Genomic DNA, 72,089 nt, shown 5'->3' with positions numbered 1-72,089 from the left:
GCTCCGTGGACCAAAAATCAACTCGAGATGAGAGGATAGTGACTGGCTTCGACTCCAGAGGAATACCACCTTACCACAAGCACCTCAAGAGGAGGCTTCTCTCAGCTCTAGGTATGTGAGAGGGACCCTGAGTTTGCGGCCTCAAGTGGAATGGACACCACGATGACCTGACTGGAAATAAGGCCGGATGTCCCTGCAGTGACGTGAATGCAGGCTCGTGTTGCATCTCCCAAGACGAAAGGATGTCTGAATCCCCTGTGGAGACCACAGAGAAAGACCTAGTTCCCCACCTAATTGCGACCGGAGGCCTCACATCCTTTGAAAACTCCAGAGGTACGCGGAGATCAGTGCCTCCAAAGGAGACGATGCCTGACTCCTCGTGAAACTTGATAGGAGTCCCAGGATTCCTGTGGCACGTGGAAAGGGACCCTTGGTCTCCCGCCTCAGCTGGAGAGGAGTCCCAATTGCCCTGCCAAGCCTCGAGGAGAATCCCGAGTTGTCCCTCGCAACTAGGCAGGAGTCATGACGTCGCTGAACAAACACGTGTGTGGAAGGGCCATCCCCGTCGTAACTCGAGAATATACCCCAGGTTCCCGCCGCAACTCGAGAAAAGCCATGAAACTACCCCCTTACCGAGAGATGAGGCCCGATTCCCCTGCACTGCGTGCAGAGCAATTCCGTGTGGCACATCACACATGAAAGGAGCCTTGATTTCCTTGATGGCACTCCAGATAAACCCCAAGAACACTGTTTGAAGGCTAGAGGGGTCCTGAGGTCACTGTAGCCACACAAAAGAGCTCCGTGGGCCAAAAATCAACTCGAGATGAGAGGTTAGTTCCTGGCTTCGACTCCAGAGGAATACCACCTTACCACAAGCACCTCAAGAGGAGGCTTCTCTCAGCTCTAAGTATGTGAGAGGGACCCTGAGTTTGCGGTCTCAAGTGGAATGGACACCGCGATGCCCTAACGCGAAATAAGGCTGGATATCCCTGCAGTGACTTGAATGCAGGCTCGTCTTGCATCTCCCAAGACGAAAGGATGTCTGAATCCCCTGTGGAGACCACAGAGAAAGACCTAGTTCCCCACCTCATCGCGACCGGAGGCCTCACATCCTTTGAAAACTCCAGAGGTACGCGGAGATCAGTGCCTCCAAAGGAGACAATGCCTGACTCCTCGTGAAACTTGATAGGAGTCCCAGGATTCCTGTGGCACGTGGAAAGGGACCCTTGGTCTCCCACCTCAGCTGGAGAGGCGTCCCAATTGCCCTGCCAAGCCTCGAGGAGAATCCCGAGTTTTCCCTCGCAACTAGGCAGGAGTCCTGACGTCGCTGAACGAACACGTGGGTGGAAGCCCATCCCCGTCGTAACTCGAGAATATACCCCAGGTTCCCGCCGCAACTCGAGAAAAACCATGAGACTTCCCCCTCGCCGCGAGATGAGGCCCGATTCCCCTGCACTGCGTGCAGAGCAATTCCGCGTTGCACATCACACATGAAAGGAGCCTTGATTTCCTTGATGGCACTCCAGAGAAACCCCAAGAACACTGTTTCAAGGCTAGAGGGATCCTGAGGTCACTGTAGCAACACGAAAGAGCTCCGTGGACCAAAAATCAACTCGAGATGAGAGGTTAGTCCCTGGCTTCGACTCCAAAGGAATACCGCCTTACCACAAGCACTTCAAGAGGAGGATTCTCTCAGCTCTAGGGATGTGAGAGGGACACTGAGTTTGCGGCCTCAATTGGAATGGACACCGCGATGCCCTGACTCGAAATAAGGCCGGATATCCCTGCAGTGACGTGAATGCAGGCTCGTCTTGCATCTCCCAAGACGAAAGGCTGTCTGAATCCCCTGTGGAGACCACAGAGAAAGACCTAGTTCCCCACCTCATCACGACCGGAGGCCTCACATCCTTTGAAAACTCCAGAGGTACGCGGAGATCAGTGCCTCCAAAGGAGACGATGCCTGACTCCTCCTGAAACTTGATAGGAGTCCCAGGATTCCTGTGTCACGTCTAAAGGGACCCTTGGTCTCCCGCCTCAGCTGGAGAGGCGTCCCAATTGCCCTGCCAAGCCTCGAGGAAAATCCCGAGTTGTCCCTCGCAACTAGGCAGGAGTCCTGACGTCGCTGAACTAACACGTGGGTGGAAGGGCCATCCCCGTCGTAACTCGAGAATATACCCCAGGTTCCCGCCGCAACTCGAGAAAAACCATGAGACTTCCCCCTCCCCGCGAGATGAGGCCCGATTCCCCTGCACTGCATGCAGAGCAATTCCGTGTTGCACATCAAACATGAAAGGAGCCTTGATTTCCTTGATGGCACTCCAGAGAAACCCCAAGAACACTGTTTCAAGGCTAGAGGGAACCTGAGGTCACTGTAGCAACAAGAAAGAGCTCCGTGGACCAAAAAATCAACTCGAAATGAGAGGTTAGTCCCTGGCTTCGACTCCAGAGGAATACCACCTTACCACAAGCACCTCAAGAGGAGGCTTCTCTCAGCTATAGGTATGTGAGTTGGACCCTGAGTTTGCGGGCTCAAGTAGAATGGACACCGCGATGCCCTGACTCGAAATAAGGCCGGATATCCCTGCAGTGACTTGAATGCAGGTTTGTGTTGCATCTCCCAAGACGAAAGGATGTCTGAATCCCCTGTGAAGACCACAGAGAAAGACCTAGTTCTCCATCTCATCGCGACCGGAGGCCTCACATCCTTTGAAAACTCCAGAGGTACGCGGAGATCAGTGCCTCCAAAGGAGACGATGCCTGACTCCTCGTGAAACTTGATAGAAGTCCCAGGATTCCTGTGGCACGTGGAAGGGGACACTTGGTCTCCCGCCTCAGCTGGAGAGGCGTCCCAATTGCCCTGCTAAGCCTCGAGGAGAATCCCGAGTTGTCCCTTGCAACTAGGCAGGAGTCCTGACGTCGCTGAACAAACACGTGTGTGGAAGGGCCATCCCCGTCGTAAGTCGAGAATATACCCCAGGTTCCCGCCGCAACTCGAGAAAAACCATGAGAATTCCCCCTCGCCCCGAGATGAGGCCCGATTCCCCTGCACTGCGTGCAGAGCAATTCCGTGTTGCACATCACACATGAAAGGAGCCTTGATTTCCTTGATGGCACTGCAGAGAAACCCCAAGAACACTGTTTCAAGGCTAGAGGGATCCTGAGGTCACTGTAGCAACACGAAAGAGCTCCGTAGCCCAAAAATCAACACGAGATGAGAGGTTAGTCCCTGGTTTCGACTCCAGAGGAATACCACCTTACCACAAGCACCTCAAGAGGAGGCTTCTCTCAGCTCTAGGTATGTGAGAGGGACCCTGAGTTTGCGGCCTCAAGTGTAGTGGACACCGCGATGCCCTGACGCGAAATAAGGCCGGATATCCCTGCAGTGACTTGAATGCCGGCTCGTCTTGCATCTCCCAAGATGAAAGGATGTTTGAATCCCCTGTGGAGACCACAGAGAAAGACCTAGTTCCCCACCTCATCGCGACCGGAGGCCTCACATCCTTTGAAAACTCCAGAGGTACGCGGAGATCAGTGCCTCCAAAGGAGACGATGCCTGACTCCTCGTGAAACTTGATAGGAGTCCCAGGATTCCTGTGGCACGTGGAAAGGGACCCTTGGTCTCCCGCCTCAGCTGGAGAGGCGTCCCAATTGCCCTGCCAAGCCTCGAGGGGAATCCCGAGTTGTCCCTCGCAGCTAAGCAGGAATCCTGACGTCGCTGAAGAAACACGTGTGTGGAAGGGCCATCCCCGTCATAACTCGAGAATATACCCCAGGTTCCCGCCGCAACTCGAGAAAAACCGTGAGACTTCCCCCTCGCCGCGAGATGAGGCCCGATTCCCCTGCACTGCGTGCAGCGCAATTCCGTGTTGCACATCAAACATGAAAGGAGCCTTGATTTCCTTGATGGCACTCCAGAGAAAACCCAAGAACACTGTTTCAAGGCTAGAGGGATCCTGAGGTCACTGTAGCAACACGAAAGAGCTCCGTGGACCAAACATCAACTCGAGATGAGAGGTTAGTCCCTGGCTTCGACTCCAGAGGAATACCACCTTACCACAAGCACCTCAAGAGAAGGCTTCTCTCAGCTCTAGTATTGTGAGAGGGACCCTGAGGTTGCGGCCTCAATTGGAATGGACACCGCGATGCCCTGACTCGAAATAAGGCCGGATATCCCTGCAGTGACGTGAATGCAGGCTCGTCTTGCATCTCCCAAGACGAAAGGATGTCTGAATCCCCTGTGGAGACCACAGAGAAAGACCTAGTTCCCCACCTCATCACGACCGGAGGCCTCACATCCTTTGAAAACTCCAGAGGTACGCGGAGATCAGTGCCTCCAAAGGAGACGATGCCTGACTCCTCATGAAACTTGATAGGAGTCCCAGGATTCCTGTGTCACGTCTAAAGGGACACTTGGTCTCCCGCCTCAGCTGGAGAGGCGTCCCAATTGCCCTGCCAAGCCTCGAAGAGAATCCGGAGTTGTCCCTCGCAACTAGGCAGGACTCATGACGTCAGTGAACAAACACGTGTGTGGAATGGCCATCCCCGTCGTAAGTCGAGAATATACCCCAGGTTCCCGCCGCAACTCGAGAAAAACCATGAGACTTCCCCCTCACCGAGAGATGAGGCCCGATTCCCCTGCACTGCGTGCAGAGCAATTCCATGTGGCACATCACACATGAAAGGAGCCTTGATTTCCTTGCTGGCACTTCAGAGAAACCCCAAGAACACTGTTTCAAGGCTAGAGGGATCCTGAGGTCACTGTAGCAACACGAAAGAGCTCCGTGGGCCAAAAATCAACACGAGATGAGAGGTTAGTCCCTGGCTTCGACTCCAGAGGAATACCACCTTACCACAAGCACCTCAAGAGGAGGCTTCTCTCAGCTCTAGGTATGTGAGAGGGACGCTGATTTTGCGGCCTCAAGTTGAATGGACACTGCGATGCCCTGACGCGAAATAAGGCCGGGTATCCCTGCAGTGACTTGAATGCAGGCTCGTCTTGCATCTCCCAAGACGAAAGGCTGTCTGAATCCCCTGTGGAGACCACAGAGAAAGACCTAGTTCCCACCTCATCGCGACCGGAGGCCTCACATCCTTTGAAAACTCCAGAGGTACGCGGAAATCAGTGCCTCCAAAGGAGACGATGCCTGACTCCTCGTCGAACTTGATAGGAGTCCCAGGATTCCTGTGGCACGTGGAAAGGGACCCTTGGTCTCCCTCCTCAGCTGGAGAGGCGTCCCAAATGCCCTGTCAAGCCTCGAGGAGAATCCCGAGTTGTCCCTCGCAACTAGGCAGGAGTCTTGACGTCGCTGAACAAACACGTGGGTGGAAGGGCCATCCCCGTCGTAACTCGAGAATATACCGCAGGTTCCCGCCCCAACTCGAGAAAACCATGAGACTTCCCCCTCGCTGCAAAATGAGGTCCGATACCCTGCACTGCGTGCAGAGCAATTCCGTGTTGCACATCACACATGAAAGGATCCTTGATTTCCTTGATGGCACTCCAGAGAAACCCCAAGATCACTGTTTCAAGGCTAGAGGGATCCTGAGGTCACTGTAGCAACACGAAAGAGCTCCGTGGACCAAACATCAACTCGAGATGAGAGGATAGTGACTGGCTTCGACTCCAGAGGAATACCACCTTACCACAAGCACCTCAAGAGGAGGCTTCTCTCAGCTCTAGGTATGTGAGAGGGACCCTGAGTTTGCGGCCTCAAGTGGAATGGACACCACGATGACCTGACTCGAAATAAGGCCGGATATCCCTGCAGTGACATGAATGCAGGCTCGTCTTGCATTTCCCAAGACGAAAGGATGTCTGAATCCCCAGTGGAGACCTCAGAGAAGGATCTAGTTCCCCACCTCATCGCGACCGGAGGCCTCACATCCTTTGAAAAGTCCAGAGGTACGCGGAGATCAGTGCCTCCAAAGGAGATGATGCCTGACTCCTCCTGAAACTTGATAGGAGTCCCAGGATTCCTGTGGAACGTGTAAAGGGACACTTGGTCTCCCGCCTCAGCTGGAGAGGCGTCCCAATTGCCCTGCCAAGCCTCGAGGAGAATCCCGAGTTGTCCCTCGCAACTAGGCAGGAGTCATGACGTCGGTGAACAAACACGTGTGTGGAATGGCCATCCCCGTAGTAACTCGAGAATATACCCCAGGTTCCCGCCGCAACTCGAGAAAAACCATGAGACTTCCCCCTCGCCACGAGATGAAGCCCGATTTCCCTACACTGCGTGCAGAGCAATTCCGTGTGGCACATCACACATGAAATGAGCCTTGATTTCCTTGATGGCACTCCAGAGAAACCACAAGAACACTGTTTCAAGGCTAGAGGGATCCTGAGGTCACTGTAGCAACATGAAAATGCTCCGTGGACCAAAAATCAACTCGAGATGAGAGGATAGTGACTGGCTTCGACTCCAGAGGAATACCACCTTACCACAAGCACCTCAAGAGGAGGCTTCTCTCAGCTCTAGGTATGTGAGAGGGACCCTGAGTTTGCGGCCTCAAGTGGAATGGACACCACGATGACCTGACTGGAAATAAGGCCGGATGTCCCTGCAGTGACGTGAATGCAGGCTCGTGTTGCATCTCCCAAGACGAAAGGATGTCTGAATCCCCTGTGGAGACCACAGAGAAAGACCTAGTTCCCCACCTAATTGCGACCGGAGGCCTCACATCCTTTGAAAACTCCAGAGGTACGCGGAGATCAGTGCCTCCAAAGGAGACGATGCCTGACTCCTCGTGAAACTTGATAGGAGTCCCAGGATTCCTGTGGCACGTGGAAAGGGACCCTTGGTCTCCCGCCTCAGCTGGAGAGGAGTCCCAATTGCCCTGCCAAGCCTCGAGGAGAATCCCGAGTTGTCCCTCGCAACTAGGCAGGAGTCATGACGTCGCTGAACAAACACGTGTGTGGAAGGGCCATCCCCGTCGTAACTCGAGAATATACCCCAGGTTCCCGCCGCAACTCGAGAAAAGCCATGAAACTACCCCCTTACCGAGAGATGAGGCCCGATTCCCCTGCACTGCGTGCAGAGCAATTCCGTGTGGCACATCACACATGAAAGGAGCCTTGATTTCCTTGATGGCACTCCAGATAAACCCCAAGAACACTGTTTGAAGGCTAGAGGGGTCCTGAGGTCACTGTAGCCACACAAAAGAGCTCCGTGGGCCAAAAATCAACTCGAGATGAGAGGTTAGTTCCTGGCTTCGACTCCAGAGGAATACCACCTTACCACAAGCACCTCAAGAGGAGGCTTCTCTCAGCTCTAAGTATGTGAGAGGGACCCTGAGTTTGCGGTCTCAAGTGGAATGGACACCGCGATGCCCTAACGCGAAATAAGGCTGGATATCCCTGCAGTGACTTGAATGCAGGCTCGTCTTGCATCTCCCAAGACGAAAGGATGTCTGAATCCCCTGTGGAGACCACAGAGAAAGACCTAGTTCCCCACCTCATCGCGACCGGAGGCCTCACATCCTTTGAAAACTCCAGAGGTACTTGGAGATCAGTGCCTCCAAAGGAGACAATGCCTGACTCCTCGTGAAACTTGATAGGAGTCCCAGGATTCCTGTGGCACGTGGAAAGGGACCCTTGGTCTCCCACCTCAGCTGGAGAGGCGTCCCAATTGCCCTGCCAAGCCTCGAGGAGAATCCCGAGTTGTCCCTCGCAACTAGGCAGGAGTCCTGACGTCGCTGAACGAACACGTGGGTGGAAGCCCATCCCCGTCGTAACTCGAGAATATACCCCAGGTTCCCGCCGCAACTCGAGAAAAACCATGAGACTTCCCCCTCGCCGCGAGATGAGGCCCGATTCCCCTGCACTGCGTGCAGAGCAATTCTGTGTTGCACATCACACATGAAAGGAGCCTTGATTTCCTTGATGGCACTCCAGAGAAACCCCAAGAACACTGTTTCAAGGCTAGAGGGATCCTGAGGTCACTGTAGCAACACGAAAGAGCTCCGTGGACCAAAAATCAACTCGAGATGAGAGGTTAGTCCCTGGCTTCGACTCCAAAGGAATACCGCCTTACCACAAGCACTTCAAGAGGAGGATTCTCTCAGCTCTAGGTATGTGAGAGGGACACTGAGTTTGCGGCCTCAATTGGAATGGACACCGCGATGCCCTGACTCGAAATAAGGCCGGATATCCCTGCAGTGACGTGAATGCAGGCTCGTCTTGCATCTCCCAAGACGAAAGGCTGTCTGAATCCCCTGTGGAGACCACAGAGAAAGACCTAGTTCCCCACCTCATCACGACCGGAGGCCTCACATCCTTTGAAAACTCCAGAGGTACGCGGAGATCAGTGCCTCCAAAGGAGACGATGCCTGACTCCTCCTGAAACTTGATAGGAGTCCCAGGATTCCTGTGTCACGTCTAAAGGGACCCTTGGTCTCCCGCCTCAGCTGGAGAGGCGTCCCAATTGCCCTGCCAAGCCTCGAGGAAAATCCCGAGTTGTCCCTCGCAACTAGGCAGGAGTCCTGACGTCGCTGAACTAACACGTGGGTGGAAGGGCCATCCCCGTCGTAACTCGAGAATATACCCCAGGTTCCCGCCGCAACTCGAGAAAAACCATGAGACTTCCCCCTCCCCGCGAGATGAGGCCCGATTCCCCTGCACTGCATGCAGAGCAATTCCGTGTTGCACATCAAACATGAAAGGAGCCTTGATTTCCTTGATGGCACTCCAGAGAAACCCCAAGAACACTGTTTCAAGGCTAGAGGGAACCTGAGGTCACTGTAGCAACAAGAAAGAGCTCCGTGGACCAAAAAATCAACTCGAAATGAGAGGTTAGTCCCTGGCTTCGACTCCAGAGGAATACCACCTTACCACAAGCACCTCAAGAGGAGGCTTCTCTCAGCTATAGGTATGTGAGTTGGACCCTGAGTTTGCGGGCTCAAGTAGAATGGACACCGCGATGCCCTGACTCGAAATAAGGCCGGATATCCCTGCAGTGACTTGAATGCAGGTTTGTGTTGCATCTCCCAAGACGAAAGGATGTCTGAATCCCCTGTGAAGACCACAGAGAAAGACCTAGTTCTCCATCTCATCGCGACCGGAGGCCTCACATCCTTTGAAAACTCCAGAGGTACGCGGAGATCAGTGCCTCCAAAGGAGACGATGCCTGACTCCTCGTGAAACTTGATAGAAGTCCCAGGATTCCTGTGGCACGTGGAAGGGGACACTTGGTCTCCCGCCTCAGCTGGAGAGGCGTCCCAATTGCCCTGCTAAGCCTCGAGGAGAATCCCGAGTTGTCCCTTGCAACTAGGCAGGAGTCCTGACGTCGCTGAACAAACACGTGTGTGGAAGGGCCATCCCCGTCGTAAGTCGAGAATATACCCCAGGTTCCCGCCGCAACTCGAGAAAAACCATGAGAATTCCCCCTCGCCCCGAGATGAGGCCCGATTCCCCTGCACTGCGTGCAGAGCAATTCCGTGTTGCACATCACACATGAAAGGAGCCTTGATTTCCTTGATGGCACTGCAGAGAAACCCCAAGAACACTGTTTCAAGGCTAGAGGGATCCTGAGGTCACTGTAGCAACACGAAAGAGCTCCGTAGCCCAAAAATCAACACGAGATGAGAGGTTAGTCCCTGGTTTCGACTCCAGAGGAATACCACCTTACCACAAGCACCTCAAGAGGAGGCTTCTCTCAGCTCTAGGTATGTGAGAGGGACCCTGAGTTTGCGGCCTCAAGTGTAGTGGACACCGCGATGCCCTGACGCGAAATAAGGCCGGATATCCCTGCAGTGACTTGAATGCCGGCTCGTCTTGCATCTCCCAAGATGAAAGGATGTTTGAATCCCCTGTGGAGACCACAGAGAAAGACCTAGTTCCCCACCTCATCGCGACCGGAGGCCTCACATCCTTTGAAAACTCCAGAGGTACGCGGAGATCAGTGCCTCCAAAGGAGACGATGCCTGACTCCTCGTGAAACTTGATAGGAGTCCCAGGATTCCTGTGGCACGTGGAAAGGGACCCTTGGTCTCCCGCCTCAGCTGGAGAGGCGTCCCAATTGCCCTGCCAAGCCTCGAGGGGAATCCCGAGTTGTCCCTCGCAGCTAAGCAGGAATCCTGACGTCGCTGAAGAAACACGTGTGTGGAAGGGCCATCCCCGTCGTAACTCGAGAATATACCCCAGGTTCCCGCCGCAACTCGAGAAAAACCGTGAGACTTCCCCCTCGCCGCGAGATGAGGCCCGATTCCCCTGCACTGCGGGCAGCGCAATTCCGTGTTGCACATCAAACATGAAAGGAGCCTTGATTTCCTTGATGGCACTCCAGAGAAAACCCAAGAACACTGTTTCAAGGCTAGAGGGATCCTGAGGTCACTGTAGCAACACGAAAGAGCTCCGTGGACCAAACATCAACTCGAGATGAGAGGTTAGTCCCTGGCTTCGACTCCAGAGGAATACCACCTTACCACAAGCACCTCAAGAGAAGGCTTCTCTCAGCTCTAGTATTGTGAGAGGGACCCTGAGGTTGCGGCCTCAATTGGAATGGACACCGCGATGCCCTGACTCGAAATAAGGCCGGATATCCCTGCAGTGACATGAATGCAGGCTCGTCTTGCATCTCCCAAGACGAAAGGATGTCTGAATCCCCTGTGGAGACCACAGAGAAAGACCTAGTTCCCCACCTCATCACGACCGGAGGCCTCACATCCTTTGAAAACTCCAGAGGTACGCGGAGATCAGTGCCTCCAAAGGAGACGATGCCTGACTCCTCATGAAACTTGATAGGAGTCCCAGGATTCCTGTGTCACGTCTAAAGGGACACTTGGTCTCCCGCCTCAGCTGGAGAGGCGTCCCAATTGCCCTGCCAAGCCTCGAAGAGAATCCGGAGTTGTCCCTCGCAACTAGGCAGGACTCATGACGTCAGTGAACAAACACGTGTGTGGAATGGCCATCCCCGTCGTAAGTCGAGAATATACCCCAGGTTCCCGCCGCAACTCGAGAAAAACCATGAGACTTCCCCCTCACCGAGAGATGAGGCCCGATTCCCCTGCACTGCGTGCAGAGCAATTCCATGTGGCACATCACACATGAAAGGAGCCTTGATTTCCTTGCTGGCACTTCAGAGAAACCCCAAGAACACTGTTTCAAGGCTAGAGGGATCCTGAGGTCACTGTAGCAACACGAAAGAGCTCCGTGGGCCAAAAATCAACACGAGATGAGAGGTTAGTCCCTGGCTTCGACTCCAGAGGAATACCACCTTACCACAAGCACCTCAAGAGGAGGCTTCTCTCAGCTCTAGGTATGTGAGAGGGACGCTGATTTTGCGGCCTCAAGTTGAATGGACACTGCGATGCCCTGACGCGAAATAAGGCCGGGTATCCCTGCAGTGACTTGAATGCAGGCTCGTCTTGCATCTCCCAAGACGAAAGGCTGTCTGAATCCCCTGTGGAGACCACAGAGAAAGACCTAGTTCCCACCTCATCGCGACCGGAGGCCTCACATCCTTTGAAAACTCCAGAGGTACGCGGAAATCAGTGCCTCCAAAGGAGACGATGCCTGACTCCTCGTCAAACTTGATAGGAGTCCCAGGATTCCTGTGGCACGTGGAAAGGGACCCTTGGTCTCCCTCCTCAGCTGGAGAGGCGTCCCAAATGCCCTGTCAAGCCTCGAGGAGAATCCCGAGTTGTCCCTCGCAACTAGGCAGGAGTCTTGACGTCGCTGAACAAACACGTGGGTGGAAGGGCCATCCCCGTCGTAACTCGAGAATATACCGCAGGTTCCCGCCCCAACTCGAGAAAACCATGAGACTTCCCCCTCGCTGCAAAATGAGGTCCGATACCCTGCACTGCGTGCAGAGCAATTCCGTGTTGCACATCACACATGAAAGGATCCTTGATTTCCTTGATGGCACTCCAGAGAAACCCCAAGATCACTGTTTCAAGGCTAGAGGGATCCTGAGGTCACTGTAGCAACACGAAAGAGCTCCGTGGACCAAAAATCAACTCGAGATGAGAGGATAGTGACTGGCTTCGACTCCAGAGGAATACCACCTTACCACAAGCACCTCAAGAGGAGGCTTCTCTCAGCTCTAGGTATGTGAGAGGGACCCTGAGTTTGCGGCCTCAAGTGGAATGGACACCACGATGACCTGACTCGAAATAAGGCCGGATATCCCTGCAGTGACATGAATGCAGGCTCGTCTTGCATTTCCCAAGACGAAAGGATGTCTGAATCCCCAGTGGAGACCTCAGAGAAGGATCTAGTTCCCCACCTCATCGCGACCGGAGGCCTCACATCCTTTGAAAAGTCCAGAGGTACGCGGAGATCAGTGCCTCCAAAGGAGATGATGCCTGACTCCTCCTGAAACTTGATAGGAGTCCCAGGATTCCTGTGGAACGTGTAAAGGGACACTTGGTCTCCCGCCTCAGCTGGAGAGGCGTCCCAATTGCCCTGCCAAGCCTCGAGGAGAATCCCGAGTTGTCCCTCGCAACTAGGCAGGAGTCATGACGTCGGTGAACAAACACGTGTGTGGAATGGCCATCCCCGTAGTAACTCGAGAATATACCCCAGGTTCCCGCCGCAACTCGAGAAAAACCATGAGACTTCCCCCTCGCCACGAGATGAAGCCCGATTTCCCTACACTGCGTGCAGAGCAATTCCGTGTGGCACATCACACATGAAATGAGCCTTGATTTCCTTGATGGCACTCCAGAGAAACCACAAGAACACTGTTTCAAGGCTAGAGGGATCCTGAGGTCACTGTAGCAACATGAAAGAGCTCCGTGGACCAAAAATCAACTCGAGATGAGAGGTTAGTCCCTGGCTTCGCCTCCAGAGGAATACCACCTTTCCACAAGCACCTGAAGAGGAGGCTTCTCTCAGCTCTAGCTATGTGAGAGGGACCCTGATTTTGCGGCCTCAAGTGGAATGGACACCGCGATGCCCTGACTCGAAATAAGGACGGATATCCCTGCAGTGACTTGAATGCAGGCTCGTCTTGCATCTCCCAAGATGAAAGGATGTCTGAATCCCCTGTGGAGACCACAGAGAAAGACCTAGTTCCCCACCTCATCGCGACCGGAGGCCTCACATCCTTTGAAAACTCCAGAGGTACGCGGAGATCAGTGCCTCCAAAGGAGACGATGCCTGACTCCTCGTGAAACTTGATAGGAGTCCCAGGATTCCTGTGGCACGTGGAAAGGGACACTTGGTCTCCCGCCTCAGCTGGAGAGGCGTCCCAATTGCCCTGCCAAGCCTCGAGGAGAATCCCGAGTTGTCCCTCGCAACTAGGCAGGAGTCCTGACGTCGCTGAAGAAACACGTGGGTGGAAGGGCCATCCCCGTCGTAACTCGAGAATATACCCCAGGTTCCCGCCGCAACTCGAGAAAAACCATGAGACTTCCCCCTCGCCGAGAGATGAGGCCCGATTCCCCTGCACTGCGTGCAGAGCAATTCCGTGTTGCACATCACACATGAAAGGAGCCTTGATTTCCTTGATGGCACTCCAGAGAAACCCCAAGAACACTGTTTCAAGGCTAGAGGGATCCTGAGGTCACTGTAGCAACACGAAAGAGCTCCGTGGACCAAAAATCAACTCGAGATGAGAGGTTAGTCCCTGGCTTCGACTCCAGAGGAATACCGCCTTACCACAAGCACCTCAAGAAGAGGATTCTCTCAGCTCTAGGTATGTGAGAGGGACACTGATTTTGCGGCCTCAAGTGGAATGGACACCGCGATGCCCTGACTCGAAATAAGGCCGGATATCCCTGCAGTGACTTGAATGCCGGCTCGTCTTGCATCTCCCAAGATGAAAGGATGTTTGAATCCCCTGTGGAGACCACAGAGAAAGACCTAGTTCCCCACCTCATCGCGACCGGAGGCCTCACATCCTTTGAAAACTCCAGAGGTATGCGGAGATCAGTGCCTCCAAAGGAGAAGATGCCTGACTCCTCCTGAAACTTGATAGGAGTCCCAGGATTCCTGTGGAACGTGTAAAGGGACACTTGGTCTCCCGCCTCAGCTGGAGAGGCGTCCCAATTGCCCTGCCAAGCCTCGAGGAGAATCCCGAGTTGTCCCTCGCAACTAGGCAGGAGTCATGACGTCGGTGAACAAACACGTGTGTGGAATGGCCATCCCCGTCGTAACTCGAGAATATACCCCAGGTTCCCGCCGCAACTCGAGAAAAACCATGAGACTTCCCCCTCGCCACGAGATGAAGCCCGATTCCCCTACACTGCGTGCAGAGCAATTCCGTGTGGCACATCACACATGAAATGAGCCTTGATTTCCTTGATGGCACTCCAGAGAAACCACAAGAACACTGTTTCAAGGCTAGAGGGATCCTGAGGTCACTGTAGCAACATGAAAGAGCTCCGTGGACCAAAAATCAACTCGAGATGAGAGGTTAGTCCCTGGCTTCGCCTCCAGAGGAATACCGCCTTACCACAAGCACCTCAAGAGGAGGCTTCTCTCAGCTCTAGGTATGTGAGAGGGGCCCTGATTTTGCGGCCTCAAGTGGAATGGACACTGCGCTGCCCTGACGCGAAATAAGGCCGGATATCCCTGCAGTGACTTGAATGCAGGCTCGTCTTGCATCTCACAAGACGAAAGGATGTCTGAATCCCCTGTGGAGACCACAGAGAAAGATCTAGTTCCCCACCTCATCGCGACCGGAGGCCTCACATCCTTTGAAAACTCCAGAGGTACCCGGAGATCAGTGCCTCCAAAGGAGACGATGCCTGACTCCTCATGAAACTTGATAGGAGTCCCAGGATTCCTGAGGCACGTGGAAAGGGACACTTGGTCTCCCGCCTCAGCTGGAAAGGCGTCCCAATTGCCCTGCCAAGCCTCGAGGAGAATCCCGAGTTGTCCTTCAAAACTAGGCAGGAGTCCTGACGTTGCTGAACAAACACGTGGGTGGAAGGGCCATCCCCGTCGTAACTCGAGAATATACCCCAGGTTCCCGCCGCAACTGGAGAAAAACCATGAGACTTCCCCCTCGCCGCAAGATGAGGCCCGATTCCCCTACACTGCGTGCAGAGCAATTCCGTGTTGCACATCAAACATGAAAGGAGCCTTGATTTCATTGATGGCACTCCAGAGAAACCCCAAGAACACTGTTTCAAGGCTAGAGGGATCCTGAGGTCACTGTAGCAACACGAAAGAGCTCCGTGGACCAAAAATCAACTCGAGATGAGAGGTTAGTCCCTGGCTTCGACTCCAGAGGACTATCACCTTACCACAAGCACCTCAAGAGGAGGCTTCTCTCAGCTCTAGGTATGTGAGAGGGACCCTGATTTTGCGGCCTCAAGGGGAATGGACACTGCGATGCCCTGACGCGAAATAAGGCCGGATATCCCTGCAGTGACTTGAATGCAGGCTCGTCTTGCATCTCCCAAGATGAAAGGATGTCTGAATCCCCTGTGGAGACCACAGAGAAAGACCTAGTTCCCCACCTCATCGCGACCGGAGGCCTCACATCCTTTGAAAACTTCAGAGTCACAAGGAGATCAGTGCCTCCAAAGGAGACGATGCCTGACTCCTCATGAAACTTGATAGGAGTCCCAGGATTCCTGTGGCACGTGGAAAGGGACCCTTGGTCTACCTCCTCAGCTGGAGATGTGTCCCAATTGCCCTGCCAAGCCTCGAGGAGAATCCCGAGTTGTCCCTCGCAACTAGGCAGGAGTCCGGACTTCGCTGATCAAACACGTGGGTGGAGGGCCATCCCCGTCATAACTCGAGAATATACCCCAGGTTCCCGCCGCAACTCGAGAAAAACCATGAGACTTCCCCCTCGCCGCGAGATGAGGCCCGATTCTCCTGCACTGCGTGCAGAGCAATTCCGTGTTGCACATCACACATGAAAGGAGCCTTGATTTCCTTGATGGCACTCCAGAGAAACCCCAAGAACACTGTTTCAAGGCTAGAGGCATCCTGAGGTCACTGTAGCAACACGAAAGAGCTCCGTGGACCAAAAATCAACTCGAGATGAGAGGTTAGTCCCTGGCTTCGACTCCAGAGGAATACCACCTTACCACAAGCACCTCAAGAGGAGGCTTCTCTCAGCTCTAGGTATGTGAGAGGGACCCTGATTTTGCGGCCTCAAGTGGAATGGACACCGCGATGCCCTGACTAGAAATAAGGCCGGATATCCCTGCAGTGACTTGAATGCAGGCTCGTCTTGCATCTCCCAAGACGAAAGGATGTCTGAATCCCCTGTGGAGACCACAGAGAAAGACCTAGTTCCCCACCTCATCGCGACCGGAGGCCTCACATCCTTTGAAAACTCCAGAGGTACGCGGAGATCAGTGCCTCCAAAGGAGACGATGCCTGACTCCTCGTGAAACTTGATAGGAGTCCCAGGATTCCTGTGGCACGTGGAAACGGACCCTTCGTCTCCCGCCTCCGCTGGAGAGGCGTCCCAATTGCCCTGCCAAGACTCGAGGAGAATCCCGAGTTGTCCCTCGCAACTAGGCAGGAGTCCTGACGTCGCTGAACAAACACGTGGGTGGAAGGACCTTCCCAGTCGTAACTCGAGAAAAACCATGAGACTTCCCCTTCCCTGCGAGATGAGGCCCGCTTCCCCTGCACTGCGTGTAGAGCAATTCCGTGTTGCACATCACACATTAAAGGAGCCTTGATTTCCTTGATGGCACTCCAGAGAAACCCCAAGAACACTGTTTCAAGGCTAGAGGGATCCTGAGGTCACTGTAGCCACACAAAAGAGCTCCGTGGACCAAAAATCAACTCGAGATGAGAGGTTAGTCCCTGGCTTCAACTCCAGAGGAATACGACCTTACCACAAGCACCTCAAGAGGAGGCTTCTCTCAGCTCTAGGTATGTGAGAAGGACCCTGATTTTGCGGCCTCAAGTGGAATGGACACTGGGATTCACTGACTCGAAATAAGGCCGGATATCCCTGCAGTGACTTGAATGCAGGCTCGTCTTGCATCTCCCAAGATGAAAGGATGTCTGAATCCCCTGTGGAGACCACAGAAAAAGACCTAGCTGCCCACCTCTTGGCGAGCGGAGGCCTCTCATCCTTTGAAAACTCCAGAGGTACGCTGAGATCAGTGCCTCCAAAGGAGACGATGCCTGACTCCTTGTGAAACTTGATAGGAGTCCCAGGATTCCTGTGGCGCGGGGAAAGGGACCCTTGTTCTCCCCCCTCAGCTGGAGAGGCGTCCCAATTGCCCTGACAAGCCTCGAGGAGAATCCCGAGTTGTCCCTCGCAACTAGGCAGGAGTCCTGCCGTCGCTGAACAAACACGTGGGTGGAAGGGCCATCCCCGTCGTAACTCGAGAATATACCCCAGGTTCCCGCCGCAACTCGAGAAAAACCATGAGACTTCCCCCTCGCCGCGAGATGAGGCCCGATTCCCCTGCACTACATGCAGAGCAATTCGGTGTTGCACATCAAACATGGAAGGAGCCTTGATTTCCTTGATGGCACTCCAGAGAAACCCAAAGAACACTGTTTCAAGGCTAGAGGGATCCTGAGGTCACTGTGAAAACAAGAAAGAGCTCCGTGGACCAAGAATCAACTCGGGATGAGAGGTTAGTCCCTGGCTTCGACTCCAGAGGAATACCACCTTACCACAAGCACCTCAAGAGGAGGCTTCTCTCAGCTCTAGGTATGTGAGAGGGACCCTGATTTTGCGGCCTCAAGTGGAATGGACACCACGATGCCCTGACGCGAAATAAGGCCGGATATCCCTGCAGTGACTTGAATGCAGGCTCGTCTTGCATCTCCCAAGACGAAAGGATGTCTGAATCCCCTGTGGAGACCACAGAGAAAGATCTAGTTCCCCACCTCATCGCGACCGGAGGCCTCACATCCTTTGAAAACTCCAGAGGTACGCGGAGATCAGTGCCTCCAAAGGAGACGATGCCTGACTCCTCATGAAACTTGATAGGAGTCCCAGGATTCCTGAGGCACGTGGAAAGGAACACTTGGTCTCCCGCCTCAGCTGAAAAGGCGTCCCAATTGCCCTGCCAAGGCTCGAGGAGAATCCCGAGTTGTCCTTCACAACTAGGCAGGAGTCCTGACGTCGCTGAACAAACACGTGGGTGGAAGGGCCATCCCCGTCGTAACTCGAGAATATACCCCAGGTTCCCACCGCAACTCGAGAAAAACCATGAGACTTCCCCCTTGCCGTGAGATGAGGCCCGATTCCCCTGCACTGCGTGCAGAGCAATTCCGTGTTGCACATCAAACATGAAAGGAGCCTTGATTTCATTGATGGCACTCCAGAGAAACCCCAAGAACACTGTTTCAAGGCTAGAGGGATCCTGAGGTCACTGTAGCAACACGAAAGAGCTCCGTGGACCAAAAATCAACTCGAGATGAGAGGTTAGTCCCTGGCTTCGACTCCAGAGGACTACCACCTTACCACAAGCACCTCAAGAGGAGGTTTCTCTCAGCTCTAGGTATGTGAGAGGGACCCTGATTTTGCGGCCTCAAGTGGAATGGACACTGCGATGCCCTGTCGCGAAATAAGGCCGGATATCCCTGCAGTGACTTGAATGCAGGCTCGTCTTGCATCTCCCAAGGTGAAAGGATGTCTGAATTCCCTGTGGAGACCACAGAGAAAGACCTAGTTCCCCACCTCATCGCGACCAGAGGCCTCACATCCTTTGAAAACTTCAGAGTCACAAGGAGATCAGTGCCTCCAAAGGAGACGATGCCTGACTCCTCGTGAAACTTGATAGGAGTCCCAGGATTCCTGTGGCACGTGGAAAGGGACACTTGGTCTCCCGCCTCAGCTGGAGAGGCGTCCCAATTGCCCTGCCAAGCCTCGAGGAGAATCCCGAGTTGTCCCTCGCAACTAGGCAGGAGTCCGGACTTCGCTGATCAAACACGTGGGTGGAGGGCCATCCCCGTCATAACTCGAGAATATACCCCAGGTTCCCGCCGCAACTCGAGAAAAACCATGAGACTTCCCCCTCGCCGCGAGATGAGGCCCGATTCCCCTGCACTGCGTGCAGAGCAATTCCGCGTTGCACATCACACATGAAAGGAGCCTTGATTTCGTTGATGGCACTCCGGAGAAACCCCAAGAACACTGTTTCAAGGCTAGCGGGATCCTGAGGTCACTGTAGCATCACGAAAGAGCTCCGTGGACCAAAAATCAACTCGAGATGAGAGGTTAGTCCCTGGCTTCGACTCCAGAGGAATACCACCTTACCACAAGCACCTCAAGAGGAGGCTTCTCTCAGCTCTAGGTATGTGAGAAGGACCCTGATTTTGCGGCCTCAAGTGGAATGGACACTGCGATGCCCTGACGCGAAATAAGGCCGGATATCCCTGCAGTGACTTGAATGCCGGCTCGTCTTGCATCTCCCAAGACGAAAGGATGTCTGAATCCACTGTGGAGACCACAGAGAAAGATCTAGTTCCCCACCTCATCGCGACCGGAGGCCTCACATCCTTTGAAAACTCCAGAGGTACGCGGAGATCAGTGCCTCGAAAGGAGACGATGCCTGACTCCTCATGAATCTTGATAGGAGTCCCAGGATTCCTGAGGCACGTGGAAAGGAACACTTGGTCTCCCGCCTCAGCTGGAAAGGCGTCCCAATTGCCCTGCCAAGGCTCGAGGAGAATCCCGAGTTGTCCTTCACAACTAGGCAGGCGTCCTGACGTCGCTGAACAAACACGTGGGTGGAAGGGCCATCCCCGTCGTAACTCGAGAATATACCCCAGGTTCCCGCCGCAACTCGAGAAAAACCATGAGACTTCCCCCTTGCCGCGAGATGAGGGCCGATTCCCCTGCACTGCGTGCAGAGCAATTCCGTGTTGCACATCAAACATGAAAGGAGCCTTGATTTCATTGATGGCACTCCAGAGAAACCCCAAGAACACTGTTTCAAGGCTAGAGGGATCCTGAGGTCAATGTAGCAACACGAAAGAGCTCCTTGGACCAAAAATCAACTCGAGATGAGAGGTTAGTCCCTGGCTTCGACTCCAGAGGACTACCACCTTACCACAAGCACCTCAAGAGGAGGCTTCTCTCAGCTCTAGGTATGTGAGAGGGACCCTGATTTTGCGGCCTCAATTGGAATGGACACTGCGATGCCCTGTCGCGAAATAAGGCCGGATATCCCTGCAGTGACTTGAATGCAGGCTCGTCTTGCATCTCCCAAGATGAAAGGATGTCTGAATCCCCTGTGGAGACCACAGAGAAAGACCTAGTTCCCCACCTCATCGCGACCGGAGGCCTCACATCCTTTGAAAACTTCAGAGTCACAAGGAGATCAGTGCCTCCAAAGGAGACGATGCCTGACTCCTCGTGAAACTTGATAGGAGTCCCAGGATTCCTGTGGCACGTGGAAAGGGACCCTTGGTCTCCCGCCTCAGCTGGAGAGGCGTCCCAATTGCCCTGCCAAGCCTCGAGGAGAATCCCGAGTTGTCCCTCGCAACTAGGCAGGAGTCCGGACTTCGCTGATCAAACACGTGGGTGGAGGGCCATCCCCGTCATAACTCGAGAATATACCCCAGGTTCCCGCCGCAACTCGAGAAAAACCATGAGACTTCCCCCTCGCCGCGAGATGAGGCCCGATTCCCCTGCACTGCGTGCAGAGCAATTCCGTGTTGCACATCACACATGAAAGGAGCCTTGATTTCCTTGATGGCACTCCAGAGAAACCCCAAGACACTGTTTCAAGACTAGAGGCATCCTGAGGTCACTGTAGCAATACGAAAGAGCTCTGTGGACCAAAAATCAACTCGAGATGAGAGCTTAGTCCCTGGCTTCGACTCCAGAGGAATACCACCTTACCACAAGAACCTCAAGAGGAGGCTTCTCTCAGCTCTAGGTATGTGAGAGGGACCCTGATTTTGCGGCCTCAAGTGGAATGGACACCGCGATGCCCTGACTCGAAATAAGGCCGGATATCCCTGCAGTGACTTGAATGCAGGCTCGTCTTGCATCTCCCAAGACGAAAGGATGTCTGAATTCCCTGTGGAGACCACAGAGAAAGACCTAGTTCCCCACCTCATCGCGACCGGAGGCCTCACATCCTTTGAAAAGTCCAGAGGTACGCGGAGATCAGTGCCTCCAAAGGAGACGATGCCTGACTCCTTGTGAAACTTGATAGGAGTCCCAGGATTCCTGTGGCACGTGGAAAGGGACCCTTGGTCTTCCGCCTCAGCTGGAGAGGCGTCCCAATTGCCCTGCCAAGCCTCGAGGAGAATCCCGAGTTGTCCCTCACAACTAGGCAGGAGTCCTGACGTCGCTGAACAAACACGTGGGTGGAAGGGCCATCCCCGTCGTAACTCGAGAATATACCCCAGGTTCCCGCCGCAACTCGAGAAAAACCATGAGACTTCCCCCTCGCCGCGAGATGAGGCCCAATTCCCCTGCACTGCATGCAGAGCAATTCCGTGTTGCACATCAAACATGAAAGGAGCCTTGATTTCGTTGATGGCACTCCGGAGAAACCCCAAGAACACTGTTTCAAGGCCAGAGGGATCCTGAGGTCACTGTAGCAACACGAAAGAGCTCCGTGGACCAAAAATCAACTCGAGATGAGAGGTTAGTCCCTGGCTTCGACTCCAGAGGAATACCACCTTACCACAAGCACCTCAAGAGGAGGCTTCTCTCAGCTCTAGGTATGTGAGAGGGACCCTGATTTTGCGGCCTCAAGGGGAATGGACACTGCGATGCCCTGACGGGAAATAAGGCCGGATATCCCTGCAGTGACTTGAATGCAGGCTCGTCTTGCATCTCCCAAGACGAAAGGATGTCTGAATCCACTGTGGAGACCACAGAGAAAGATCTAGTTCCCCACCTCATCGCGACCGGAGGCCTCACATCCTTTGAAAACTCCAGAGGTACGCGGAGATCAGTGCCTCCAAAGGAGACGATGCCTGACTCCTCATGAAACTTGATAGGAGTCCCAGGATTCCTGAGGCACGTGGAAAGGAACACTTGGTTTCCCGCCTCAGCTGGAAAGGCGTCCCAATTGCCCTGCCAAGGCTCGAGGAGAATCCCGAGTTGTCCTTCACAACTAGGCAGGAGTCCTGACGTCGCTGAACAAACACGTGGGTGGAAGGGCCATCCCCGTCGTAAGTCGAGAATATACCCCAGGTTCCCGCCGCAACTCGAGAAAAACCATGAGACTTCCCCCTTGCCGCGAGATGAGGCCCGATTCCCCTGCACTGCGTGCAGAGCAATTCCGTGTTGCACATCAAACATGAAAGGAGCCTTGATTTCATTGATGGCACTCCAGAGAAACCCCAAGAACACTGTTTCAAGGCTAGAGGGATCCTGCGGTCACTGTAGCAACAGGAAAGAGCTCCGTGGACCAAAAATCAACTCGAGATGAGGGGTTAGTCCCTGGCTTCGACTCCAGAGGAATACCACCTTACCACAAGCACCTCAAGAGGTGGCTTCTCTCAGCTCTAGGTATGTGAGAGGTACCCTGAGTTTGCAGCCTCAAGTGAAATGGACACCGCTATGCCCTGACTCGAAATAAGGACGGATATTCCTGCAGTGACTTGAATGCAGGCTCGTCTTGCATCTCCCAAGATGAAAGGATGTCTGAATCCCCTGTGGAGACCACAGAGAAAGACCTAGTTCCCCACCTCATTGCGCCCGGGTCCTCACATCCTTTGAAAACTCCAGAGGTACGCGGAGATCAGTGCCTCCAAAGGAGACGATGCCTGACTCCTCGTGAAACTTGATAGGAGTCCCAGGATTCTTGTGGCACGTGGAAAGGGACACTTGGTTTACCGTCTCAGATGGAGAGGCGTCCCAATTGCCCTGCTAAGCCTCGAGGAGAATCCCGAGTTGTCCCTCGCAACTAGGCAGGTGTCCTGACGTCGCTGAACAAACACGTGGGTGAAATGGCCATCCCCGTCGTAACTCGAGAATATACCCCAGGTTCCCGCCGCAACTCGAGAAAAACCATGAGACTTCCCCCTCGCCGCGAGATGAGGCCCGATTCCCCTGCACTGCGTGCAGAGCAATTCGGTGTTGCACATCACACATGAAAGGAGCCTTGATTTCCTAGATGTCATTCCAGCGAAACCCCAAGAGGACTGTTTCAAGGCTAAAGGGATCCTGAGGTCACTGTAGCAACACGAAAGAGCTCCGTGGCCCAAAAATTAACTCGAGATGAGAGGTTAGTCCCTGGCTTCGACTCCAGAGGAATACCACCTTACCACAAGCACCTCAAGAAGAGGCTTCTGTCAGCTCTATGTATGTGAGAGGGACCCTGAGTTTGCGGCCTCAAGTGGAAAGGACACCGCGATGCCCTGACTCGAAATAAGGCCGGATACCCCTGCAGTGACTTGAATGCAGGCTCGTCTTGCATCTCCCAAGACGAAAGGGTGTCTGAATCCCCTGTGGAGACCACAGAGAAAGACCTAGTTCCCCACCTCATGGCGACAGGAGGCCTCACATCCTTTGAAAACTCCAGAGGTACGCGGAGATCAGTGTCTCCAAAGGAGACGATGCCTGACTCCTCGTGAACCTTGATAGGAGTTCCAGGATTCCTGTGGCACGTGGAAAGGGACCCTTGGTCTCCCGCCTCAGCTGGAGAGGCGTCCCAATTGCCCTGCCAAGCCTCGAGGAGAATCCCGAGTTGTCCCTCGCAAGTAGGCAGGAGTCCTGACGTGGCTGAACAAACACGTGGGTGGAAGGGCCATCCCCGTTATAACTTCAGAATATACCATAGGTTCCCACCGCAACTCGAGAAAAACCATGAGACTTCCCCCTCGCCGCAAAAGGAGGCATGATATCCTGCACTGCGTGCAGAGCAATTTCGTGTTGCACATCACACATGAAAGGAGCCTTGATTTTGTTGATGGCACTCCAGAGAAACCCCAAGAACACTGTTTCAAGGCTAGAGGGATCCTGAGGTAACTGTAGCAACACGAAAGAGCTCCGTGGACCAAAAATCAACTCGAGATGAGGGGTTAGTCCCTGGCTTCGACTCCAGAGGAATACCACCTTACCACAAGCACCTCAAGAGGAGGCTTCTCTCAGCTCTAGGTATGTGAGAGGGACCCTGAGTTTGCAGCCTCAAGTGGAATGGACACCGCTATGCCCTGACGCGAAATAAGGCCGGATATCCCTGCAGTGACTAGAATGCAGGCTCGTCATGAATCTCCCAAGACGAAAGGATGTCTGAATCCCCTGTGGAGACCACAGAGAAAGACCTAGTTCTCCACCTCATCGCGACCGGAGGCCTCACATCCTTTGAAAACTCCAGAGGTACGCGGAGATCAGTGCCTCCAAAGGAGACGATGCCTGATTCCTCGTGAAACTTGATAGGAGTCCGAGGATTCCTGTGGCACGTGGAAAGGGACCCTTGGTCTCCCGCCTCAGCTGGACAGGCGTTCCAATTGCCCTGCCAAGCCTCGAGGAGAATCCCGAGTTGTCCCTCGCAACTAGGCAGGAGTCCTGACGTCACTGAACAAACACGTGTGTGGAAGGGCCATCCCCGTCGTAACTCGAGAATATACCCCAGGTTCCCGCCGCAACTGGAGAAAAACCATGAGACTTCCCCCTCGCCGCGAGATGAGGCCCGATTCCCCTACACTGCGTGCAGAGCAATTCCGAGTTGCACATCACACATGAAAGGAGCCTTGATTTCCTTCATGGCAATCCAGAGAAACCCCAAGAACACTGTTTCCAGGCTAGAGGGATCCTGAGGTCACTGTAGCAACACAAAAGAGCTCCGAGGACCAAAAATCAACTCGAGATGAGAGGTTAGTCCCTGGCTTCGACTCCAGAGGAATACCACCTTACCACAAGCACCTCAAGAGGAGGCTTCTCTCAGCTCTAGGTATGTGAGAGGGACCCTGGGTTTGCGGCCTCAAGTGGAATGGACACCGCGATGCCCTGACTCGAAATAAGGCCGGATATCCCTGCAGTGACTTGAATGCAGGCTCGTCTTGAAACTCCCAAGACGAAAGGATGTCTGAATCCCCTGTGCAGACCACAGAGAAAGACCTAGTTCCCGAACTCATCGCGACCGGAGGCCTCACATCCTTTGAAAACTCCAGAGGTACGCGGAGATCAGTGTCTCCAAAAGAGACGATGCCTGACTCCTCGTGAAACTAGATAGGAGTCCCAGGATTCCTGTGGCAAGTGGATAGGGACACTTGGTCTCCCTCCTCAGCTGGAGAGGCGTCCCAATTGCCCTGCCCAGCCTCGAGGAGAATCCCGAGTTGTCCCTCGCAACTAGGCAGTAGTCCTGCCGTCGCTGAACAAACACGTGTGTGGAAGGGCCATCCCCGTCGTAACTCGAGAATATACCCCAGGTTCCCGCCCCAACTCGAGAAAAACCATGAGACTTCCCCATCGCCGAGAGATGAGGCTCGATTCTCCTGCACTGCATGCAGAGCAATTCCGTGTTGCACATCACACATGAAAGGAGCCTTGATTTCCTTAATGGCACTCCAGATAAACCCCAAGAACACTGTTTCAAGGCTAGAGGGAACCTGAGGTCACTGTAGCAACACGAAAGAGCTCCGTGGACCAAAAATCAACTCGAGATGAGAGGTTAGTCCCTGGTTTCGACTCCAGAGGAATACCACCTTTCCACAAGCACCTCAAGAGGAAGCTTCTCTCAGCTCTAGGTATGTGAGAGGGACCCTGAGTTTGCGGCCTCAAGTGGAAAGGACACCGCGATGCCCTGCCTCGAAATAAGGCCGGATATCCCTGCAGTGACTTGAATGCAGGCTCGTCTTGCATCTCCCAAGACGAAAGGATGTCTGAATCCCCTGTGGAGACCACAGAGAAAGACCTAGTTCCCCACCTCATCGCGACCGGAGGCCTCATATCCCTTGAAAACTCCAGAGGTATGCGGAGGTCAGTGCCTCCAAAGGAGACGATGCCTGACTCCTCGTGAAACTTGATAGGAGTGCCAGGATTCCTGTGGCACGTGGAAAGGGACCCTTGGTCTCCCGCCTCAGCTGGAGAGGCGTCCCAATTGCCCTACCAAGCCTCGAGGAGAATTCCGAGTTGTCCCTCGCAACTAAGCAGGAGTCCTGACATCGCTGAACAAACACGTGGGTGGAAGGGCCATCCCCGTCGTAACTCGAGAATATACCCCAGGTTCCCGCCGCAACTCGAGAAAAACCATGAGACTTCCCCCTCGCCGCGAGATGAGGCCCGATTCCCCTGCACTACATGCAGAGCAATTCCGTTTTGCACATCACACATGAAAGAAGCCTTGATTTCCTTGATGGCACTCCAGAGAAACCCAAGAACACTGTTTCAAGGCCAGAGGGATCCTGAGGTCACTGTAGCAACACGAAAGATCTCCGTGGCCCAAAACTCAACTCGAAATGAGTGGTTAGTCCCTGGCTTCGACTCCAGAGGAATACCACCTTACCACAAGCACCTCAAGAGGAGGCTTCTCTCAGCTCTAGGTATGTGAGAGGGACCCTGAGTTTGCGGCCTCAAGTGGAAAGGACACCACGATGCCCTGACTCGAAATAAGGCCGCATATCCCTTCAGTGACTTGAATGCAGGCTCGTCTTCATCTCCAAAGACGAAAGGATGTCTGAATCCCCTGTGGAGACCACAGAGAAAGACCTAGTTCCCCACCTCATCGCGACCGGAGGCCTCACATCCTTTGAAAACTCCAGAGGTATGCCTAGATCAGTGCCTCCAAAGGAGATGATGCCTGACTCCTCTTGAAACTTGACAGGAGTCCCAGGATTCCTGTGGCACGTGGAAAGGGACACTTGGTCTCCCGCCTCAGCTGGAGAGGCGTCCCAATTGCCCTGCCAAGCCTCGAGGAGAATCCCGAGTTGTCCCTCGCAACTAGGCAGAAATCCTGACGTCGCTGAACAAACACGTGGGTGGAAGGTCCATCCTGTCATAACTCGAGAATATACCCCAGGTTCCCGCCGCAACTCGAGAAAATCCATGAGACTTCCCCCTCGCCGCGAGATGAGGCCCGATTCCCCTGCACTACATGCAGAGCAATTCCGTTTTGCACATCACACATGAAAGAAGCCTTGATTTCCTTGATGGCACTCCAGAGAAACCCCAAGAACACTGTTTCAAGGCTAGAGGGATCCTGAGGTCACTGTAGCAACACGAAAGAACTCCGTGGACCAAAAATCAACTCGAGATGAGAGGTTAGTCCCTGGCTTCGACTGCAGAGGAATACCACCTTACCACAAGCACCTCAAGAGGAGTCTTCTCTCACCTCTAGGTATGTGAGAGGGACCCTGATTTTGCAGCCTCAAGTGGAATGGACACCGCGATGCCCTGACTCGAAATAAGGCCGGATATCCCTGCAGTGAGTTGAATGCAGGCTCGTCTTGCATCTCCCAAGAAGAAAGGATGTCTGAATCCCCTGTGGAGACCACAGAGAAAGACCTAGTTCCCCACCTCATCGCGACCGGAGGCCTCACATCCTTTGAAAACTCCAGAGGTATGCGGAGGTCAGTGCCTCCAAAGGAGACGATGCCTGACTCCTCGTGAAAATTGTTAAGAGTCCCAGGATTCCTGTGGCACGTGGAAAGGGACCCTTGGTCTCCCGCCTCAGCTGGAGAGGCGTCCCAATTGCCCTCCCAAGCCTCGAGGAGAATCCCGAGTTGTCCCTCGCAACTAGGCAGGAGTCCTAACGTGGCTGAACAAACACGTGGGTGGAAGGGCCATCCGAGTCGTAACTCGAGAATATACCCCAGGTTCCCGCCGCAACTCGAGAAAAACCATGAGAATGCCCCCTCGCCGCGAGATGAGGCCTGATTCCCCTGCACTGCGTGCAGAGCAATTCCGTATTGCACATCACACATGAAAGGAGCCTTGATTTCCTTGATGGCACTCCAGAGAATCCCCGAGAACACTGTTTCAAGGCTAGAGGGATCCTGAGGTCACTGTAGCAACACGGAAGATCTCCGTGGCCCAAAACTCAACTCGAAATGAGAGGTTAGTCCCTGGCTTCGACTCCAGAGGAATACCACCTTACCACAAGCACCTCAAGAAGAGGCTTCTCTCAGCTCTACATATGTGAGAGGGACCCTGAGTTTGCGGCCTCAAGTGGAATGGACACCACGATGCCCTGACTCGAAATAAGGCCGGATATCCCTGCACTGACTTGAATGCAGGCTCGTCTTGCATCTCCCAAGATGAAACGATGTCTGAATCCCCTGTGGAGACCACAGAGAAAGACCTAGTTCCCCACCTCATCGCGACCGGAGGCCTCACATCCTTTGAAAACTCCAGAGGTACGCCTAGATCAGTGCCTCCAAAGGAGACGATGCCTGACTCCTCTTGAAACTTGATAGGAGTCCCAGGATTCCTGTGGCACGTGGAAAGGGACCCTTGGTCTCCTGCCTCAGCTGGAGAGGCGTCCCAATTGCCCTGCCAAGCTTCGAGGAGAATCCCGAGTTGTACCTCGCAACTAGGCAGGAATCCTGACGTCGCTGAACAAACACGTGGGTGGAAGGTCCATCCCGTCATAACTCGAGAATATACCCCAGGTTCCCGCCGCAACTCGAGAAAAACCATGAGACTTCCCCCTCGCCGCGAGATGAGGCTCGATTCTCCTGCACTGCATGCAGAGCAATTCCGTGTTGCACATCAAACATGAAAGGAGCCTTGATTTCCTTGATGGCACTCCAGAGAAAGCCCAAGAACACTGTTTCAAGGCTAGAGGGATCCTGAGGTCACTGTAGCAACACAAAATAACTCCGTGGACCAAAAATCAACTCGAGATGAGAGGTTAGTCTCTGGCTTCGACTCCAGAGGAATACCACATTACCACAAGCACCTCAAGAGGAGGCTTCTCTCAGCTCTAGGTATGTGAGAGGGACCCTGAGTTTGCGGCCTCAAGTGGAATGGACACCGCGATGCCCTGACTCGAAATAAGGCCGGATATCCCTGCAGTGACTTGAATGCAGGCTCGTCTTGCATCTCCCAAGATGAAAGGATGTCTGAATCCCCTGTGGAGACCACAGAGAAAGACCTAGTTCCCCACCTCATCGCGACCGGAGGCCTCAAATCCTTTGAAAACTCCAGAGGTACGCGAAGATCAGTGCCTCCAAAGGAGACGATGCCTGACTCCTCCTGAAACTTGATAGGAGTCCCAGGATTCCTGTGGCACGTGGATAGGGACCCTTGGTCTCCCGCCTCAGCTGGAGAGGCGTCCCAATTGCCCTGCCAAGCCTCGAGGAGAATCCCGAGTTCTCCCTCGCAACTAGGCAGGAGTCCTGACGTCGCAGAACAAACACGTGGGTGGAAGGGCCATCCCCGTCGTTACTCGACAATATACCCCAGGTTCCCGCCGCAACTCGAGAAAAACCATGAGACTTCCCCCTCGCCGCGAGATGAGGCCCGATTCCCCTGCACTGCGTGCAGAGCAATTCCGTCTTGCACATCACACATGAAAGGAGTCTTGATTTCCTTAATGGCACTCCAGAGAAACCCCAAGAACACTGTTTCAAGGCTAGAGGGATCCTGAGGTCACTTTTGCAAAACGAAAGAGCTCCGTGGACCAAAAATCAACTCGAGATGAGAGGTTAGTCCCTGGCTTCGACTCCAGAGGAATACCACCTTACCACAAGCACCTCAAGAGGAGGCTTCTCTCAGCTCTAGGTATGTGAGAGGGACCCTGATTTTGCGGCCTCAAGTGGAATGGACACCGCGATGCCCTGACGTGAAATAAGGCCGGATATCCCTGCAGTGACTTGAATGCAGGCTCGTCTTGCATCTCCCAAGATGAAAGGATGTCTGAATCCCCTGTGGAGACCACAGAGAAAGACCTAGTTCCCCACCTCATGGCGAACGGAGGCCACACATCCTTTGAAAACTCCAGAGGTACTTGGAGATCAGTGCCTCCAAAGGAGACGATGCCTGACTCCTCGTGAAACTTGATAGGAGTCCCAGGATTCCTGTGGCACGTGGATAGGGACCCTTGGTCTCCCGCCTCAGCTGGAGAGGCGTCCCAATTGCCCTCCCAAGCCTCGAGGAGAATCCCGAGTTGTCCCTCGCAACTAGGCAGGAGTCCAGCCGTGGCTGAACAAACACGTGGATGGAAGGGACTTCCCGTCGTAACTCGAGAATATACCCCAGGTTCCCGCCGCAACTCGAGAAAAACCATGAGAATGCCCCCTCGCCGCGAGATGAGGCCCGATTCCCCTGCACTGCGTGCAGAGCAATTCCGTGTTGCACATCACACATGAAAGGAGCCTTGATTTCCTTGATGGCACTCCAGAGAATCCCCAAGAACACTGTTTCAAGGCTAGAGGGATCCTGAGGTCACTGTAGCAACACGGAAGATCTCCGTGGCCCAAAACTCAACTCGAAATGAGAGGTTAGTCCCTGGCTTCGACTCCAGAGGAATACCACCTTACCACAAGCACCTCAAGAAGAGGCTTCTCTCAGCTCTACATATGTGAGAGGGACCCTGAGTTTGCGGCCTCAAGTGGAATGGACACCACGATACCCTGACTCGAAATAAGGCCGGATATCCCTGCAGTGACTTGAATGCAGGCTCGTCTTGCATCTCCCAAGACGAAAGGATGTCTGAATCCCCTGTGGAGACCACAGAGAAAGACCTAGTTCCCCACCTCATCGCGACCGGAGGCCTCACATCCTTTGAAAACTCCAGAGGTACGCCTAGATCAGTGCCTCCAAAGGAGACGATGCCTGACTCCTCTTGAAACTTGATAGGAGTCCCAGGATTCCTGTGGCACGTGGAAAGGGACCCTTGGTCTCCTGCCTCAGCTGGAGAGGCGTCCCAATTGCCCTGCCAAGCCTCGAGGAGAATCCCGAGTTGTCCCTCGCAACTAGGCAGGAATCCTGACGTCGCTGAACAAACACGTGGGTGGAAGGTCCATCCCCGGCGTAACTCGGGAATATACCCCAGGTTCCCGCCGCAACTCGAGAAAAACCATGAGACTTCCCCCTCGCCGCGAGATGAGGCTCGATTCTCCTGCACTGCATGCAGAGCAATTCCGTGTTGCACATCAAACATGAAAGGAGCCTTGATTTCCTTGATGGCACTCCAGAGAAACCCCAAGAACACTGTTTCAAGGCTAGAGGGATCCTGAGGTCACTGTAGCAACACAAAAGAACTCCGTGGACCAAAAATCAACTCGAGATGAGAGGTTAGTCTCTGGCTTCGACTCCAGAGGAATACCACCTTACCACAAGCACCTCAAGAGGAGGCTTCTCTCAGCTCTAGGTATGTGAGAGGGACCCTGATTTTGCGGCCTCAAATGGAATGGACACTGCGATGCCCTGACGTGAAATAAGGCGGGATATCCATGCAGTGACTTGAATGCAGGCTTGTCTTGCATCTCCCAAGACGAAAGGATGTCTGAATCCCCTGTGGAGATCACAGAGAAAGACCTAGTTCCCCACCTCATCGCGACCGGAGGCCTCACATCCTTTGAAAACTCCAGAGGTACGCGGAGATCAGTGCCTCCAAAGGAGACGATGCCTGACTCCTCGTGAAACTTGATAGGAGTCCCAGGATTCCTGTGGCACGTGGAAAGGGACCCTTGGTCTCCCGCCTCAGCTGGAGAGGCGTCCCAATTTCCCTGCCAAGCCTCGAGGAGAATCCCGAGTTGTCCCTCGCACCTAGCTAGGAGTCCTGACGTCGCAGAACAAACACGTGGGTGGAAGGGCCATCCCCGTCGTAACTCGAGAATATACCCCAGGTTCCTGCCGGAACTCGAGAGAAACCATGAGACTCCCCCCTCGCAGCGAGATGAGGCCCGATTACCCTGCACTGCGTGCAGAGCAATTCCGTCTTGCACATCACACATGAAAGGAGCCTTGATTTCCTTGATGGCACTCCAGAGAAACCCCAAGAACACTGCTTCAAGGCTAGAGGGATCCTGAGGTCACTGTAGCAACAAGAAAGAGCTCCGTGGACCAAAAATCAACTCGAGATGAGAGGTTAGTACCTGGCTTCGACTCCAGAGGAATACCACTTTACCACACACACCTCAAGAGGAGGCATCTCTCAGCTATAGGTATGTGAGAGGGACCCTGAGTTTGCGGCCTCAAGTGGAATGGACACCGCGATGCCCTGACTCGAAATAAGGCCGAATATCCCTGCAGTGACTTGAATGCAGGCTCGTCTTGCATCTCCCAAGATGAAAGGATGTCTGAATCCCCTGTAGAGACCACAGAGAAAGACCTAGTTCCCCACCTCATCGCGACCGGAGGCCTCACATCCTTCGAAAACTCCAGAGGTACGCGGAGATCAGTGCCTCCAAAGGAGACGATGCCTGACTCCTCCTGAAACTTGATAGGAGTCCCAGGATTCCTGTGGCACGTGGAAAGGGACCCTTGGTCTCCCGCCTCAGCTGGAGAAGCGTCACAATTGCCCTGCCAAGCCTCGAGGAGAATCCCGAGTTGTCCCTCGCAGCTAGGCGGGGGTCCTGCCGTCGCTGAACAAACACGTGGGTGGAAGGGCCATCCCCGTCGTAACTCGAGAATATACCCCAGGTTCCCGCCGCAACTCGAGAAAAACCATGAGACTTCCCCATCGCCGAGAGATGAGGCTCGATTCTCCTGCACTGCATGCAGAGCAATTCCGTGTTGCACATCACACATGAAAGGAGTCTTGATTTCCTTAATGGCACTCCAGAGAAACCCCAAGAACACTGTTTCAAGGCTAGAGGGATCCTGAGGTCACTGTAGCCACACTAAAGAGCTCCGTGGACCAAAAATCAACTCGAGATGAGAGGTTAGTCCCTGGCTTCGACTCCAGAGGAATACCACCTTACCACAAGCACCTCAAGAGGAGGCTTCTCTCAGCTCTAGGTATGTGAGAGGGACCCTGAGTTTGCGGCCTCAAGTGGAATGGACACTGCGATGCCCTGACTCGAAATAAGGCGGAATATCCCTGCAGTGACTTGAATGCAGGCTCGTCTTGCATCTCCCAAGACGAAAGGATGTCTGAATCCCCTGTGGAGACCACAGAGAAAGACCTAGTTCCCCACCTCATGGCGACCGGAGGCCTCATATCCCTTGAAAACTCCAGGGGTATGCGGAGGTCAGTGCCTCCAAAGGAGACGATGCCTGACTCCGCGTGAAACTTGTTAGGAGTCCCAGGATTCCTGTGGCACGTGGAAAGGGACACTTCGTCTCCCACCTCAGCTGGAGAGGCGTCCCAATTGCCCTGCCAAGCCTCGAGGAGAATCCCGAGTTGTCCCTCGCAACTAGGCAGGAGTCCGGACATCGCTGAACAAACACGTGGGTGGAAGGGCCATCCCCGTCGTAACTCGAGAATATACCCCAGGTTCCCGCCGCAACTCGAGAAAAACCATGAGAATGCCCCCTCGCCACGAGATGAGGCCCGATTCCCCTGCACTGCGTGCAGAGCAATTCCGTTTTGCACATCACACATGAAAGGAGCCTTGATTTCCTTGATGGCCCTCCAGAGAAACCCCAAGAACACTGTTTCAAGGCTCGAGGGATCCTGAGGTCACTGTAGCAACACGAAAGATCTCCGTGGCCCAAAACTCAACTCGAAATGAGTGGTTAGTCCCTGGCTTCGACTCCAGAGGAATACCACCTTACCACAAGCACCTCAAGAGGAGGCTTCTCTCAGCTCTAGGTATGTGAGAGGGACCCTGAGTTTGCGGCCTCAAGTGGAATGGACACTGGGATTCACTGACTCGAAATAAGGCCGGATATCCCTGCAGTGACTTAAATGCAGGCTTGTTTTGCATCTCCCAAAATGAAAGGATGTCTGAATCCCCTGTGGAGACCACAGAGAAAGACCTAGTTCCCCACCTCATCGCGACCGGAGGCCTCACATTCTTTGAAAACTCCAGAGGTACGCGGAGATCAGTGCCTCCAAAGGAGACGATGCCTGACTCCTCCTGAAACTTGATAGGAGTCCCAGGATTCCTGTGGCACGTTGAAAGGGACCCTTGGTCTCCCCCCTCAGCTGGAGAGGCATCCCAATTGCCCTGCCAAGGTTCAAGGAGAATCCCGAGTTGGCCCTTGCAACTAGGAAAGAGTCCTGACGTCGCTGAACAAACACGTGTGTGGAACGCCATTCCCGTCGTAACTCGAGAATATACCCCAGGTTCCCGCTGCAACTCGAGAAAAACCATGAGACTTCCCCCTCACCGCAAAATGAGGCCCGATTCCCTGCACTGCGTGCAGAGCAATTCCGTGTTGAACATCACACATGAAATGAGCCTTTATTTCCTTGATGGCACTCCAGAGAAACCCCAAGAACACTGTTTCAAGGCTAGAGGGATCCTGAGGTCACTGTAGCAACAAAAAAGATCTCCGTGGACGAAAAATCAACTCGAGATGAGAGGTTAGTCCCTGGCTGCGACTCAAGAGGAATACCACCTTACCACAACCACTACAGGAGCTGGCTTCTCTCAGCTCTAGGTATGTGAGAGGGACCCTCAGTTTGCGGCCTCAAGTGGAATGGACACCGCGATGATCTGACTCCAAATAAGGCCGGATATCCCTGCAGTGACTTGAATGCAGGCTCGTCTTGCATCTCCCAAGACGAAAGGATGTCTGAATCCCCAGTGGAGACCTCAGAGAAGGATCTAGTTCCCCACCTCATCGCGACCGGAGGCCTCACATCCTTTGAAAAGTCCAGAGGTACGCGGAGATCAGTGCCTCCAAAGGAGATGATGCCTGACTCCTCCTGAAACTTGATAGGAGTCCCAGGATTCCTGTGGAACGTGTAAAGGGACACTTGGTCTCCCGCCTCAGCTGGAGAGGCGTCCCAATTGCCCTGCCAAGCCTCGAGGAGAATCCCGAGTTGTCCCTCGCAACTAGGCAGGAGTCATGACGTCGGTGAACAAACACGTGTGTGGAATGGCCATCCCCGTAGTAACTCGAGAATATACCCCAGGTTCCCGCCGCAACTCGAGAAAAACCATGAGACTTCCCCCTCGCCACGAGATGAAGCCCGATTTCCCTACACTGCGTGCAGAGCAATTCCGTGTGGCACATCACACATGAAATGAGCCTTGATTTCCTTGATGGCACTCCAGAGAAACCACAAGAACACTGTTTCAAGGCTAGAGGGATCCTGAGGTCACTGTAGCAACATGAAAGAGCTCCGTGGACCAAAAATCAACTCGAGATGAGAGGTTAGTCCCTGGCTTCGCCTCCAGAGGAATACCACCTTTCCACAAGCACCTGAAGAGGAGGCTTCTCTCAGCTCTAGCTATGTGAGAGGGACCCTGATTTTGCGGCCTCAAGTGGAATGGACACCGCGATGCCCTGACTCGAAATAAGGACGGATATCCCTGCAGTGACTTGAATGCAGGCTCGTCTTGCATCTCCCAAGATGAAAGGATGTTTGAATCCCCTGTGGAGACCACAGAGAAAGACCTAGTTCCCCACCTCATCGCGACCGGAGGCCTCACATCCTTTGAAAACTCCAGAGGTATGCGGAGATCAGTGCCTCCAAAGGAGAAGATGCCTGACTCCTCCTGAAACTTGATAGGAGTCCCAGGATTCCTGTGGAACGTGTAAAGGGACACTTGGTCTCCCGCCTCAGCTGGAGAGGCGTCCCAATTGCCCTGCCAAGCCTCGAGGAGAATCCCGAGTTGTCCCTCGCAACTAGGCAGGAGTCATGACGTCGGTGAACAAACACGTGTGTGGAATGGCCATCCCCGTCGTAACTCGAGAATATACCCCAGGTTCCCGCCGCAACTCGAGAAAAACCATGAGACTTCCCCCTCGCCACGAGATGAAGCCCGATTCCCCTACACTGCGTGCAGAGCAATTCCGTGTGGCACATCACACATGAAATGAGCCTTGATTTCCTTGATGGCACTCCAGAGAAACCACAAGAACACTGTTTCAAGGCTAGAGGGATCCTGAGGTCACTGTAGCAACATGAAAGAGCTCCGTGGACCAAAAATCAACTCGAGATGAGAGGTTAGTCCCTGGCTTCGCCTCCAGAGGAATACCGCCTTACCACAAGCACCTCAAGAGGAGGCTTCTCTCAGCTCTAGGTATGTGAGAGGGGCCCTGATTTTGCGGCCTCAAGTGGAATGGACACTGCGCTGCCCTGACGCGAAATAAGGCCGGATATCCCTGCAGTGACTTGAATGCAGGCTCGTCTTGCATCTCACAAGACGAAAGGATGTCTGAATCCCCTGTGGAGACCACAGAGAAAGATCTAGTTCCCCACCTCATCGCGACCGGAGGCCTCACATCCTTTGAAAACTCCAGAGGTACCCGGAGATCAGTGCCTCCAAAGGAGACGATGCCTGACTCCTCATGAAACTTGATAGGAGTCCCAGGATTCCTGAGGCACGTGGAAAGGGACACTTGGTCTCCCGCCTCAGCTGGAAAGGCGTCCCAATTGCCCTGCCAAGGCTCGAGGAGAATCCCGAGTTGTCCTTCAAAACTAGGCAGGAGTCCTGACGTTGCTGAACAAACACGTGGGTGGAAGGGCCATCCCCGTCGTAACTCGAGAATATACCCCAGGTTCCCGCCGCAACTCGAGAAAAACCATGAGACTTCCCCCTTGCCGCGAGATGAGGCCCGATTCCCCTACACTGCGTGCAGAGCAATTCCGTGTTGCACATCAAACATGAAAGGAGCCTTGATTTCATTGATGGCACTCCAGAGAAACCCCAAGAACACTGTTTCAAGGCTAGAGGGATCCTGAGGTCACTGTAGCAACACGAAAGAGCTCCGTGGACCAAAAATCAACTCGAGATGAGAGGTTAGTCCCTGGCTTCGACTCTAGAGGACTATCACCTTACCACAAGCACCTCAAGAGGAGGCTTCTCTCAGCTCTAGGTATGTGAGAGGGACCCTGATTTTGCGGCCTCAAGGGGAATGGACACTGCGATGCCCTGACTAGAAATAAGGCCGGATATCCCTGCAGTGACTTGAATGCAGGCTCGTCTTGCATCTCCCAAGACGAAAGGATGTCTGAATCCCCTGTGGAGACCACAGAGAAAGACCTAGTTCCCCACCTCATCGCGACCGGAGGCCTCACATCCTTTGAAAACTCCAGAGGTACGCGGAGATCAGTGCCTCCAAAGGAGACGATGCCTGACTCCTCGTGAAACTTGATAGGAGTCCCAGGATTCCTGTGGCACGTGGAAACGGACCCTTCGTCTCCCGCCTCCGCTGGAGAGGCGTCCCAATTGCCCTGCCAAGACTCGAGGAGAATCCCGAGTTGTCCCTCGCAACTAGGCAGGAGTCCTGACGTCGCTGAACAAACACGTGGGTGGAAGGACCTTCCCAGTCGTAACTCGAGAAAAACCATGAGACTTCCCCTTCCCTGCGAGATGAGGCCCGATTCCCCTGCACTGCGTGTAGAGCAATTCCGTGTTGCACATCACACATTAAAGGAGCCTTGATTTCCTTGATGGCACTCCAGAGAAACCCCAAGAACACTGTTTCAAGGCTAGAGGGATCCTGAGGTCACTGTAGCCACACAAAAGAGCTCCGTGGACCAAAAATCAACTCGAGATGAGAGGTTAGTCCCTGGCTTCAACTCCAGAGGAATACGACCTTACCACAAGCACCTCAAGAGGAGGCTTCTCTCAGCTCTAGGTATGTGAGAAGGACCCTGATTTTGCGGCCTCAAGTGGAATGGACACTGGGATTCACTGACTCGAAATAAGGCCGGATATCCCTGCAGTGACTTGAATGCAGGCTCGTCTTGCATCTCCCAAGATGAAAGGATGTCTGAATCCCCTGTGGAGACCACAGAAAAAGACCTAGCTGCCCACCTCTTGGCGAGCGGAGGCCTCTCATCCTTTGAAAACTCCAGAGGTACGCTGAGATCAGTGCCTCCAAAGGAGACGATGCCTGACTCCTTGTGAAACTTGATAGGAGTCCCAGGATTCCTGTGGCGCGGGGAAAGGGACCCTTGTTCTCCCCCCTCAGCTGGAGAGGCGTCCCAATTGCCCTGACAAGCCTCGAGGAGAATCCCGAGTTGTCCCTCGCAACTAGGCAGGAGTCCTGCCGTCGCTGAACAAACACGTGGGTGGAAGGGCCATCCCCGTCGTAACTCGAGAATATACCCCAGCTCCCGCCGCAACTCGAGAAAAACCATGAGACTTCCCCCTCGCCGCGAGATGAGGCCAGATTCCCCTGCAGTGCGTGCAGAGCAATTCTGTGCTGCACATCACACATGAAAGGGGCCTTGATTTCCTTGATGGCACTCCAGAGAAACCCAAAGAACACTGTTTCAAGGCTAGAGGGATCCTGAGGTCACTGTGAAAACAAGAAAGAGCTCCGTGGACCAAGAATCAACTCGGGATGAGAGGTTAGTCCCTGGCTTCGACTCCAGAGGAATACCACCTTACCACAAGCACCTCAAGAGGAGGCTTCTCTCAGCTCTAGGTATGTGAGAGGGACCCTGATTTTGCGGCCTCAAGTGGAATGGACACCACGATGCCCTGACGCGAAATAAGGCCGGATATCCCTGCAGTGACTTGAATGCAGGCTCGTCTTGCATCTCCCAAGACGAAAGGATGTCTGAATCCCCTGTGGAGACCACAGAGAAAGATCTAGTTCCCCACCTCATCGCGACCGGAGGCCTCACATCCTTTGAAAACTCCAGAGGTACGCGGAGATCAGTGCCTCCAAAGGAGACGATGCCTGACTCCTCATGAAACTTGATAGGAGTCCCAGGATTCCTGAGGCACGTGGAAAGGAACACTTGGTCTCCCGCCTCAGCTGAAAAGGCGTCCCAATTGCCCTGCCAAGGCTCGAGGAGAATCCCGAGTTGTCCTTCACAACTAGGCAGGAGTCCTGACGTCGCTGAACAAACACGTGGGTGGAAGGGCCATCCCCGTCGTAACTCGAGAATATACCCCAGGTTCCCACCGCAACTCGAGAAAAACCATGAGACTTCCCCCTTGCCGTGAGATGAGGCCCGATTCCCCTGCACTGCGTGCAGAGCAATTCCGTGTTGCACATCAAACATGAAAGGAGCCTTGATTTCATTGATGGCACTCCAGAGAAACCCCAAGAACACTGTTTCAAGGCTAGAGGGATCCTGAGGTCACTGTAGCAACACGAAAGAGCTCCGTGGACCAAAAATCAACTCGAGATGAGAGGTTAGTCCCTGGCTTCGACTCCAGAGGACTACCACCTTACCACAAGCACCTCAAGAGGAGGTTTCTCTCAGCTCTAGGTATGTGAGAGGGACCCTGATTTTGCGGCCTCAAGTGGAATGGACACTGCGATGCCCTGTCGCGAAATAAGGCCGGATATCCCTGCAGTGACTTGAATGCAGGCTCGTCTTGCATCTCCCAAGATGAAAGGATGTCTGAATTCCCTGTGGAGACCACAGAGAAAGACCTAGTTCCCCACCTCATCGCGACCAGAGGCCTCACATCCTTTGAAAACTTCAGAGTCACAAGGAGATCAGTGCCTCCAAAGGAGACGATGCCTGACTCCTCGTGAAACTTGATAGGAGTCCCAGGATTCCTGTGGCACGTGGAAAGGGACACTTGGTCTCCCGCCTCAGCTGGAGAGGCGTCCCAATTGCCCTGCCAAGCCTCGAGGAGAATCCCGAGTTGTCCCTCGCAACTAGGCAGGAGTCCAGACTTCGCTGATCAAACACGTGGGTGGAGGGCCATCCCCGTCATAACTCGAGAATATACCCCAGGTTCCCGCCGCAACTCGAGAAAAACCATGAGACTTCCCCCTCGCCGCGAGATGAGGCCCGATTCCCCTGCACTGCGTGCAGAGCAATTCCGCGTTGCACATCACACATGAAAGGAGCCTTGATTTCGTTGATGGCACTCCGGAGAAACCCCAAGAACACTGTTTCAAGGCTAGCGGGATCCTGAGGTCACTGTAGCATCACGAAAGAGCTCCGTGGACCAAAAATCAACTCGAGATGAGAGGTTAGTCCCTGGCTTCGACTCCAGAGGAATACCACCTTACCACAAGCACCTCAAGAGGAGGCTTCTCTCAGCTCTAGGTATGTGAGAAGGACCCTGATTTTGCGGCCTCAAGTGGAATGGACACTGCGATGCCCTGACGCGAAATAAGGCCGGATATCCCTGCAGTGACTTGAATGCCGGCTCGTCTTGCATCTCCCAAGACGAAAGGATGTCTGAATCCACTGTGGAGACCACAGAGAAAGATCTAGTTCCCCACCTCATCGCGACCGGAGGCCTCACATCCTTTGAAAACTCCAGAGGTACGCGGAGATCAGTGCCTCGAAAGGAGACGATGCCTGACTCCTCATGAATCTTGATAGGAGTCCCAGGATTCCTGAGGCACGTGGAAAGGAACACTTGGTCTCCCGCCTCAGCTGGAAAGGCGTCCCAATTGCCCTGCCAAGGCTCGAGGAGAATCCCGAGTTGTCCTTCACAACTAGGCAGGCGTCCTGACGTCGCTGAACAAACACGTGGGTGGAAGGGCCATCCCCGTCGTAACTCGAGAATATACCCCAGGTTCCCGCCGCAACTCGAGAAAAACCATGAGACTTCCCCCTTGCCGCGAGATGAGGGCCGATTCCCCTGCACTGCGTGCAGAGCAATTCCGTGTTGCACATCAAACATGAAAGGAGCCTTGATTTCATTGATGGCACTCCAGAGAAACCCCAAGAACACTGTTTCAAGGCTAGAGGGATCCTGAGGTCAATGTAGCAACACGAAAGAGCTCCGTGGACCAAAAATCAACTCGAGATGAGAGGTTAGTCCCTGGCTTCGACTCCAGAGGACTACCACCTTACCACAAGCACCTCAAGAGGAGGCTTCTCTCAGCTCTAGGTATGTGAGAGGGACCCTGATTTTGCGGCCTCAAGTGGAATGGACACTGCGATGCCCTGTCGCGAAATAAGGCCGGATATCCCTGCAGTGACTTGAATGCAGGCTCGTCTTGCATCTCCCAAGATGAAAGGATGTCTGAATCCCCTGTGGAGACCACAGAGAAAGACCTAGTTCCCCACCTCATCGCGACCGGAGGCCTCACATCCTTTGAAAACTTCAGAGTCACAAGGAGATCAGTGCCTCCAAAGGAGACGATGCCTGACTCCTCGTGAAACTTGATAGGAGTCCCAGGATTCCTGTGGCACGTGGAAAGGGACCCTTGGTCTCCCGCCTCAGCTGGAGAGGCGTCCCAATTGCCCTGCCAAGCCTCGAGGAGAATCCCGAGTTGTCCCTCGCAACTAGGCAGGAGTCCGGACTTCGCTGATCAAACACGTGGGTGGAGGGCCATCCCCGTCATAACTCGAGAATATACCCCAGGTTCCCGCCGCAACTCGAGAAAAACCATGAGACTTCCCCCTCGCCGCGAGATGAGGCCCGATTCCCCTGCACTGCGTGCAGAGCAATTCCGCGTTGCACATCACACATGAAAGGAGCCTTGATTTCCTTGATGGCACTCCAGAGAAACCCCAAGACACTGTTTCAAGACTAGAGGCATCCTGAGGTCACTGTAGCAATACGAAAGAGCTCTGTGGACCAAAAATCAACTCGAGATGAGAGCTTAGTCCCTGGCTTCGACTCCAGAGGAATACCACCTTACCACAAGCACCTCAAGAGGAGGCTTCTCTCAGCTCTAGGTATGTGAGAGGGACCCTGATTTTGCGGCCTCAAGTGGAATGGACACCGCGATGCCCTGACTCGAAATAAGGCCGGATATCCCTGCAGTGACTTGAATGCAGGCTCGTCTTGCATCTCCCAAGACGAAAGGATGTCTGAATTCCCTGTGGAGACCACAGAGAAAGACCTAGTTCCCCACCTCATCGCGACCGGAGGCCTCACATCCTTTGAAAAGTCCAGAGGTACGCGGAGATCAGTGCCTCCAAAGGAGACGATGCCTGACTCCTTGTGAAACTTGATAGGAGTCCCAGGATTCCTGTGGCACGTGGAAAGGGACCCTTGGTCTTCCGCCTCAGCTGGAGAGGCGTCCCAATTGCCCTGCCAAGCCTCGAGGAGAATCCCGAGTTGTCCCTCACAACTAGGCAGGAGTCCTGACGTCGCTGAACAAACACGTGGGTGGAAGGGCCATCCCCGTCGTAACTCGAGAATATACCCCAGGTTCCCGCCGCAACTCGAGAAAAACCATGAGACTTCCCCCTCGCCGCGAGATGAGGCCCAATTCCCCTGCACTGCATGCAGAGCAATTCCGTGTTGCACATCAAACATGAAAGGAGCCTTGATTTCGTTGATGGCACTCCGGAGAAACCCCAAGAACACTGTTTCAAGGCTAGAGGGATCCTGAGGTCACTGTAGCAACACGAAAGAGCTCCGTGGACCAAAAATCAACTCGAGATGAGAGGTTAGTCCCTGGCTTCGACTCCAGAGGAATACCACCTTACCACAAGCACCTCAAGAGGAGGCTTCTCTCAGCTCTAGGTATGTGAGAGGGACCCTGATTTTGCGGCCTCAAGTGGAATGGACACTGCGATGCCCTGACGGGAAATAAGGCCGGATATCCCTGCAGTGACTTGAATGCAGGCTCGTCTTGCATCTCCCAAGACGAAAGGATGTCTGAATCCACTGTGGAGACCACAGAGAAAGATCTAGTTCCCCACCTCATCGCGACCGGAGGCCTCACATCCTTTGAAAACTCCAGAGGTACGCGGAGATCAGTGCCTCCAAAGGAGACGATGCCTGACTCCTCATGAAACTTGATAGGAGTCCCAGGATTCCTGAGGCACGTGGAAAGGAACACTTGGTTTCCCGCCTCAGCTGGAAAGGCGTCCCAATTGCCCTGCCAAGGCTCGAGGAGAATCCCGAGTTGTCCTTCACAACTAGGCAGGAGTCCTGACGTCGCTGAACAAACACGTGGGTGGAAGGGCCATCCCCGTCGTAACTCGAGAATATACCCCAGGTTCCCGCCGCAACTCGAGAAAAACCATGAGACTTCCCCCTTGCCGCGAGATGAGGCCCGATTCCCCTGCACTGTGTGCAGAGCAATTCCGTGTTGCACATCAAACATGAAAGGAGCCTTGATTTCATTGATGGCACTCCAGAGAAACCCCAAGAACACTGTTTCAAGGCTAGAGGGATCCTGCGGTCACTGTAGCAACAGGAAAGAGCTCCGTGGACCAAAAATCAACTCGAGATGAGGGGTTAGTCCCTGGCTTCGACTCCAGAGGAATACCACCTTACCACAAGCACCTCAAGAGGTGGCTTCTCTCAGCTCTAGGTATGTGAGAGGTACCCTGAGTTTGCAGCCTCAAGTGAAATGGACACCGCTATGCCCTGACTCGAAATAAGGACGGATATTCCTGCAGTGACTTGAATGCAGGCTCGTCTTGCATCTCCCAAGATGAAAGGATGTCTGAATCCCCTGTGGAGACCACAGAGAAAGACCTAGTTCCCCACCTCATTGCGACCGGAGTCCTCACATCCTTTGAAAACTCCAGAGGTACGCGGAGATCAGTGCCTCCAAAGGAGACGATGCCTGACTCCTCGTGAAACTTGATAGGAGTCCCAGGATTCTTGTGGCACGTGGAAAGGGACACTTGGTTTACCGTCTCAGATGGAGAGGCGTCCCAATTGCCCTGCTAAGCCTCGAGGAGAATCCCGAGTTGTCCCTCGCAACTAGGCAGGTGTCCTGACGTCGCTGAACAAACACGTGGGTGAAATGGCCATCCCCGTCGTAACTCGAGAATATACCCCAGGTTCCCGCCGCAACTCGAGAAAAACCATGAGACTTCCCCCTCGCCGCGAGATGAGGCCCGATTCCCCTGCACTGCGTGCAGAGCAATTCGGTGTTGCACATCACACATGAAAGGAGCCTTGATTTCCTAGATGTCATTCCAGCGAAACCCCAAGAGGACTGTTTCAAGGCTAAAGGGATCCTGAGGTCACTGTAGCAACACGAAAGAGCTCCGTGGCCCAAAAATTAACTCGAGATGAGAGGTTAGTCCCTGGCTTCGACTCCAGAGGAATACCACCTTACCACAAGCACCTCAAGAAGAGGCTTCTGTCAGCTCTATGTATGTGAGAGGGACCCTGAGTTTGCGGCCTCAAGTGGAAAGGACACCGCGATGCCCTGACTCGAAATAAGGCCGGATACCCCTGCAGTGACTTGAATGCAGGCTCGTCTTGCATCTCCCAAGACGAAAGGGTGTCTGAATCCCCTGTGGAGACCACAGAGAAAGACCTAGTTCCCCACCTCATGGCGACAGGAGGCCTCACATCCTTTGAAAACTCCAGAGGTACGCGGAGATCAGTGTCTCCAAAGGAGACGATGCCTGACTCCTCGTGAACCTTGATAGGAGTTCCAGGATTCCTGTGGCACGTGGAAAGGGACCCTTGGTCTCCCGCCTCAGCTGGAGAGGCGTCCCAATTGCCCTGCCAAGCCTCGAGGAGAATCCCGAGTTGTCCCTCGCAAGTAGGCAGGAGTCCTGACGTGGCTGAACAAACACGTGGGTGGAAGGGCCATCCCCGTTATAACTTCAGAATATACCATAGGTTCCCACCGCAACTCGAGAAAAACCATGAGACTTCCCCCTCGCCGCAAAAGGAGGCATGATATCCTGCACTGCGTGCAGAGCAATTTCGTGTTGCACATCACACATGAAAGGAGCCTTGATTTTGTTGATGGCACTCCAGAGAAACCCCAAGAACACTGTTTCAAGGCTAGAGGGATCCTGAGGTAACTGTAGCAACACGAAAGAGCTCCGTGGACCAAAAATCAACTCGAGATGAGGGGTTAGTCCCTGGCTTCGACTCCAGAGGAATACCACCTTACCACAAGCACCTCAAGAGGAGGCTTCTCTCAGCTCTAGGTATGTGAGAGGGACCCTGAGTTTGCAGCCTCAAGTGGAATGGACACCGCTATGCCCTGACGCGAAATAAGGCCGGATATCCCTGCAGTGACTAGAATGCAGGCTCGTCATGAATCTCCCAAGACGAAAGGATGTCTGAATCCCCTGTGGAGACCACAGAGAAAGACCTAGTTCTCCACCTCATCGCGACCGGAGGCCTCACATCCTTTGAAAACTCCAGAGGTACGCGGAGATCAGTGCCTCCAAAGGAGACGATGCCTGATTCCTCGTGAAACTTGATAGGAGTCCGAGGATTCCTGTGGCACGTGGAAAGGGACCCTTGGTCTCCCGCCTCAGCTGGACAGGCGTTCCAATTGCCCTGCCAAGCCTCGAGGAGAATCCCGAGTTGTCCCTCGCAACTAGGCAGGAGTCCTGACGTCACTGAACAAACACGTGTGTGGAAGGGCCATCCCCGTCGTAACTCGAGAATATACCCCAGGTTCCCGCCGCAACTGGAGAAAAACCATGAGACTTCCCCCTCGCCGCGAGATGAGGCCCGATTCCCCTACACTGCGTGCAGAGCAATTCCGAGTTGCACATCACACATGAAAGGAGCCTTGATTTCCTTCATGGCAATCCAGAGAAACCCCAAGAACACTGTTTCCAGGCTAGAGGGATCCTGAGGTCACTGTAGCAACACAAAAGAGCTCCGAGGACCAAAAATCAACTCGAGATGAGAGGTTAGTCCCTGGCTTCGACTCCAGAGGAATACCACCTTACCACAAGCACCTCAAGAGGAGGCTTCTCTCAGCTCTAGGTATGTGAGAGGGACCCTGGGTTTGCGGCCTCAAGTGGAATGGACACCGCGATGCCCTGACTCGAAATAAGGCCGGATATCCCTGCAGTGACTTGAATGCAGGCTCGTCTTGAAACTCCCAAGACGAAAGGATGTCTGAATCCCCTGTGCAGACCACAGAGAAAGACCTAGTTCCCGAACTCATCGCGACCGGAGGCCTCACATCCTTTGAAAACTCCAGAGGTACGCGGAGATCAGTGTCTCCAAAAGAGACGATGCCTGACTCCTCGTGAAACTAGATAGGAGTCCCAGGATTCCTGTGGCAAGTGGATAGGGACACTTGGTCTCCCTCCTCAGCTGGAGAGGCGTCCCAATTGCCCTGCCCAGCCTCGAGGAGAATCCCGAGTTGTCCCTCGCAACTAGGCAGTAGTCCTGCCGTCGCTGAACAAACACGTGTGTGGAAGGGCCATCCCCGTCGTAACTCGAGAATATACCCCAGGTTCCCGCCCCAACTCGAGAAAAACCATGAGATTTCCCCATCGCCGAGAGATGAGGCTCGATTCTCCTGCACTGCATGCAGAGCAATTCCGTGTTGCACATCACACATGAAAGGAGCCTTGATTTCCTTAATGGCACTCCAGATAAACCCCAAGAACACTGTTTCAAGGCTAGAGGGAACCTGAGGTCACTGTAGCAACACGAAAGAGCTCCGTGGACCAAAAATCAACTCGAGATGAGAGGTTAGTCCCTGGTTTCGACTCCAGAGGAATACCACCTTTCCACAAGCACCTCAAGAGGAAGCTTCTCTCAGCTCTAGGTATGTGAGAGGGACCCTGAGTTTGCGGCCTCAAGTGGAAAGGACACCGCGATGCCCTGCCTCGAAATAAGGCCGGATATCCCTGCAGTGACTTGAATGCAGGCTCGTCTTGCATCTCCCAAGACGAAAGGATGTCTGAATCCCCTGTGGAGACCACAGAGAAAGACCTAGTTCCCCACCTCATCGCGACCGGAGGCCTCATATCCCTTGAAAACTCCAGAGGTATGCGGAGGTCAGTGCCTCCAAAGGAGACGATGCCTGACTCCTCGTGAAACTTGATAGGAGTGCCAGGATTCCTGTGGCACGTGGAAAGGGACCCTTGGTCTCCCGCCTCAGCTGGAGAGGCGTCCCAATTGCCCTGCCAAGCCTCGAGGAGAATTCCGAGTTGTCCCTCGCAACTAAGCAGGAGTCCTGACATCGCTGAACAAACACGTGGGTGGAAGGGCCATCCCCGTCGTAACTCGAGAATATAACCCAGGTTCCCGCCGCAACTCGAGAAAAACCATGAGACTTCCCCCTCGCCGCGAGATGAGGCCCGATTCCCCTGCACTACATGCAGAGCAATTCCGTTTTGCACATCACACATGAAAGAAGCCTTGATTTCCTTGATGGCACTCCAGAGAAACCCAAGAACACTGTTTCAAGGCCAGAGGGATCCTGAGGTCACTGTAGCAACACGAAAGATCTCCGTGGCCCAAAACTCAACTCGAAATGAGTGGTTAGTCCCTGGCTTCGACTCCAGAGGAATACCACCTTACCACAAGCACCTCAAGAGGAGGCTTCTCTCAGCTCTAGGTATGTGAGAGGGACCCTGAGTTTGCGGCCTCAAGTGGAAAGGACACCACGATGCCCTGACTCGAAATAAGGCCGCATATCCCTTCAGTGACTTGAATGCAGGCTCGTCTTCATCTCCAAAGACGAAAGGATGTCTGAATCCCCTGTGGAGACCACAGAGAAAGACCTAGTTCCCCACCTCATCGCGACCGGAGGCCTCACATCCTTTGAAAACTCCAGAGGTATGCCTAGATCAGTGCCTCCAAAGGAGATGATGCCTGACTCCTCTTGAAACTTGACAGGAGTCTGAGGATTCCTGTGGCACGTGGAAAGGGACACTTGGTCTCCCGCCTCAGCTGGAGAGGCGTCCCAATTGCCCTGCCAAGCCTCGAGGAGAATCCCGAGTTGTCCCTCGCAACTAGGCAGAAATCCTGACGTCGCTGAACAAACACGTGGGTGGAAGGTCCATCCTGTCATAACTCGAGAATATACCCCAGGTTCCCGCCGCAACTCGAGAAAATCCATGAGACTTCCCCCTCGCCGCGAGATGAGGCCCGATTCCCCTGCACTACATGCAGAGCAATTCCGTTTTGCACATCACACATGAAAGAAGCCTTGATTTCCTTGATGGCACTCCAGAGAAACCCCAAGAACACTGTTTCAAGGCTAGAGGGATCCTGAGGTCACTGTAGCAACACGAAAGAACTCCGTGGACCAAAAATCAACTCGAGATGAGAGGTTAGTCCCTGGCTTCGACTGCAGAGGAATACCACCTTACCACAAGCACCTCAAGAGGAGTCTTCTCTCACCTCTAGGTATGTGAGAGGGACCCTGATTTTGCAGCCTCAAGTGGAATGGACACCGCGATGCCCTGACTCGAAATAAGGCCGGATATCCCTGCAGTGAGTTGAATGCAGGCTCGTCTTGCATCTCCCAAGAAGAAAGGATGTCTGAATCCCCTGTGGAGACCACAGAGAAAGACCTAGTTCCCCACCTCATCGCGACCGGAGGCCTCACATCCTTTGAAAACTCCAGAGGTATGCGGAGGTCAGTGCCTCCAAAGGAGACGATGCCTGACTCCTCGTGAAAATTGTTAAGAGTCCCAGGATTCCTGTGGCACGTGGAAAGGGACCCTTGGTCTCCCGCCTCAGCTGGAGAGGCGTCCCAATTGCCCTCCCAAGCCTCGAGGAGAATCCCGAGTTGTCCCTCGCAACTAGGCAGGAGTCCTAACGTGGCTGAACAAACACGTGGGTGGAAGGGCCATCCGAGTCGTAACTCGAGAATATACCCCAGGTTCCCGCGGCAACTCAAGAAAAACCATGAGAATGCCCCCTCGCCACGAGATGAGGCTCGATTCCCCTGCACTGCGTGCAGAGCAATTCCGTTTTGCACATCACACATGAAAGAAGCCTTGATTTCCTTGATGGCACTCCAGAGAAACCCCAAGAACACTGTTTCAAGGCTCGAGGAATCCTGAGGTCACTGTAGCAACACGAAAGATCTCCGTGGCCCAAAACTCAACTCAAAATGAGTGGTTAGTCCCTGGCTTCGACTCCAGAGGAATACCACCTTACCACAAGCACCTCAAGAGGAGGCTTCTCCCAGCTCTAGGTATGTGAGAGGGACCCTGATTTTGCGGCCTCAAGTGGAATGGACACCGCGATGCCCTGACGTGAAATAAGGCCGGATATCCCTGCAGTGACTTGAATGCAGGCTCGTCTTGCATCTCCCAAGATGAAAGGATGTCTGAATCCCCTGTGGAGACCACAGAGAAAGACCTAGTTTCCCACCTCATGGCGAACGGAGGCCACACATCCTTTGAAAACTCCAGAGGTACTTGGAGATCAGTGCCTCCAAAGGAGACGATGCCTGACTCCTCGTGAAACTTGATAGGAGTCCCAGGATTCCTGTGGCACGTGGATAGGGACCCTTGGTCTCCCGCCTCAGCTGGAGAAGCGTCCCAATTGCCCTCCCAAGCCTCGAGGAGAATCCTGAGTTGTCCCCCGCAACTAGGCAGGAGTCCTGCTGTGGCTGAACAAACACGTGGGTGGAAGGGACTTCCCCGTCGTAACTCGAGAATATACCCCAGGTTCCCGCCGCAACTCGAGAAAAACCATGAGAATGCCCCCTCGCCGGGAGATGAGGCCTGATTCCCCTGCACTGCGTGCAGAGCAATTCCGTATTGCACATCACACATGAAAGGAGCCTTGATTTCCTTGATGGCACTCCAGAGAATCCCCGAGAACACTGTTTCAAGGCTAGAGGGATCCTGAGGTCACTGTAGCAACACGGAAGATCTCCGTGGCCCAAAACTCAACTCGAAATGAGAGGTTAGTCCCTGGCTTCGACTCCAGAGGAATACCACCTTACCACAAGCACCTCAAGAAGAGGCTTCTCTCAGCTCTACATATGTGAGAGGGACCCTGAGTTTGCGGCCTCAAGTGGAATGGACACCACGATGCCCTGACTCGAAATAAGGCCGGATATCCCTGCACTGACTTGAATGCAGGCTCGTCTTGCATCTCCCAAGATGAAACGATGTCTGAATCCCCTGTGGAGACCACAGAGAAAGACCTAGTTCCCCACCTCATCGCGACCGGAGGCCTCACATCCTTTGAAAACTCCAGAGGTACGCCTAGATCAGTGCCTCCAAAGGAGACGATGCCTGACTCCTCTTGAAACTTGATAGGAGTCCCAGGATTCCTGTGGCACGTGGAAAGGGACCCTTGGTCTCCTGCCTCAGCTGGAGAGGCGTCCCAATTGCCCTGCCAAGCTTCGAGGAGAATCCCGAGTTGTACCTCGCAACTAGGCAGGAATCCTGACGTCGCTGAACAAACACGTGGGTGGAAGGTCCATCCCGTCATAACTCGAGAATATACCCCAGGTTCCCGCCGCAACTCGAGAAAAACCATGAGACTTCCCCCTCGCCGCGAGATGAGGCTCGATTCTCCTGCACTGCATGCAGAGCAATTCCGTGTTGCACATCAAACATGAAAGGAGCCTTGATTTCCTTGATGGCACTCCAGAGAAAGCCCAAGAACACTGTTTCAAGGCTAGAGGGATCCTGAGGTCACTGTAGCAACACAAAATAACTCCGTGGACCAAAAATCAACTCGAGATGAGAGGTTAGTCTCTGGCTTCGACTCCAGAGGAATACCACATTACCACAAGCACCTCAAGAGGAGGCTTCTCTCAGCTCTAGGTATGTGAGAGGGACCCTGAGTTTGCGGCCTCAAGTGGAATGGACACCGCGATGCCCTGACTCGAAATAAGGCCGGATATCCCTGCAGTGACTTGAATGCAGGCTCGTCTTGCATCTCCCAAGATGAAAGGATGTCTGAATCCCCTGTGGAGACCACAGAGAAAGACCTAGTTCCCCACCTCATCGCGACCGGAGGCCTCAAATCCTTTGAAAACTCCAGAGGTACGCGAAGATCAGTGCCTCCAAAGGAGACGATGCCTGACTCCTCCTGAAACTTGATAGGAGTCCCAGGATTCCTGTGGCACGTGGATAGGGACCCTTGGTCTCCCGCCTCAGCTGGAGAGGCGTCCCAATTGCCCTGCCAAGCCTCGAGGAGAATCCCGAGTTCTCCCTCGCAACTAGACAGGAGTCCTGACGTCGCAGAACAAACACGTGGTTGGAAGGGCCATCCCCGTCGTTACTCGACAATATACCCCAGGTTCCCGCCGCAACTCGAGAAAAACCATGAGACTTCCCCCTCGCCGCGAGATGAGGCCCGATTCCCCTGCACTGCGTGCAGAGCAATTCCGTCTTGCACATCACACATGAAAGGAGTCTTGATTTCCTTAATGGCACTCCAGAGAAACCCCAAGAACACTGTTTCAAGGCTAGAGGGATCCTGAGGTCACTTTTGCAAAACGAAAGAGCTCCGTGGACCAAAAATCAACTCGAGATGAGAGGTTAGTCCCTGGCTTCGACTCCAGAGGAATACCACCTTACCACAAGCACCTCAAGAGGAGGCTTCTCTCAGCTCTAGGTATGTGAGAGGGACCCTGATTTTGCGGCCTCAAGTGGAATGGACACCGCGATGCCCTGACGTGAAATAAGGCCGGATATCCCTGCAGTGACTTGAATGCAGGCTCGTCTTGCATCTCCCAAGATGAAAGGATGTCTGAATCCCCTGTGGAGACCACAGAGAAAGACCTAGTTCCCCACCTCATGGCGAACGGAGGCCACACATCCTTTGAAAACTCCAGAGGTACTTGGAGATCAGTGCCTCCAAAGGAGACGATGCCTGACTCCTCGTGAAACTTGATAGGAGTCCCAGGATTCCTGTGGCACGTGGATAGGGACCCTTGGTCTCCCGCCTCAGCTGGAGAGGCGTCCCAATTGCCCTCCCAAGCCTCGAGGAGAATCCCGAGTTGTCCCTCGCAACTAGGCAGGAGTCCAGCCGTGGCTGAACAAACACGTGGATGGAAGGGACTTCCCGTCGTAACTCGAGAATATACCCCAGGTTCCCGCCGCAACTCGAGAAAAACCATGAGAATGCCCCCTCGCCGCGAGATGAGGCCCGATTCCCCTGCACTGCGTGCAGAGCAATTCCGTGTTGCACATCACACATGAAAGGAGCCTTGATTTCCTTGATGGCACTCCAGAGAATCCCCAAGAACACTGTTTCAAGGCTAGAGGGATCCTGAGGTCACTGTAGCAACACGGAAGATCTCCGTGGCCCAAAACTCAACTCGAAATGAGAGGTTAGTCCCTGGCTTCGACTCCAGAGGAATACCACCTTACCACAAGCACCTCAAGAAGAGGCTTCTCTCAGCTCTACATATGTGAGAGGGACCCTGAGTTTGCGGCCTCAAGTGGAATGGACACCACGATACCCTGACTCGAAATAAGGCCGGATATCCCTGCAGTGACTTGAATGCAGGCTCGTCTTGCATCTCCCAAGACGAAAGGATGTCTGAATCCCCTGTGGAGACCACAGAGAAAGACCTAGTTCCCCACCTCATCGCGACCGGAGGCCTCACATCCTTTGAAAACTCCAGAGGTACGCCTAGATCAGTGCCTCCAAAGGAGACGATGCCTGACTCCTCTTGAAACTTGATAGGAGTCCCAGGATTCCTGTGGCACGTGGAAAGGGACCCTTGGTCTCCTGCCTCAGCTGGAGAGGCGTCCCAATTGCCCTGCCAAGCCTCGAGGAGAATCCCGAGTTGTCCCTCGCAACTAGGCAGGAATCCTGACGTCGCTGAACAAACACGTGGGTGGAAGGTCCATCCCCGGCGTAACTCGGGAATATACCCCAGGTTCCCGCCGCAACTCGAGAAAAACCATGAGACTTCCCCCTCGCCGCGAGATGAGGCTCGATTCTCCTGCACTGCATGCAGAGCAATTCCGTGTTGCACATCAAACATGAAAGGAGCCTTGATTTCCTTGATGGCACTCCAGAGAAACCCCAAGAACACTGTTTCAAGGCTAGAGGGATCCTGAGGTCACTGTAGCAACACAAAAGAACTCCGTGGACCAAAAATCAACTCGAGATGAGAGGTTAGTCTCTGGCTTCGACTCCAGAGGAATACCACCTTACCACAAGCACCTCAAGAGGAGGCTTCTCTCAGCTCTAGGTATGTGAGAGGGACCCTGATTTTGCGGCCTCAAATGGAATGGACACTGCGATGCCCTGTCGCGAAATAAGGTCGGATATCCATGCAGTGACTTGAATGCAGGCTCGTCTTGCATCTTCCAAGACGAAAGGATGTCTGAATCCCCTGTGGAGATCACAGAGAAAGACCTAGTTCCCCACCTCATCGCGACCGGAGGCCTCACATCCTTTGAAAACTCCAGAGGTACGCGGAGATCAGTGCCTCCAAAGGAGACGATGCCTGACTCCTCGTGAAACTTGATAGGAGTCCCAGGATTCCTGTGGCACGTGGAAAGGGACCCTTGGTCTCCCGCCTCAGCTGGAGAGGCGTCCCAATTTCCCTGCCAAGCCTCGAGGAGAATCCCGAGTTGTCCCTCGCACCTAGCTAGGAGTCCTGACGTCGCAGAACAAACACGTGGGTGGAAGGGCCATCCCCGTCGTAACTCGAGAATATACCCCAGGTTCCTGCCGCAACTCGAGAGAAACCATGAGACTCCCCCCTCGCAGCGAGATGAGGCCCGATTACCCTGCACTGCGTGCAGAGCAATTCCGTCTTGCACATCACACATGAAAGGAGCCTTGATTTCCTTGATGGCACTCCAGAGAAACCCCAAGAACACTGCTTCAAGGCTAGAGGGATCCTGAGGTCACTGTAGCAACAAGAAAGAGCTCCGTGGACCAAAAATCAACTCGAGATGAGAGGTTAGTACCTGGCTTCGACTCCAGAGGAATACCACTTTACCACACGCACCTCAAGAGGAGGCATCTCTCAGCTATAGGTATGTGAGAGGGACCCTGAGTTTGCGGCCTCAAGTGGAATGGACACCGCGATGCCCTGACTCGAAATAAGGCCGAATATCCCTGCAGTGACTTGAATGCAGGCTCGTCTTGCATCTCCCAAGATGAAAGGATGTCTGAATCCCCTGTAGAGACCACAGAGAAAGACCTAGTTCCCCACCTCATCGCGACCGGAGGCCTCACATCCTTCGAAAACTCCAGAGGTACGCGGAGATCAGTGCCTCCAAAGGAGACGATGCCTGACTCCTCCTGAAACTTGATAGGAGTCCCAGGATTCCTGTGGCACGTGGAAAGGGACCCTTGGTCTCCCGCCTCAGCTGGAGAAGCGTCACAATTGCCCTGCCAAGCCTCGAGGAGAATCCCGAGTTGTCCCTCGCAGCTAGGCGGGGGTCCTGCCGTCGCTGAACAAACACGTGGGTGGAAGGGCCATCCCCGTCGTAACTCGAGAATATACCCCAGGTTCCCGCCGCAACTCGAGAAAAACCATGAGACTTCCCCATCGCCGAGAGATGAGGCTCGATTCTCCTCCACTGCATGCAGAGCAATTCCGTGTTGCACATCACACATGAAAGGAGTCTTGATTTCCTTAATGGCACTCCAGAGAAACCCCAAGAACACTGTTTCAAGGCTAGAGGGATCCTGAGGTCACTGTAGCCACACTAAAGAGCTCCGTGGACCAAAAATCAACTCGAGATGAGAGGTTAGTCCCTGGCTTCGACTCCAGAGGAATACCACCTTACCACAAGCACCTCAAGAGGAGGCTTCTCTCAGCTCTAGGTATGTGAGAGGGACCCTGAGTTTGCGGCCTCAAGTGGAATGGACACCGCGATGCCCTGACTCGAAATAAGGCGGAATATCCCTGCAGTGACTTGAATGCAGGCTCGTCTTGCATCTCCCAAGACGAAAGGATGTCTGAATCCCCTGTGGAGACCACAGAGAAAGACCTAGTTCCCCACCTCATGGCGACCGGAGGCCTCATATCCCTTGAAAACTCCAGAGGTATGCGGAGGTCAGTGCCTCCAAAGGAGACGATGCCTGACTCCGCGTGAAACTTGTTAGGAGTCCCAGGATTCCTGTGGCAAGTGGATAGGGACACTTGGTCTCCCGCCTCAGCTGGAGAGGCATCCCAATTGCCCTGCCAAGCCTCGAGGAGAATCCCGAGTTGTCCCTCGCAACTAGGCAGGAGTCCGGACATCGCTGAACAAACACGTGGGTGGAAGGGCCATCCCCGTCGTAACTCGAGAATATACCCCAGGTTCCCGCCGCAACTCGAGAAAAACCATGAGAATGCCCCCTCGCCACGAGATGAGGCCCGATTCCCCTGCACTGCGTGCAGAGCAATTCCGTTTTGCACATCACACATGAAAGGAGCCTTGATTTCCTTGATGGCCCTCCAGAGAAACCCCAAGAACACTGTTTCAAGGCTCGAGGGATCCTGAGGTCACTGTAGCAACACGAAAGATCTCCGTGGCCCAAAACTCAACTCGAAATGAGTGGTTAGTCCCTGGCTTCGACTCCAGAGGAATACCACCTTACCACAAGCACCTCAAGAGGAGGCTTCTCTCAGCTCTAGGTATGTGAGAGGGACCCTGAGTTTGCGGCCTCAAGTGGAATGGACACTGGGATTCACTGACTCGAAATAAGGCCGGATATCCCTGCAGTGACTTAAATGCAGGCTTGTTTTGCATCTCCCAAAATGAAAGGATGTCTGAATCCCCTGTGGAGACCACAGAGAAAGACCTAGTTCCCCACCTCATCGCGACCGGAGGCCTCACATTCTTTGAAAACTCCAGAGGTACGCGGAGATCAGTGCCTCCAAAGGAGACGATGCCTGACTCCTCCTGAAACTTGATAGGAGTCCCAGGATTCCTGTGGCACGTTGAAAGGGACCCTTGGTCTCCCCCCTCAGCTGGAGAGGCATCCCAATTGCCCTGCCAAGGTTCAAGGAGAATCCCGAGTTGGCCCTTGCAACTAGGAAAGAGTCCTGACGTCGCTGAACAAACACGTGTGTGGAACGCCATTCCCGTCGTAACTCGAGAATATACCCCAGGTTCCCGCTGCAACTCGAGAAAAACCATGAGACTTCCCCCTCACCGCAAAATGAGGCCCGATTCCCTGCACTGCGTGCAGAGCAATTCCGTGTTGAACATCACACATGAAATGAGCCTTTATTTCCTTGATGGCACTCCAGAGAAACCCCAAGAACACTGTTTCAAGGCTAGAGGGATCCTGAGGTCACTGTAGCAACAAAAAAGATCTCCGTGGACGAAAAATCAACTCGAGATGAGAGGTTAGTCCCTGGCTGCGACTCAAGAGGAATACCACCTTACCACAACCACTACAGGAGCTGGCTTCTCTCAGCTCTAGGTATGTGAGAGGGACCCTCAGTTTGCGGCCTCAAGTGGAATGGACACCGCGATGATCTGACTCCAAATAAGGCCGGATATCCCTGCAGTGACTTGAATGCAGGCTCGTCTTGCATCTCCCAAGACGAAAGGATGTCTGAATCCCCTGTGGAGACCACAGAGAAAGACTTAGTTCCCGACCTCATCGCGACCGGAGGCCTCACATCCTTTGAAAACTCCAGAATTACGCGGAGATCAGTGCCTCCAAAGGACACGATGCCTGACTCCTCGTGAAACTTGATAGGAGTCCCAGGATTCCTGCGGCTGGTGGAAAGGGACCCTTGGTCTCCCGCCTCAGCTGGAGAGGCGTTCCAATTGCCCTGCCAAGCCTCGAGGAGAATCCCGAGTTGTCCCTCGCAACTAGGCAGGAGTTCTGACGTGGCTGAACAAACACGTGGGTGGAAGGGCCATCCCCGTCGTAACTCGAGAATATACTCCAGGTTCCCGCTGCAACTCGAGAAAAACCATGAGACTTCCCCCTCGCCGCGAGATGAGGCCCGATTCCCCTGCACTGCGTGCAGAGCAATTCCGTGTTGCACATCACACATGAAAGGAGCCTTGATTTCCTTGATGGCACTCCAGAGAAACCCCAAGAACACTGTTTCAACGCTGGAGGGAACCTGAGGTCACTGTAGCAACACAAAAGATCTCCGTGGACGAAAAATCAACTCGAGATGAGAGGTTAGTCCCTGGCTTCGACTCCAGAGGAATACCACCTTACCATAAGCACCTCAAGAGGAGGCTTCTCTCAGCTCTAGGTATGTGACAGGGACACTGAGTTTGTGGCCTCAAGTGGAATGGACACGGCGATGCCCTGACTCGAAATAAGGCTGGATATCCCTGCAGTGAGTTGAGTGCTTTCTCGTCTTGCATCTCCCAAGACGACAGGATGTCTGAATCCCCTGTGGAGACCACAGAGAAAGACCTAGTTCCCCACCTCATCGCGACCGGAGGCCTCACATCCTTTGAAAACTCCAGAGGTACGCGGAGATCAGTGCCTCCAAAGGAGGCGATGCCTGACTCCTCGTGAAACTTGATAGGAGTCCCAGGATTCCTGTGGCACGTGGAAAGGGACCCTTGGTCTCCCACCTCAGATGGAGGGGCGTCCCAATTGCCCTGCCAAGCCTCGAGGAGAATCCCGAGTTGTCCCTCGCAACTAGGCAGGAGTCCTGACGTGGCTGAACAAACACGTGGTTGGAAGAACCATCCCGATCGTAACTCGAGAGTATACCCCAGGTTCCCGCCGCAACTCGAGAAAAACCATGAGACTTCCCCCTCGCCGCGAGATGAGGCCCGATTCCCCTGCACTGTGTGCAGAGCAATTCCGTGTTGCACATCACACATAAAAGGAGCCTTGATTTCCTTGATGGCACTCCAGAGAAACCCCAAGAACACTGTTTCAAGGCTAGACGGATCCTGAGGTCACAGTAGCAACACGAAAGAGCTCCGTGGCCCAAAAATCAACTCGAGATGAGAGGTTAGTCCCTGGCTTCGACTCCAGAGGAATACCACTTTTCCACAAGCACCTCAAGCGGAGACTTCTCCCAGCTCTAGGTATGTGACAGGGACCCTGAGTTTGCGGCCTCAAGTAGAATGGACACCGCGATTCCCTGACTCGAAATAAGGCCGGATATCCCTACAGTGACTTGAATGCAGGCTCGTCTTGCATCTCCCAAGACGAAAGGATGTCTGAATCCCCTGTGGAGACCACAGAGAAAGACCTAGTTCCCCACCTCATCGCGACCGGAGGCCTCACATCCTTTGAAAACTCCAGAGGTACGCGGAGATCAGTGCCTCCAAAGAGACGATGCCTGGCTCCTCGTGAAACTTGATAGGAGTCCCAGGATTCCTTTGGCACGTGGAAAGGGACACTTGGTCTCCCCCCTCAGCTGGAGAGTCATCCCAATTCTCCTGCCAAGCCTTAAGGAGAATCCCGAGTTGTCCCTTGCAACTAGGCAGGAATCCTGACGACGCCGAACAGACACGTGTGTGGAGGGCCATCCCCGTCGTAACTCGAGAATATACCCCAGGTTCCCGCCGCAACTCGAGAAAAACCATGAGACTTCCCCATCGCCGCGAGATGAGGCTCGATTCTCCTGCACTGCATGCAGAGCAATTCCGTGTTGCACATCACACATGAAGGGAGCCTTGATTTCCTTGATGGCACTCCAGAGAAACCCCAAGAACACTGTTTCAAGGCTAGAGGGATCCTGAGGTCACTGTAGAAACACGAAAGAGCTCCGTGGACCAAAAATCAACTCGAGATGAGAGGTTAGTCCCTGACTTCGACTCCAGAGGAATACCACCTTACCACAAGCACCTCAAGAGGAGGCTTCTCTCAGCTCTAGGTATGTGAGAGGAACCCTGAGTTTGCGGCCTAAAGTGGAATGGACACCGCGATGCCCTGACGTGAAATAAGGCGGGATATCCCTGCAGTGACTTGAATGCAGGCTTGTCTTGCATCTCCCAAGACGAAAGGATGACTGAATCACCTGTGGAGACCACAGAGAAAGACCTAGTTCCCCACCTCATCGCGACCGGAGGCCTCACATCCTTTGAAAACTCTAGAGGTATGCGGAGATCAGTGCCTCCAAAGGAGACGATGCCTGACTCCTCGTGAAACTTGATAGGAGTCCCAGGATTCCTGTGGCACGTGGAAAGGGACACTTGGTCTCCCCCCTCAGCTGGAGAGGCGTCCCAATTGCCCTGCCAAGCCTCAAGGAGAATCCCGAGTTGTCCCTTGCAACTAGGCACAGTCCTGACGTCGCTGAACAAACACGTGGGTGGAAGGGCCATCCCCGTCGTAACTCGAGAATATACCCCAGGTTCCCGCCGCAACTCGAGAAAAACCATGAGACTTCCCCCTCGCCGTAAAATGAGGCCCGATTCCCCTGCACTGCGTGCAGAGCAATTCCGTGTTGCACATCACACATGAAATGAGCCTTGATTTCCTTAATGGCACTCCAGAGAAACCCCAAGAACACTGTTTCAAGGCTAGAGGGATACTGAGGTCACTGTAGCAACAAGAAAGATCTCCATGGACAAAAAATCAACTCGAGATGAGAGGTTAGTCCCTGGCCTCGACTCCAGAGGAATACCACCTTACCACAAGCATCACAGGAGCAGGCTTCTCTCAGCTCTAGGTATGTGAGAGGGATCCTGATTTTGCAGCCTCAAGTGGAATGGACACCGCGATGCCCTGACTCGATATAAGGCTGGATATCCCTGCAGTGACTTGAATGTAGGCTCGTCTTGCATCTCCCAAGACGAAAGGATGTCTGAATCCCCTGTGGAGATCACAGAGAAAGACCTAGTTCCCCACCTCATCGCGACCGAAGGCCTCACATCCTTTGAAAATTCCAGAGGTACGTGGAGATCAGTGCCTCCAAAGGAGACGATTCAGGACTCCTCGTGAAACTTGATAGGATTCCCAGGATTACTGTGGCACGTGGAAAGGGACCCTTGGTTTCCCGCCTCAGCTGGAGAGGCGTCCCAATTGCCCTGCCAAGCCTGGAGGAGAATCCCGAGTTGTCCCTCGCAACTAGGCAGGAGTCCTGACGTGGCTGAACAAACACGTAGGTGGAAGGGCCACCCCCGTCGTAACTCGAGAATATACCCCAGGTTCCCGCCGCAACTCGAGAAAAACCATGAGACTTCCCCTTCGCCGCGAGATGAGGCCCGATTCCCTTGCACTGCGTGCAGAGCAATTCCGTGTTGCACATCACACATGAAAGGAGCCTTGATTTCCTTGATGGCACTCCAGAAAAACCCCAAGAACCCTGTTTCAAGGCTAGAGGGATCCTGAGGTCACTGTAACAACACGAAAGAGCTCCGTGGATGAAAAATCAACTCGAGATGAGAGGTTAGTCCCTGGCTTCGACTCCAGAGGAATACCACCTTACCACAAGCACCTCAAGAGGAGGCTTCTCTCAGCTCTAGGTATGTGACAGGGACCCTGAGTTTGTGGCCTCAAGTGGAATGGACACGGCGATGCCCTGACTCGAAATAAGGCCGGATATCCCTGCAGTGACTTGAATGCAGGCTCGTCTTGCATTTCCCAAGACGAAAGGATGTCTGAATCCCCTGTGGAGACCACAGAGAAAGACCTAGTTCCCCACCTCATCGCGACCGGAGGCCTCACATCCTTTGAAAACTCCAGAGGTACGCGGAGATCAGTGCCTCCAAATGAGACGATGCCTGACTCCTCGTGAAACTTGATAGGAGTCCCAGGATTCCTGTGGCACGTGGATAAGGACCCTTGGTCTCCCGCCTCAGCTGGAGAGGCGTCCCAATTGCCCTCCCAAGTCTCGAGGAGAATCCCTAGTTGTCCCTCGCAACTAGGCAGGAGTCCTGCCCTGGCTGAACAAACACGTGGGTGGAAGGGCCATCCCCGTCGTAACTCGAGAATATACCCCAGGTTCCCGCCGCAACTCGAGAAAAACCATGAGAATGCCCCCTCGCCGCGAGATGAGGCCCGATTCCCCTGCACGGCGTGCAGAGCAATTCCGTGTTGCACATCACACATGAAAGGAGCCTTGATTTCCTTGATGGCACTCCAGAGAAACCCCAAGAACACTGTTTCAAGGCTAGAGGGATCCTGAGGTCACTGTAGCAACACGGAAGATCTCCGTGGCCCAAAACTCAACTCGAAATGAGAGGTTAGTCCCTGACTTCGACTCCAGAGGAATACCACCTTACCACAAGCACCTCAAGAGGAGTCTTCTCTCAGCTCTACATATGTGAGAGGGACCCTGAGTTTGCGGCCTCAAGTGGAATGGACACCACGATGCCCTGACTCGAAACAAGGCCGGATATCCCTGCACTGACTTGAATGCAGGCTCGTCTTGCATCTCCCAAGACGAAAGGATGTCTGAATCCCCTGTGGAGACCACAGAGAAAGACCTAGTTCCCCACCTCATCGCGACCGGAGGCCTCACATCCTTTGAAAACTCCAGAGGTACTTGGAGATCAGTGCCTCCAAAGGAGACGATGCCTGACTCCTCTTGAAACTTGATAGGAGTCCCAGGATTCCTGTGGCACGTGGAAAGGGACCCTTGGTCTCCTGCCTCAGCTGGAGAGGCGTCCCAATTGCCCTGCCAAGCCTCGAGGAGAATCCCGAGTTGTCCCTCGCAACTAGGCAGGAATCCTGACGTCGCTGAACAAACACGTGGGTGGAAGGTCCATCCCCGTCGTAACTCGAGAATATACCCCAGGTTCCCGCCGCAACTCGAGAAAAACCATGAGAATGCCCCCTCGCCGCGAGATGAGGCCTGATTCCCCTGCACTGCGTGCAGAGCAATTCCGTGTTGAACATCACACATGAAAGGAGCCTTGATTTCCTTGATGGCACTCCAGAGAAACCCCAAGAACACTGTTTCAAGGCTAGAGGGATCCTGAGGTCACTGTAGCAACACGGAAGATCTCCGTGGCCCAAAACTCAACTCGAAATGAGAGATTAGTCCCTGGCTTCGACTCCAGAGGAATACCACCTTACCACAAGCACCTCAAGAGGAGGCTTCTCTCAGCTCTACATATGTGAGAGGGACCTTGAGTTTGAGGCCTCAAGTTAAATGGACACCACGATGCCCTGACTCGAAATCAGGCCGGATATCCCTGCACTGACTTGAATGCAGGCTCGTCTTGCATCTCCCAAGACGAAAGGATGTCTGAATCCCCTGTGGAGACCACAGAGAAAGACCTAGTTCCCCACCTCATCGCGACCGGAGGCCTCACATCCTTTGAAAACTCCAGATGTACGCCTAGATCAGTGCCTCCAAAGGAGACGATGCCTGACTCCTCTTGAAACTTGATAGGAGTCCCAGGATTCCTGTGGCAGGTGGAAAGGGACCCTTGGTCTCCTGCCTCAGCTGGAGAGGCGTCCCAATTGCCCTGCCAAGCCTCGAGGAGAATCCCGAGTTGTCCCTCGCAACTAGGCAGGAATCCTGACGTCGCTGAACAAACACGTGGGTGGAAGGTCCATCCCGTCATAACTCGAGAATATACCCCAGGTTCCCGCCGCAATTCGAGAAAAACCATGAGACTTCCCCCTCGCCGCGAGATGAGGCTCGATTCTCCTGCACTGCATGCAGAGCAATTCCGTGTTGCACATCACACATGAAGGGAGCCTTGATTTCCTTGATGGCACTCCAGAGAAACCCCAAGAACACTGTTTCAAGGCTAGAGGGATCCTGAGGTCACTGTAGAAACACGAAAGAGCTCCGTGGACCAAAAATCAACTCGAGATGAGAGGTTAGTCCCTGACTTCGACTCCAGAGGAATACCACCTTACCACAAGCACCTCAAGAGGAGGCTTCTCTCAGCTCTAGGTATGTGAGAGGAACCCTGAGTTTGCGGCCTAAAGTGGAATGGACACCGCGATGCCCTGACGTGAAATAAGGCGGGATATCCCTGCAGTGACTTGAATGCAGGCTTGTCTTGCATCTCCCAAGACGAAAGGATGACTGAATCACCTGTGGAGACCACAGAGAAAGACCTAGTTCCCCACCTCATCGCGACCGGAGGCCTCACATCCTTTGAAAACTCTAGAGGTATGCGGAGATCAGTGCCTCCAAAGGAGACGATGCCTGACTCCTCGTGAAACTTGATAGGAGTCCCAGGATTCCTGTGGCACGTGGAAAGGGACACTTGGTCTCCCCCCTCAGCTGGAGAGGCGTCCCAATTGCCCTGCCAAGCCTCAAGGAGAATCCCGAGTTGTCCCTTGCAACTAGGCACAGTCCTGACGTCGCTGAACAAACACGTGGGTGGAAGGGCCATCCCCGTCGTAACTCGAGAATATACCCCAGGTTCCCGCCGCAACTCGAGAAAAACCATGAGACTTCCCCCTCGCCGTAAAATGAGGCCCGATTCCCCTGCACTGCGTGCAGAGCAATTCCGTGTTGCACATCACACATGAAATGAGCCTTGATTTCCTTAATGGCACTCCAGAGAAACCCCAAGAACACTGTTTCAAGGCTAGAGGGATACTGAGGTCACTGTAGCAACAAGAAAGATCTCCATGGACAAAAAATCAACTCGAGATGAGAGGTTAGTCCCTGGCCTCGACTCCAGAGGAATACCACCTTACCACAAGCATCACAGGAGCAGGCTTCTCTCAGCTCTAGGTATGTGAGAGGGATCCTGATTTTGCAGCCTCAAGTGGAATGGACACCGCGATGCCCTGACTCGATATAAGGCTGGATATCCCTGCAGTGACTTGAATGTAGGCTCGTCTTGCATCTCCCAAGACGAAAGGATGTCTGAATCCCCTGTGGAGATCACAGAGAAAGACCTAGTTCCCCACCTCATCGCGACCGAAGGCCTCACATCCTTTGAAAATTCCAGAGGTACGTGGAGATCAGTGCCTCCAAAGGAGACGATTCAGGACTCCTCGTGAAACTTGATAGGATTCCCAGGATTACTGTGGCACGTGGAAAGGGACCCTTGGTTTCCCGCCTCAGCTGGAGAGGCGTCCCAATTGCCCTGCCAAGCCTGGAGGAGAATCCCGAGTTGTCCCTCGCAACTAGGCAGGAGTCCTGACGTGGCTGAACAAACACGTAGGTGGAAGGGCCACCCCCGTCGTAACTCGAGAATATACCCCAGGTTCCCGCCGCAACTCGAGAAAAACCATGAGACTTCCCCTTCGCCGCGAGATGAGGCCCGATTCCCTTGCACTGCGTGCAGAGCAATTCCGTGTTGCACATCACACATGAAAGGAGCCTTGATTTCCTTGATGGCACTCCAGAAAAACCCCAAGAACACTGTTTCAAGGCTAGAGGGATCCTGAGGTCACTGTAACAACACGAAAGAGCTCCGTGGATGAAAAATCAACTCGAGATGAGAGGTTAGTCCCTGGCTTCGACTCCAGAGGAATACCACCTTACCACAAGCACCTCAAGAGGAGGCTTCTCTCAGCTCTAGGTATGTGACAGGGACCCTGAGTTTGTGGCCTCAAGTGGAATGGACACGGCGATGCCCTGACTCGAAATAAGGCCGGATATCCCTGCAGTGACTTGAATGCAGGCTCGTCTTGCATTTCCCAAGACGAAAGGATGTCTGAATCCCCTGTGGAGACCACAGAGAAAGACCTAGTTCCCCACCTCATCGCGACCGGAGGCCTCACATCCTTTGAAAACTCCAGAGGTACGCGGAGATCAGTGCCTCCAAATGAGACGATGCCTGACTCCTCGTGAAACTTGATAGGAGTCCCAGGATTCCTGTGGCACGTGGATAAGGACCCTTGGTCTCCCGCCTCAGCTGGAGAGGCGTCCCAATTGCCCTCCCAAGTCTCGAGGAGAATCCCTAGTTGTCCCTCGCAACTAGGCAGGAGTCCTGCCCTGGCTGAACAAACACGTGGGTGGAAGGGCCATCCCCGTCGTAACTCGAGAATATACCCCAGGTTCCCGCCGCAACTCGAGAAAAACCATGAGAATGCCCCCTCGCCGCGAGATGAGGCCCGATTCCCCTGCACGGCGTGCAGAGCAATTCCGTGTTGCACATCACACATGAAAGGAGCCTTGATTTCCTTGATGGCACTCCAGAGAAACCCCAAGAACACTGTTTCAAGGCTAGAGGGATCCTGAGGTCACTGTAGCAACACGGAAGATCTCCGTGGCCCAAAACTCAACTCGAAATGAGAGGTTAGTCCCTGACTTCGACTCCAGAGGAATACCACCTTACCACAAGCACCTCAAGAGGAGTCTTCTCTCAGCTCTACATATGTGAGAGGGACCCTGAGTTTGCGGCCTCAAGTGGAATGGACACCACGATGCCCTGACTCGAAACAAGGCCGGATATCCCTGCACTGACTTGAATGCAGGCTCGTCTTGCATCTCCCAAGACGAAAGGATGTCTGAATCCCCTGTGGAGACCACAGAGAAAGACCTAGTTCCCCACCTCATCGCGACCGGAGGCCTCACATCCTTTGAAAACTCCAGAGGTACTTGGAGATCAGTGCCTCCAAAGGAGACGATGCCTGACTCCTCTTGAAACTTGATAGGAGTCCCAGGATTCCTGTGGCACGTGGAAAGGGACCCTTGGTCTCCTGCCTCAGCTGGAGAGGCGTCCCAATTGCCCTGCCAAGCCTCGAGGAGAATCCCGAGTTGTCCCTCGCAACTAGGCAGGAATCCTGACGTCGCTGAACAAACACGTGGGTGGAAGGTCCATCCCCGTCGTAACTCGAGAATATACCCCAGGTTCCCGCCGCAACTCGAGAAAAACCATGAGAATGCCCCCTCGCCGCGAGATGAGGCCTGATTCCCCTGCACTGCGTGCAGAGCAATTCCGTGTTGAACATCACACATGAAAGGAGCCTTGATTTCCTTGATGGCACTCCAGAGAAACCCCAAGAACACTGTTTCAAGGCTAGAGGGATCCTGAGGTCACTGTAGCAACACGGAAGATCTCCGTGGCCCAAAACTCAACTCGAAATGAGAGATTAGTCCCTGGCTTCGACTCCAGAGGAATACCACCTTACCACAAGCACCTCAAGAGGAGGCTTCTCTCAGCTCTACATATGTGAGAGGGACCTTGAGTTTGAGGCCTCAAGTTAAATGGACACCACGATGCCCTGACTCGAAATCAGGCCGGATATCCCTGCACTGACTTGAATGCAGGCTCGTCTTGCATCTCCCAAGACGAAAGGATGTCTGAATCCCCTGTGGAGACCACAGAGAAAGACCTAGTTCCCCACCTCATCGCGACCGGAGGCCTCACATCCTTTGAAAACTCCAGATGTACGCCTAGATCAGTGCCTCCAAAGGAGACGATGCCTGACTCCTCTTGAAACTTGATAGGAGTCCCAGGATTCCTGTGGCAGGTGGAAAGGGACCCTTGGTCTCCTGCCTCAGCTGGAGAGGCGTCCCAATTGCCCTGCCAAGCCTCGAGGAGAATCCCGAGTTGTCCCTCGCAACTAGGCAGGAATCCTGACGTCGCTGAACAAACACGTGGGTGGAAGGTCCATCCCGTCATAACTCGAGAATATACCCCAGGTTCCCGCCGCAATTCGAGAAAAACCATGAGACTTCCCCCTCGCCGCGAGATGAGGCTCGATTCTCCTGCACTGCATGCAGAGCAATTCCGTGTTGCACATCAAACATGAAAGGAGCCTTGATTTCCTTGATGGCACTCCAGAGAAACCCCAAGAACACTGTTTCAAGGCTAGAGGGATCCTGAGGTCACTGTAGCAACACAAAAGAACTCCGTGGACCAAAAATCAACTCGAGATGAGAGGTTAGTCTCTGGCTTCGACTCCAGAGGAATACCACCTTACCACAAGCACCTCAAGAGGAGGCTTCTCTCAGCTCTAGGTATGTGAGAGGGACCCTGAGTTTGCGGCCTCAAATGGAATGGACACTGCGATGCCCTGTCGCGAAATAAGGTCGGATATCCATGCAGTGACTTGAATGCAGGCTCGTCTTGCATCTCCCAAGACGAAAGGACGTCTGAATCCCCTGTGGAGATCACAGAGAAAGACCTAGTTCCCCACCTCATCGCGACCGGAGGCCTCACATCCTTTGAAAACTCCAGAGGTACGCGGAGATCAGTGCCTCCAAAGGAGATGATGCCTGACTCCTCGTGAAACTTGATAGGAGTCCCAGGATTCCATTGGCACGTGGAAAGGGACCCTTGGTCTCCTGCCTCACCTGGAGGGGCGTCCCAATTGCCCTGCCCAGCCTCGAGGAGAATCCCGAGTTGTCCCTCGCAACTAGGCAGGAGTCCTGACGTCGCTGAACAAACACGTGGTTGGAAGGACCATCCCGATCGTAACTCGAGAGTACACCCCAGGCTCCCGCCGCAACTCGAGAAAAACCATGAGACTTCCCCCTCGCCGCGACATGAGGGCCGATTCCCCTGCACTGCGTGCAGAGCAATTCCGTGTTGCACATCACACATAAAAGGAGCCTTGATTTCTTTGATGGCACTCCAGAGAAACCCCAAGAACACTGTTTCAAGGCTAGAGGGATCCTGAGGTCACTGTAGCAACACGAAAGAGCTCCGTGGCCCAAAAATCAACTCGAGATGAGAGGTTAGTCCCTGGCTTCGACTCCAGAGGAATACCACCTTTCCACAAGCACCTCAAGCGGAGACTTCTCCCAGCTCTAGGTATGTGACAGGGACCCTGAGTTTGTGGCCTCAAGTGGAATGGACACGGCGATGCCCTGACTCGAAATAAGGCCGCATATCCCTGCAGTGACTTGAATGCAGGCTCGTCTTGCATCTCCCAAGACGAAAGGATGTCTGAATCCCCTGTGGAGACCACAGAGAAAGACCTAGTTCCCCACCTCATCGCGACCGGAGGCCTCACATCCTTTGAAAATTCCAGAGGTACGCGGAGATCAGTGCCTCCAAAGGAGACGATGCCTGACTCCTCGTGAAACTTGATAGGAGTCCCAGGATTCCTGTGGCACGTGGATAAGGACCCTTGGTCTCCCGCCTCAGCTGGAGAGGCGTCCCAATTGCCCTCCCAAGCCTCGAGGAGAATCCCGAGTTGTCCCTCCCAACTAGGCAGGAGTCCTGCCGTGGCTGAACAAACACGTGGGTGGAAGGGCCATCCCCGTCGTAACTCGAGAATATACCCCAGGTTCCCGCCGCAACTCGAGAAAAACCATGAGAATGCCCCCTCGCCGCGAGATGAGGCCTGATTCCCCTGCACTGCGTGCAGAGCAATTCCGTGTTGCACATCACACATGAAAGGAGCCTTGATTTCCTTGATGGCACTCCAGAGAAACCCCAAGAACACTGTTTCAAGGCTAGAGGGATCCTGAGGTCACTGTAGCAACACGGAAGATCTCCGTGGCCCAAAACTCAACTCGAAATGAGAGGTTAGTCCCTGGCTTCGACTCCAGAGGAATACCACCTTACCACAAGCACCTCAAGAGGAGGCTTCTCTCAGCTCTACATATGTGAGAGGGACCCTGAGTTTGCGGCCTCAAGTGGAATGGAAACCACGATGCCCTGACTCGAAATAAGGCCGGATATCCCTGCACTGACTTGAATGCAGGCTCCTCTTGCATCTCCCAAGACGAAAGGATGTCTGAATCCCCTGTGGAGACCACAGAGAAAGACCTAGTTCCCTACCTCATCGCGACCGGAGGCCTCACATCCTTTGAAAACTCCAGAGGTACGCCTAGATCAGTGCCTCCAAAGGAGACGATGCCTGACTCCTCTTGAAACTTGATAGGAGTCCCAGGATTCCTGTGGCAGGTGGAAAGGGACCCTTGGTCTCCTGCCTCAGCTGGAGAGGCGTCCCAATTGCCCTGCCAAGCCTCGAGGAGAATCCCGAGTTGTCCCTCGCAATTAGGCAGGAATCCTGACGTCGCTGAACAAACACGTGGGTGGAAGGTCCATCCCGTCATAACTCGAGAATATACCCCAGGTTTCCGCCGCAACTCGAGAAAAACCATGAGACTTCCCCCTCGCAGCGAGATGAGGCTCGATTCTCCTGCACTGCATGCAGAGCAATTCCGTGTTGCACATCAAACATGAAAGGAGCCTTGATTTCCTTGATGGCACTCCAGAGAAACCCCAAGAACACTGTTTCAAGGCTAGAGGGATCCTGAGGTCACTGTAGCAACACAAAAGAACTCCGTGGACCAAAAATCAACTCGAGATGAGAGGTTAGTCTCTGGCTTCGACTCCAGAGGAATACCACCTTACCACAAGCACCTCAAGAGGAGGCTTCTCTCAGCTCTAGGTATGTGAGAGGGACCCTGATTTTGCGGCCTCAAATGGAATGGACACTGCGATGCCCTGTCGCGAAATAAGGTCGGATATCCATGCAGTGACTTGAATGCAGGCTCGTCTTGCATCTCCCAAGACGAAAGGATGTCTGAATCCCCTGTGGAGATCACAGAGAAAGACCTAGTTCCCCACCTCATCGCGACCGGAGGCCTCACATCCTTTGAAAACTCCAGAGGTATGCGGAAATCAGTGCCTCCAAAGGAGACGATGCCTGACTCCTCGTGAAACTTGATAGGAGTCCCAGGATTCCTGTGGCACGTGGAAAGGGACCCTTGGTCTCCCACCTCAGCTGGAGGGGCGTCCCAATTGCCCTGCCAAGCCTCGAGGAGAATCCCGAGTTGTCCCTCGCAACTAGGCAGGAGTCCTGACGTCGCTGAACAAACACGTGGTTGGAAGGACCATCCCGATCGTAACTCGAGAGTATACCCCAGGTTCCCGCCGCAACTCGAGAAAAACCATGAGACTTCCCCCTCGCCGCGAGATGAGGCCCGATTCCCCTGCACTGTGTGCAGAGCAATTCCGTGTTGCACATCACACATAAAAGGAGCCTTGATTTCCTTGATGGCACTCCAGAGAAACCCCAAGAACACTGTTTCAAGGCTAGAGGGATCCTGAGGTCACTGTAGCAACACGAAAGAGCTCCGTGGCCCAAAAATCAACTCGAGATGAGAAGTTAGTCCCTGGCTTCGACTCCAGAGGAATACCACCTTTCCACAAGCACCTCAAGCGAAGACTTCTCCCAGCTCTAGGTATGTGAGAGGAACCCTGAGTTTGCGGCCTAAAGTGGAATGGACACCGCGATGCCCTGACGTGAAATAAGGCGGGATATCCCTGCAGTGACTTGAATGCAGGCTTGTCTTGCATCTCCCAAGACGAAAGGATGACTGAATCACCTGTGGAGACCACAGAGAAAGACCTAGTTCCCCACCTCATCGCGACCGGAGGCCTCACATCCTTTGAAAACTCCAGAGGTACGCGGAGATCAGTGCCTCCAAAGGAGACGATGCCTAACTCCTCGTGAAACTTGATAGGAGTCCCAGGATTCCTGTGGCACGTGGAAAGGGACACTTGGTCTCCCGCCTCAGCTGGAGAGGCGTCCCAATTGCCCTGCCAAGCCTCGAGGAGAATCCCGAATTCTCCCTCACAACTAGGCAGGAGTCTTGCCGTCGCTGAACAAACACGTGTGTGGGAGGGCCATCCCCGTCGTAACTCGAGAATATACCCCAGGTTCCCGTTGCAACACGAGAAAAACCATGAGACTTCCCCCTCGCCGCGAGATGAGGCCCGATTCCCCTGCACTGCGTGCAGAGCAATTCCGTGTTGCACATCACACATGAAAGGAGCCTTGATTTCCTTGATGGCACTCCAGAGAAACCCCAAGAACACTGTTTCAAGGCTCGAGGGATCCTGAGGTTACTGTAGCAACACGAAAGAGCTCCGTGGACCAAAAATCAACTCGAGATGAAAGGTTAGTCCCTGGCTTCGACTCCAGAGGAATACCACCTTACCACAAGCACCTCAAGAGGAGGCTTCTCTCAGCTCTAGGTATGTGAGAGGGACCCTGAGTTTGCGGCCTCAAGTGGAATGGACACTGGGATTTACTGACTCGAAATAAGGCCGGATATCCCTGCAGTGACTTAAATGCAGGCTAGTTTTGCATCTCCCAAAACGAAAGGATGTCTGAATCCCCTGTGGAGACCACAGAGAAAGACCTAGTTCCCCACCTCATCGCGACCGGAGGCCTCACATTCTTTGAAAACTCCAGAGGTACGCGGAGATCAGTGCCTCCAAAGGAGACGATGCCTGACTCCTCGTGAAACTTGATAGGAGTCCCAGGATTCCTGTGGCACGTTGAAAGGGACCCTTGGTCTCCCCCCTCAGCTGGAGAGGCATCCCAATTGCCCTGCCAAGGTTCAAGCAGAATCCCGAGTTGGCCCTTGCAACTAGGCAGGAGTCCTGACGTCGCTGAACAAACACGTGGGTGGAAGGGCCATTCCCGTCGTAACTCGAGAATATACCCCAGGTTCCCGCTGCAACTCGAGAAAAACCATGAGACTTCCCCCTCGCCGCAAAATGAGGCCCGATTCCCCTGCACTGCGTGCAGAGCAATTCCGTGTTGAACATCACACATGAAATGAGCCTTTATTTCCTTGATGGCATTCCAGAGAAACCCCAAGAACACTGTTTCAAGGCTAGAGGGATCCTGAGGTCACTGTAGCAACATAAAAGATCTCCGTGGACGAAAAATCAACTCGAGATGAGAGGTTAGTCCCTGGCTTCGACTCCAGAGGAATACCACCTTACCACAACCACTACAGGAGCTGGCTTCTCTCAGCTCTAGGTATGTGAGAGGGACCCTCAGTTTGCGGCCTCAAGTGGAATGGACACCGCGATGATCTGACTCCAAATAAGGCCGGATATCCCTGCAGTAATTTGAATGCAGGCTCGTCTTGCATCTCCCAAGACGAAAGGATGTCTGAATCCCCTGTGGAGACCACAGAGAAAGACCTAGTTCCCCACCTCATCGCGACCGGAGGCCTCACATCCTTTGAAAACTCCAGAATTACGCGGAGATCAGTGCCTCCAAAGGAGACGATGCCTGACTCCTCGTGAAACTTGATAGGAGTCCCAGGATTCCTGCGGCTGGTGGAAAGGGACACTTGGTCTCCCGCCTCAGCTGGAGAGGCGTCCCAATTGCCCTGCCAAGCCTCGAGGAGAATCCCGAGTTGTCCCTCGCAACTAGGCAGGAGTCCTGACGTGGCTGAACAAACACGTGGGTGGAAGGGCCATCCCCGTCGTAACTCGAGAATATACCCCAGGTTTCCGCCGCAACTCGAGAAAAACCATGAGACTTCCCCCTCGCCGCGAGATGAGGCCCGATTCCCCTGCACTGCGTGCAGAGCAATTCCGTGTTGCACATCACACATGAAAGGAGCCTTGATTTCCTTGATGGCACTCCAGAGAAACCCCAAGAACACTGTTTCAACGCTAGAGGGAACCTGAGGTCACTGTAGCAACACAAAAGATCTCCGTGGACGAAAAATCAACTCGAGATGAGAGGTTAGTCCCTGGCTTCGACTCCAGAGGAATACCACCTTACCATAAGCACCTCAAGAGGAGGCTTCTCTCAGCTCTAGGTATGTGACAGGGACACTGAGTTTGTGGCCTCAAGTGGAATGGACACGGCGATGCCCTGACTCGAAATAAGGCTGGATATCCCTGCAGTGAGTTTAGTGCAGGCTCGCCTTGCATCTCCCAAGACGACAGGATGTCTGAATCCCCTGTGAAGACCACAGAGAAAGACCTAGTTCCCCACCTCATCGCGACCGGAGGCCTCACATCCTTTGAAAACTCCAGAGGTACGCGGAGATCAGTGCCTCCAAAGGAGACGATGCCTGACTCCTCGTGAAAATTGATAGGAGTCCCAGGATTCCTGTTGCACGTGGAAAGGGACACTTGGTCTCCCCCCTCAGCTGGAGAGGCATCCCAATTCTCCTACCAAGCCTTAAGGAGAATCCCGAGTTGTCCCTTGCAACTAGGCAGGAGTCCTGACGACGCCGAACAAACACGTGTGT

This window comes from Cervus elaphus, chromosome 20, assembly GCF_910594005.1.
Source record: "Cervus elaphus chromosome 20, mCerEla1.1, whole genome shotgun sequence".
Lineage (NCBI taxonomy): Eukaryota > Metazoa > Chordata > Mammalia > Artiodactyla > Cervidae > Cervus > Cervus elaphus.
Note: the sequence above shows the minus strand (reverse complement) of the source record.